The sequence below is a fragment of the Vombatus ursinus genome, unplaced genomic scaffold (assembly GCF_900497805.2).
Source record: "Vombatus ursinus unplaced genomic scaffold, bare-nosed wombat genome assembly UNPS02004704.1, whole genome shotgun sequence".
Lineage (NCBI taxonomy): Eukaryota > Metazoa > Chordata > Mammalia > Diprotodontia > Vombatidae > Vombatus > Vombatus ursinus.
In genome coordinates this window covers 837,746-909,834 of record NW_020944482.1, presented here as the reverse complement: position 1 = coordinate 909,834, position 72,089 = coordinate 837,746, and the positions used below count along the sequence as shown (strand labels likewise).

The window sequence follows — 72,089 nt, the reverse complement described above, 5'->3', positions numbered from 1 at the left end:
GTCTCATTTGGCTCAGTCCAAGATCTTAGAGAGGCCAAGTAATTCCTTTGCATGTTCAGTGACTTGAGGGAATGGTCCTGGTTTAGGAGATCCTCATCTGCCCCAGTACTGTGTCTGTTCTCCCTCCTGTTTCTAGTCCACAGGACTCTGAGATATGTGGTCCTTGTACTCCTTTTATTAATTCCTACACCTTCTTATCCTGAGGAACTGGAGTGAGAGAGATTGGATGAATGGTGCTACCAGTGAGAAAAAATAGTAATGGCAGAAGGAGGGCCAGGTCATGATACCCAAAGGGAAGAGAAATAAAGTATTTGTACCAAGCTAATAAAGATAGGGGAAAATTTTTTTTTAAATTAAAAGATGGGATGAGAGGAGGGAGAGATTTCTTTTTCATTTTCAATTTATTTTTTAAAAATATATTTTAATATATTTTGTTTTTATACCACCTAAATTTCTTCCTATATCTCTCCCCCTCAGACCTCCAGAGTGTCACCCCCTATAATACAATAATATTTTTTCCAAGAAAAAAAGTGGTAGAAGAGAAAAAACAATCAGTGAAACCAATAAATACATTGGAAAAAAATCTGAAAATACATGCAATGTTCTGTACCTATAAACTTCCCATCTTCTCATTTTCATTTTCAACCACACTGTGGTACATAAATGCAAAGGAATATTACTGTGCCATAAGAAATGATAAATAAAATAAATCTAGAAAGGCATGGGAAGACATATGGACTGACACTGAGTGAAGTAAGCACAACAAAGAAAAATATATGACTACTACAATAATATAAATAAGACCAAAAGTACACCAAAACTGAGTGTTGTGTAATACAATGACCCAATTTGACCCTAGAGAAGAACTAAGAAAATTCTGAGGTGAAGTAGAATGTATGTGGAACATTGTATCTGTGAAACTTTGTTGATGCATTTGGTTTTGCTCAACAGTTTTTTTTCCTTTTTGTAAAAAGTCTTTGTTACAAAGGCAAGGGAGGGGGAAGGGGATGTATTCAGAAATGAAAGTGGTATAAAGACAAAATAATTTAAAAATTCTTAAAAGACTAAATTAGCAAATATCAATAAAATCAACTTATTGTACTGCAATATATCTACGAAGGAATGAAAACTATTTGAACAACTTGAGTCTTTCAAAAAGATTAGAACACTAAGAGAGAATGGACAATAAACAAATCTATGATAGACGGGACAGACAGATTTTTTATTCCATCTTGGGTTTAGCTGTCTATTTATGAAGTTGTCTATTTGTGGGAAACGTTTTCCCTTGGAAATTCCGAGTCAAAACATGTCTGTCCTAGGCGAATGTCCACATTATCCAGCTTAGTCTGTTTACACTGGGATGGACCTTTCCATCTTGCTTCTGGGACAGATTAACAGAAGTATTTCTCCAAGATCTCCTAGAAGATCCATTTCAGTCATGCAATATCATTTGTGGACATTTCAATCCTAATAAATATTTATGAAGTGCCTACATGTGGTAGGCCCTGTTTGAAGTGCTGGAGATACTGTAAATTTAAAGAATGACAGTTGCTGCCCTCAATGAGTTTACAATCTAAAGAGGGAAACAACACAAAAGGAGGCAGGAAAGCTGGAGTTGGGGTAATGGAACAGAATACTAGACATACCTGGCACGAGGGCATCTTTTTCTATTGAGATGAAACCAGGTAGAGCAGTAAATATAAACTGGAGTGATCTGAAAGTCCAGTTTCAGCCCTCTGTAAAGTAAGACATTGGGAGGAGTTTGGTACTCTACTCTCCAGCCCTCCAAACAGAGAGACAGGAGGCTGAGGGAGGTGGAGTCAATCAAGGTTTGAATTAGCAGCTATTGGTGAGCTTATCTTGGGAGGAACATCCTGTTCCATGGTTTGAAACAAAGGAGGGCAGCAGATGAAAAGTGGTTACATTACATTCCCAAAGTAATGCTGTTCAAATGCTATTCAGTATAATTCAGTAATGCCTTAAAAACTTAATTACATTGCCTTTCTATTGATCAGCTCATGTGTTGAAGGTCAGTACAAACCCTATAGAGTTAACCTTATAAACATCAGGTGTATAGGAAAAATATCAAACCAGGGTACCTACAACTCATCTGAAAGTTTTGAATTTCAATATTCACATACCATGTTCTTACTTAAATCCAGTCCACTTGCAAGTCATGACATTACCTTCTAGATGTCCTGGTCCTCTTCAAGAATGAAGGACAAACAACAATCAACAATCTGTGAGTATTAGTAGCTGACCCACTGGGGATCCAACTGGTCAGTTCCAGCTGGGCAATGCAGCTTCATCCTTCCTTCCTTCCTTTCTTCCTTTCTTCTTTCCTTCCTTCCTTCCTTCATTCTTTCTTTCCCTCCCTGCCTCCCTCTTTCCTCCCCTCCCTCCTCTCCCTCTATCCACATAGAGAATCATACCCTTACCTGTGGGTGCTCTGCCCAAAGGAATATAAATTCTGATCACTGAAAACAGGCAAGATATCTTGGGGTTTACAGAGTATATTTCTTTTTTTAAGGATCATGCCTTAAATCCAGATCACTCTGGCTCTCATTGATTGACCAACAATATGTCCTAGCCCAAGCCTCATGTGGTCATTGTTTGGGCTCTGATGGTTCAGAATGAGTGTAAATAGGTACAGGGAAGAATCATCTGGAAAGAATTTGTGGACTCAAGCAGTCTTCCAGTCACGTGACAAAAAGTTTATTATAATGCTAATAAAGCAGGCAGAGCTCCCTAGGAAACTTGCAACTTAATGGGGGGCATGCTAAAGCTTATATAGAAAAAGTACAGTGAGTGGTGTGCCAAGTATGCTAATTAGGTGGTGAATATACAGTTTCTATACCTTGGGCACAGGCATCATTCACTATTGGCATGGCCTGACCTGGGGCCGGGGGTAGGGGGAAGAGTCTTCTAAGGGGTGTGGTTTTGTTCTGTTATGTTTGTAACAAGACAACCTCTGGAGTTGAAGTCTATATATAGCTTGACCTCTGGATTGTATACAGTGACTGTGGGAATCAGTATGTGATATTTCTGCTGATAAAAGATAGTCCTGTTCATACAAGGGAAAATCAGCTTGTTACTGTAACAGGGAGATATAGTTTACCTCACTGGGGCCCACTCATGAGTTATTGCCAGAGACAGGGTCTTTGGGTGGGGGAGAGACATGATCCTAGGGTTGGGGACCAAGTACAAGCACCCCTTCAATAACATTGCCTTCCTGATGTCATGGTCCTTTTTGAAAATGAAGGACAAACAATGCCATGTTCTTTCCACCTTGCTCAAGCATTGTAGATAGTTTGGACAATTGTTCTCTGTAAATTAGAATAAGAGTTTCTGGCCAGTGAGTCTGTCTCTTGATATTATGAAAGAGAAAGAGAGACAGAGACAGAGACAGAGAGAGAACACATGCTCAAACAGGAAAAACATAAGTTTATTTAAAACTGCCAAAGCAGTTCTCCACCTAAAATACTCAGTCTAATTTGAGAATCTATATACAATTACTAAAACATAATCAAAGCCTGTATATTTAGGTATTTATATGGATAAGCATCTGTGGGTATTAAAATGAAACTGAAGGAGGTTCAGAACTTTGCTTTATCTTTTTCAATCTTGTTCTCTGTTATTTACAGAACCACACATAAAATTATCTTAGGGTGAATACCTTCATTTGACTTTTTGTTATTGTTTCCAATGGCTCAATATCAGAGATTTTAAGGCTACTAATATAATTACAGCTATCATGAGTCCTTTAAGCATATTTTTTTTATACATTGATAACTATTTGGAAGCCAACCACCTATACTCTTGCTCTCAAGTGGAAATAGTCTAATCTTCTTGCCTTTATACAAAGCAAAGTTTAAAGAATTAGAGCTGTTGTATCTTTATCATTTCCCCACTTTGAAAATATATTTTATCCTCATATCATGGGAACCATAATCATAGTTATTTAGGAAGAAAGAATATGAGACTTTAAGGACATAATCGTATATATGAATATATACCAGTGATCAAGGAAATTGTAAATCTAAGAACCAATTTGTCCTAGTTGCTTAGGCTACAAAGTTGAGACAAATGGCCACAAATTAACAACAGTAGAAATAAAAGCAATAGGGTCCTTTACACTTGCATCCAGTATAGTAGGCTTAGTGATACAAGGCGATTGTAACATTAAGATTATAACACATTTGCAGTTTTCCTGTTATGGTCAGAGAAATCTGCTATAAAAAGAGGGACATGGTTGTACAAAAACTCCCTCATCTCTATTTGACTTCAGGTAAAAGTAATAAATTCCTTTTGGAACAGCCAATTATACAACAGAATTTTACATTAGTCTAAGGGTGTCCTAGCCAGGCTCATGATCTCCCAGGTGAAAAACTCTCCTGTTCAGAAAGAGAATAGCACAATGGGGAAACTGAACTAAGAGGATCCCGCCATTACCTTCACGAGGCCATCTGAGAGAATTAAAACAACCAATGGCAGGGGAATTGAGTGAACTACACTGACTTGTGTGTGACTTAATTGTGACTTAATTCTATCTTGTGACTTAATTTTGAATCTAGTTCAATTCCCTTTCTATTCAGTTATGGGTCTAGTTCAATTTCTATCTTGTCAGAAAACTTTATTTAGTTGTGGGAATTGTGAGAAAACTTTATTGAATTGTTTGAACCTAGCCCTGTGTGGCTGGGAAGCTAGACTGCCTCTACCTGCTACTTAGAGACCCTTAATTAAGGACCTATGTTATGCTAACCAGAAACCCAGTTATATCTGAAGATTGATATAGGGAGTTTTCTTACAATTATACATCCCAAGTAACCCTTAGGTCTTATCTGAAGACTAGCACCTGTACTGGTCAATCACTTATTGTTTCCATTTTCCTTTGATTGAATATAGTGACTTGGAGGAAGTGGGACTCCTCTTTTTCTGATTTCAAGGAATTATACCTCTTTGATTTTTTCTTTTACCCACTCATTCTTTAGGATTAGATTATTTAATTTCTAATTAATTTTAAATCTACCTTTCCATGGCCCTTTACTGAATGTAATTTTTATTGCATTATGATCTGAAAAGGATTCATTTAATCAACTATTAATTTCTGAATTTTATTGTGAAGCTTTTATGCCCTAATACATGATTAATTTTTGTGTAGGTGCTATGGACTGCTGAAAAAAAAAAAAAGAATATTCCTTTCTATTCCCATTCAACTTTTTCCCGAGGTCTCCCATATCTAACTTTTCTAAAATTCTATTCATGTCTTTAACTTCTTTCCTTATTTTGTGGTTAGATTTATCTAGTTCTGAGAGGGAAAAGCTGAGCTCCCCCACTAGTATAGTTTCACTGCCTATTTCCTCCTGTAACTCTTTAACTTCTTTAAAAATTTGGGTGCTATACCATTTGATGCATATACATTTAGTACTGATAGTACTTATTGTCTATAGTACCTATAAACAAGATACAGTTTCCTTCCTTAACTCTTTTCATTAGGTCTATTTTTGCTTTTACTTTGCCTGAGATCATGATAGTTATACCTGCTTTTTTTTTTTTCTTCACTTTGGCTGAAGCATAATAGATTTTGCTCCAGTCCCTTACCTTTACTGTGTGTGCATCTCTGCTTCAAATGTGTTTCTTGTAAACAACATATTGTAGGATTCTAGTTTTTAATCCACTCTGCTCTCTGTTTCTGTTTTATGGGTGAGTTCATCCCATTCACACTCACAGTTATGATTACTAACTGTGTATTTTCCTCCATCCTGTTTTTCCCATTTATCTTTCCCTCTCTCTCCTTTCACTGTGTCCACCATATCCTCCAATATGCCCTTCCTTCTATCAGATAGATTTCTATACCCAATTGAGTGTGTATGTTATTCCCTTTTTGAGCTAATTCCTATAACAGTAAGATTCAAATGATGCCTATTCACCCCCATCTTTCCCTCTACTGCAGTAGGTCTTTCATGACTCTTTTTGTGAGATAATTTACCCTATTCTATTTCTCCCTTTCTTCTCTCAGTGAAAGACTCTTTTTCACCCCTTAATTTTTTATATCATCTCATTAAAATCAACTTATACTCACACCCTCTATGTATACTCCTTCTAATTGTCCTAATAGTGATAAAGTTCTTAAGAGTTACAAACATCATCTTTCCATGTAGGAATTTAAACTGTTTAACCTTATTGCATCCCTTATGTTTTCTCTTTCCTGTTTACCTTTTTATGCTTCTCTTGGGTCTTGTATTTGAAAATCAAAATTTCTGTTCAGCTATGGTCTTTTCATCAGAAATGTTTGAAAGTCCTCTATTTCATTGAAAATCCCCTTTTTTCCCCTTAAGGATTATGCTCAGTTTCACTGGTAGGTGATTCTTGGTTGTAATCCTAGCTCCTTTGCCTTTAGGTATATCATATTCCAAGTCCTCTGCTCCTTTAATGTGGAAGCCACTTACTTTTCTGTGATCCTGACTGTGGCTCCACAGTATTTGAATTGTTTCTTTCTGACTGCTTGAAATGTTTTCTCTTTGACCTGGGAGTTATGGAATTTGGTTACAATATTCCTTGGGGTTTTCATTTTGGGATCTCTTTCAGGAAGTCATTTGTGGATCCTTTCAAATACTATTTCACCCTCTGATTCTAGGATATCAGGGCAGTTTTCCTTAATAATTTCCTGAAATATGATTTTTTTTGTTCCTGGTTTATGCAATGGGCATACATTGCTTAATAAATCAATATGCTCAGAATTTCAAACCTTTGTTTCCTTAGTCATTTCACCTTTTGCCCACCACACATCTTCTCAACCTTCCCAATTATCTACATTTACCTGTAGCATTTTTAGATGATATTCCCTTTTAATAGCTCTTGGCATTTTCCCTTGAATGGTAGACAACTTCAAACAGTTTAATAATTCGAAACCATTATACCTGGATTCAAACTCAGAGCAAATTAAATTATAATCTCAAGATGTTCCATCTCACATAGCAAATTTCACTGCTTACAGCTTGAGAGCAGGGTACAATTATTTCTCAAGTTAACAGCAAGATCAGTGAGTTCATAAAAAACAATTAGTAAAGACCTTCATCCTTAGCACTAATCTGTAATCATATAATTCATCATGTAAATCATTTTTATACCATACAAACTTTTAAGCCTTCCATGAGTGTGTTAGGGGCAGGAGATTTTGGTTCCTCTGAAAACGAAATTTAAGTCTTAAATTATCTCTAGATTCTAGGTATAATTTACAAGACTCATTTAAATACTCCTTCTTGTAGCTTCTTTCCTATAGTTGATAAGGGTTTATGATCTTATTAGAATACAAAAATTTAGAGAATCTGGCAAGGAAAGTCTCACAAAGCTTTTCAATGGCAATGAAACATTCCTGGTTTGTCTTTTTTGTTTGTTTGTTTTGGTTTTTTGGTGAGGCATTCAGGGTTAAGTGACTTGCCCAGAGTCACTAAGTAAGTGTCAAGTGTCTGAGTCGGATTTGAATTCAGATCCTCCTGACTCCAAGGGTAGAGCTCTATCCACTGCACCACCAAGCTGTGCCCACAATGAAACTTTCCAAGGTATTAAGGTGACACATCAGAGTATACCCATTTTAAATCCTAAGGCAGTTTTTAATCAGAAGGCCTCAAGTTATAAAATCATAGCATTCAGATTAAAAAGAAGAGCTAACCCAAAGATATATTTGTAAATGTATCATATTCTAGGTATCATCTCACAAGTCAATAGCCCTTCTATATCAAAATTTCACGATGAAAGAAACACAAACACAATACTAACATAAATTGTCATGAATCATGGATTTGAAACATGGAACAAAACACCACTCAAATGACATTAATTCGGTTGAATGAATCTCCATTCATCTACTAATTTGGGGGATTCTATACTAGTTACATTCAGAGACTAGTAGGGGAAGGGAAAGGAAGGGAATAAGCATATATATAGCCCCTACCATGTGCCAGATACTGTGCAAAGTGCTTTTATTTTTTTTTAAAATTAGTATTTCATTTGATCCTCATGACAACCCTGCAAGGTAAGAGCTACTATTTTCCTCATCTTAGAATTGAGAAAACTAAGGCAAACAGTTTGCCTGTATAGAGTTTTTGCCCTTGTGGTTATAAAGGTAATGCCAGCAGTTATCATTTAGAGCACAGATCAGTCATGCTCTGAATATTAATTTATCTGTGTGATTTTAAATATTGCTACATGATTCCAGCTACTTTTTGCCATCTAAAAGAATATCAAAATCGTGAAGCCAACCTTAGAAATCACAAGAAATCTCAAAACTAACTTTAACTTCCAAAGGAAGAGACAAGCATTTCCCCAAGAGGAGTTTACAATTTAATAGACATTTTTCTTTTCTCCTCTTCAAACTGCAAAGTTATTTTTTCCTTTGCTTTTAGAATTATTAGAGACAAAATTTTTAGATTGGTTTCATTTCAATTTAGGACTGAGCATTCTCTAGTTGGTGAAGTCAACTTCTTCCCTTACAGTAATTTTCACTCTCCGTGGAAGGGAGAAAGTAAGAAATGTCTGAGTGCTTATTTCTAAGCAAATTCTACAGTCTTTACTTTTAACACTCTGAAGGACTTGTAACAACCCCCTCCGCCCCCCACACCAAAGCTACTGTAATTTCAACACATATAAAACATTCAAATCACACTCCCACCACAATGTGGAAATGATAAGGTCTAGAGGTTTAGGGGTGCTGGGACCTCAAGATCCTGACACACGAATCCTGCCCAAAAGAATTCGATCCAAGCCTTCTTTCAGCCAAAGATAAGGTTTATTAAAGATCTGCCATATTAGCAAGACTCTTAAGGAATCTGAGTATCTGTGAAGTATTGGCTGGATTGTAAAAATCTGAGCAGTGGTTAGATTATAAGAATCAGAGCATCTTAATGGAGATGAGATGGACCTTACATACTGAAAGACTGTGGGAGGGATGTAGGAGTGGCCAAGTAATTTGCTGGGACAGTGAGGTAATAGAACGCCAGGAACCTGAACCACATGGCCAAGGGAGAATGGAGCCTAGCCAGGATTCAGGGTGGGAAGTGGCCTCAGGCCATAAGGAGGTAAAACAATGGAGGGCTAGGCTAGAATAAGGGTAACCAAATGGGAGATTGAGCATAGCTACAATGAAAGGCCAGTTGATGGGATTATAGCCTCAGGCAAATCCCAACCCCATCAGAAATACTATTAAACAGATTAATTATACTTCAATCTAATTAGTTTTCCATATTGCCAATTATCATATTTTGCCATAAATTTGTACAAGTGAGGAAAATGTTTTTCCCCTCTTATCTGTCTTTCTTCGTTCCAAACTTGGTCACAATTAGTACTACAAAAATGAGACTACATCTTTTGAAAGTTTTGAAACTTTAGCAGAAAAGTTTTCTAGATTAAGGGTAACAGAATTGGGAGATTGGGTGTAGCCACAATGAAAGGCCAGTTGATGGGATTATAGCCTCCAGCAAATGCCAGAGATTTGGCAATGTGGGAAAGTGCAGGGTTTTTCCTTCCTGAGGTCCAGATCCAAACCCCATCAAAGCCACAGGAAAAAAGTCATCTCAATTTAGCAAGACAGAATACAATGCTAACAGCATATACTCAGTGATGGGATTGGAATCTGGGTCCCAAAAAGGAAAAACCCTGGACTTTCCCACATGGCCAAATCTCTGGTGTTCCCCCTGAGGCTATAATGCCTTCAACTGGCCTTTCACTGTAGCCACACCCAATCTCCCCTCCATTGTCTTACCTCCCTATGGCCCTGGCCATTTCCCACCCTTAATCCTAGCTAGGCTCCATTCTCCCTTGGCCAAGAGGTCCAGGTCCCAGGAGTTCTGTTCACCCCAGCTTACTAACCACTCCCATACAGATCTCCTTAGGCCCTTCCTCCCATCACCCCAAACTACTTGGCCACTCCTAGATCCCTCCCACAGTCTTTCTGTACATAAGGTCCATCTTGTCTCCATTAAGATGCTCTGATTCTTAGAATCTAGCCAATAGCCCATAGATGCTCAGATTCCTTAAGAGTCTATCTAATATGGCGAATCTTCAATAAACCTTGTTTTTGGCTGCAAGAAGGCTTGGGTGGAATTCTTTCGGGCAGGACCCAGGTGTCATGATTTTGGGATTCCAGGACCCCTAACCTGTAGATCGCATCACTCTACATAGAACATAAATAAAACACTCCTCACTCTTAAGCTACCAATACCCTTTTATTTATTTTCTCAAAGACACCAATGCTATTGCCTAGAATGGGAAACTTCCATAAACCCTTATAAATAGATTAATTTTTCAGGATTGACACTCATCATTTAGCCAGTGCCAATTAAGATTTTCATTAGAATAGGGTTAGTTAGCATTTTGGAGATAGACTTTAAGGCAATATTTCCAGCTGAGAGTAAAGAAACTCAGAATTTGGTTTTCTTTGTTAACTACCCATAAATCAGTAATTTGGTACCTCTATCCTCAGAGGTCACCCTTCAGAGAGATCTTCTTGTTTGTTTTTTCTTCTCGAGTGGAAGATGCTATCCTTATGTTCTTCCTTGTGTCTCAGAACCAGGTAACATACAATTCTAAGTTAAGAATGAGAGAGAAAACAATAGACAGAACTTTTGCTTATTAACCTGTGGAATACCAGGTAGCAGGGCACAAGACTTGGATTTGACTTATCCAAAATGGCCACTTAAAAACAAAGGAGGCCCTCCTGTTGGATCACTAAGTCTTTGAGCTTTCTACTTCCTATTCAATGCAGGTGCCCACCTCAAATAATTCCAGTTCTGGGCAACAGTTTATATCTTAAGAGATTTTCAAGCACAAGGGATCCGTAGAAAGGAAATAGGAGGCAGAAAGGAAATATATATTCACAAGTAGAGACACTATTTTTGGCAATAAAATTTTGACAACAGGGTCACCATATAACAAATATACCAAAGGTCCTAGGCTTTCCGCAGGCTGGATCAAGACCCAGTGATTGTCTTAAATATAGTCTAATTTCTAATAAGTATCTCTAAGCAGGTCTTAGTCCCACTAGGCTGATGTGGGTAAGAAATCTTACCCTAGTGATCTTAGAGTTCAAGAGTCTCCCCTATCAAACTCAGGAATTATAGTCACCCACTACTTACACTTAAATGGTTTAGGGATTTCTAAGCCCAGAAATCTTAAGATCTTCCAGGATAGAAATTCCTCCCACCAGTAAGCTAAGAGGCAGGGTTAGAAGATAAAATTAAACTTTTCCATTGGTAGATGGGCAGTTACAAGTTGGCTAGCAACTCCACAGAACAAAGGGAGACACACACCTTCAGAAAGTTTTAAGCAGTCTTAGGGCTGGCAGCAAAAGAAGCCTATCAGATGAGGCTGCTCAGTCACTTTCCTTTTTTGAAAGAGTAATAGAGATAGGATGTCAGGTGATCTGGGGTAGGGAGAAGAATGTGTTAACTTTGAGACAATCTTGTGGGCACCCAAGATCTGGTCAGGGTGGTTCCCTATAGTTAATCTCATCAGACTATTTTGGTGGTATGAGAGGTCTTAGAATGTCTAGGTGGGATCTAAGGTCTAACAGAGTAGAAGCCTACTTTTGAGATGGAATCAGACTAAGAGTCTACATTTATTGACACAACCCCTCAGCCTACATTTCTTTGACCTCTAAGACTGCTATTTCTGGGGAGATGTTTTCCCCAAACACACAACACACACATTTTGTCCATTTCCTCCACAATGAGTAGTTTCATTCTGGAGAAGCCTGACCTCTAATGAGTGGGGTTCCTTTTCTCAGACTTTGGTTCTTTATACCTTGATCCTTAAAGTTTAGGTTTTGATTCATATATGGTCTCCTCAAAAGGGATTACAGAAAGTTACCCAATGTACAATATGTATTGAGAGTAGGTTTTAGCGTTTCAGTAAGACAGTAAGAATAAGTTGGTCAATTTAGTATAACTGATGATGATGAGAATAAATTCTATTACTTTAGTAAGATAGTTTCTCAACTTAGCATTACTGATTCCATTTTGTTTTAAATTCCATTTTGTGATTAAGCCACCTTCAGTAAGTGGTTTTCACCAATAAGATAAGCATCTGTATGGTGTGATATGTTTGTATAACATGTGTGTATTCTTTAAAAAAAAACATAAATATATGTAGAGCCTACAATAAAACAGATCATTGATAAGAAAATATCATAAACAACTTCATCAGTAATTTTGCAGTAAACCACCAATCAAAAGATGTGATGAACAACTTTAATAAAAATATCACACCCCTTACCCCTCCCCACCCCCTAATGCCTATCATCAGCCTGTTGCTAAAGTGAGATTAAGGCTGACTGCTGCACCCAAGATCTAGGACTCTCTCTCTTGAATTAATTGAATTACCTTGTTCCCAATGAGAAAGCTCTTTCACTCTGTATTGTCTGATACATATTCTCCTATGTACACTTTCTCTGATTTCTGTTTTGCTATTGATGAGGATGGGATCTAGACCCCAAAAAGGAAAAACCTTGGACTTTCACACATGGCCAAATCTCTGGTGTTGGATTGAGGCTATAATCCCATCAACGGGCTTTTTGTTACTGCCTACACCCAACCTCCCAATTCTCTGTTACCCTTAACCTAGCCTAACCCTCCATTTTCTTACCTCCTTATGGCCCAAGGCCACTTCCCACCCGGAATCCTATCTAGGCTCCATTCTCCCTTGGCCCAGGTCTCTGGAGTTCTATTACCTCATAGACGACTTGGCCACTCCTAGGTCCCTTAACATCCAATCTTGTCTCCATTAAGATGCTCAGATTCTTAAAATCTAGCCAATAGCTCACTAACATTCAGCCTCCTTAAGAGGCTGCCCTATATGATGGATGTTCTAATAAACTTTGTCTTTGGCTGAAAGAAGACTTGGGTCGAATTCTTTCAGGCAGGACCCATGTGTTGTGATTTTGGGGTCTCAGCACCCCTAAACCCCTAAACCTCAACATTTTGGTTGCCCATATGGGGAAACTGCCTAACTCCAAGTTCTTCTCCAGCCAAGACTGGAAGATATGTAAGCCCTCCCCCCAACTTTCTTGCTCTGCAGTTGGGGTCGCTCTCCAAGCACCAAGACTTGGAGGTGCTTTTCAGGCAGACAGTTAATAAGGCTGTCTCACACTCAGCCTGACAGTCTCAGGCTCTCGGTCCACTGGGTCGGTTCGAGGCCATGGACCTGGGTACACCTTCTGCAGCATAGAGGACAAGGATGGACTCCTTATCTGGAAGTGTATGCACAATTCTGTCAATTCTCTTGGCGCTAGGGAATTGGGGGAAACTGTAGTTGCTTTTTGGTTCCCTAAGGCTTACTTACTTTCTTCCCTCTCCACCTCTGAATCTTCCTTCTTGGAGGTTACAGGGAAGTTAGAACAGCTAAAAATACACTGGCAGATTCTGGAGGTTTTGTGATTGATCACTAAGGAGTTTTGAAATTCCTCCTTACAACCTTGGTCACTCTTTTCTCCCACTCCCTTCCCTTGAGTCAAGACGGTATCTGTCAACCTCTCTCACAGGAGAAGAGAGTTTTACCCCTTACCCCTCACCTTTGATTTTTACCCTCCCCTACCTGGGAAAGGAAGGAGGTGGGAGGGGCAGCAGCTACAATATGGGCCCCCAGGGCAATGGCCTTGGGCCCTAGGGCAACCTTTGCCTGGAAGCGTCACCAGGTCCAGCACATCTTGCTCAAGGTAATGAAACTACCCTCCGAACTTGGGTAAACATGCTCTTTTAAATTTGTAGTTTTAACTGTTAATGATGAGATGTTGATTCTCTGTGTAAAGTAATTTGGAAATGCATTTAACAAAACTGACAATACAGAATGAAGGAAATCTGTTGGGAGCAAGGTAATGCAGTTCAACCAAGACAGTCCTAGATCTCACCCAAGGGAAGCTTCCCCAAAGTCTCTTCTATAGCAAGTGGGAGATAGTGATATTATGGAGACTGCCCACTCCTTTCATGTCAGCTACTTCCCAATCTTTTCCTTCAGCAGCCTGAAGTGGGGTTGGCATCATGCATCTTCACTCTTGGAGCTGAAAGCCAGAAATGCCCGAAGTGACTGCAGAACCCAAAGGCCAAAGAGACTCAAAGAGAACTGAACAGTTTTCTCTCCTGTTATTGCCAGCTCTGCCTTGTCCCTTACACAGGCACAAGACATTGATTTCCACCAGTAAGGACAGAGTCCCATACCAATGAGCCTTGGGCCTGGCATTATATTAGTTCATTGGTCAAGACTTAGAAATGAGTTTTTGACTCCTTGTGGGATAGCTTTCATAATTAGCTCACAAAGAAACCATATCAATGGCCCTTAGATGAAGTAAGTCTTGAGGACAGCTCCCCTACCTTTTTAAGGGAAAAACAAGTTTAACCTACATGACAAAAAGCTTACTATACTCTTTGGAGACAAGGTTTTGAAGTTCTTCTAGAGGACTTTTACCACTTATTTAGCCTCAGTGTAGTTATTAGTTGCCCTTAGGGATAGAGAAGCATGGCACTGGAGGAGGAAAAGAAAAGCAAAAAATAGAAAGCTTAAAAAAAAAGAAAACAGGCACTATGCCCCTTAGCAGAGTGACAGAATATAGAGAACAAGGACCAGAAATCCCAGGCTTTGCAACCCTCGTCAGAAGGACTGAGTACTAGATCTTAATGATCTCATCCATTTGGTGGGTAATGTCAAATTTTCAGACCACAGTTAATCTCCTGATATAAAGTAGTGATGAGTAGGAGAAGCACAAGGAACATCAGGACTACAGTGTACATTAGTGATGCTTCTGGCTCAGTTAACAATTCTCATCACAGGATGTGAGGGACTCATTTCATATGTTGTTCATCCTTCCTACTAGGAGAGGACAAATGACATCATGAGGGTAATGTCTTTACTTGCACTAAATTGGATTTAAGTGACACAACTGTACAAAGTCAAAGCTTCACTCTCTTCTCCAGAGTCATCAAAGTCCAGTGGCAAGACAGAAGTCAAGATGACTGATTATGGCCTGGGATGCAATAGGTGAACTTGACCTTTCTAAATTAAGGTCTTTCCTGGATCTCAGTTTGTCTGAGGCAATACCTATTCAATGACTAAGGGCTAGGTAAGAATGGAGACCAAAGGTGGTCTAATTTGCCATCACAAAAATATCAGTCTGGCCAGACCAGAAAATAATTGCCATAGTACAGCTAAGACATGTAACCTGCCAGGGTTAATACTGAAATTCACTTTATATTATCTCAACTCAGTGTTCACTGATCCACCAACCAGGACTTGCCACTCCCTTTGGAGGGAGTGGTAGGAATATCAAATATTTGCCCCTTTAAGAGACCTCTAATGAGGGATTCCCACCCTGCTTCAGTAGGGATGGATAAAAAGTTTTACCTCCCTCAGGTTAAGGAGAAAATATAGCAGGCAGCCAGAAAGAAACAATTCAAGTATTGTGGAAACACAATCAGGATAACACAAGATTTAGCAGCTTCTACCTTAAGGGTCTGGAGGGCATAGATTATGATATTCTGAAGGGCAAAGGAGATAGGACTACAACCAAGAATCACCTACCCAGCAAAACAGTATAATCTGTCAGGGTAAAAATGGTCATTCAATGAAATAGAGAACTTTCAAGCATTCCTGAAGAAAAGACCTGAACTGAATATAAAATTTGACTTTCAAATACAAGACTCAAGTGAAACATGGAAGAGGTAAACAGGAAAGAGAAATCATAAGAGACTTATTAAGGTTGAACTGTTTACATTCCTGCAGGGAAAGATAATATGTGTAACTCATGAGTCCTTTGTCAGTATTAGGGTAGTGGGAGGGAAAAAAATATATGTATGTATAGATAGATAGCTAGATAGAGGGCACAGGGTGAGTTGAAGATGAAGGGGTGATATCTGGAGAATAAAATTAAGGGGTGAGAAAGGATTATACTGGGAGAAAGAGAAAAGGAGAGGTAGAGTGGGGTAAATTATCTCACATGAAACAGACAAGAAAAGGCTTTTACAATGGAGGGGAAATGGGGGAAGGTGAGAGGGAATGAGTGAATCTTATTCTCATCGGATTTGGCTTAAGGAGAAAATAACATACACAATCAATTGGGTATGGAAATCTATCTTACCCTACAAGGAAATAGGGGGGGAAGGGGACAAGAGAGCAGGGGGTTGATAGAGGGGAGGGCAGATTGGGGGAGGGGATAATCAAAAGCAAACACTTCTGAGGAGGGACAGGGTCAAAAGAAAGAATAGAATAAATGGGGGGTAGGATAGGATGAAGGGAAATATACTTAGTTTTTCACAACATGACTACAATGGAAGTGTTTGGCATGACTACACATCTATAACCTGTATCAAGATGCTTGCCTTTTCAATGAGGGTGGGTGGGGAGGGAGAAAGGGAGAAAATTTGTAACCCAAAGTTTTAGAAACACATGTTAAAAATAAAAAAAATAAAATAAAAAGTTTTACCTCCTCCTGTCCCTTGGTCCTTTAAGCTCTTTCTAAGGAGTTGTCCATGGACTTCTAGGTACTATACCAGCAATGATATGAAGGAACCTTATCAGTTCAAGGTTACAGTAATCAAAGGCTATGATGGGCCTATCTGCACTGTTGTCCATGCCAGTGGTCACTCTCCTGGAGCCCACATCACTGTCACTATATTAACTGTTGCCACTGTACTCTACCACTGCTTATTGCAACTACCTCTTATGCCACCGGCTGCCCTTGGGGCCCATACAGTGGTATGCTATGTATGTACCCTCTGCTGCTGCTGGGGTCTGAACATGGCAGAGGAAATTACCATTGCCCTCTTATATTGTGGATAAAATACTGACTCACTGACCCACCATTGCCTTGTTGCAATAGCACTGTTGGCAGCTGCCATCTCGTCCCACTGAGCCACAATGCACACCTCAGTTTCTTATCATACCTCTGCATGTTTGCACTTTAACATTAACACCTTATGCCATCACTTCTGCTCCTCCCTTCTGCCTTAGGAAGGAAAGCTGAGCTTCAGTCCCATGGCTCTCCAAGGTTCAAGTAGATGAGCATTGGGCAAAGGATACTGCAACTGACCAGAAATGCTCAGAAACAAGTAAATCCTTATTACTGAAATTGCAGGGTTGAGACAGGGAGAGAGAGAGACCCAAGGCTAGAATTTAAACTTCTCTCCCCAAAGAATTGGTTTGACAGAGAGGATTGCACACAGATGTGTTAACAGTTTAGAACAGTTTGTAACTTGCATGGAGCCAGAAGTAAGATTTTCTTTTTAATCTTCAAAAAAAAAAAAAAAGAAGAAGAAGAAGATACACTATTTTTACCTCCTGAAACTATTTCACATTCTGATTATTAGCAAGATGTTGCATAGTTAGGAAAAATAGTTTCTTAGGCTTAAAATAACATTTTGGGTTTCTAAGGCAATCTGCTGGTTCCAAAATCAGCTCGATAACAATTAGCACTTTTTATATCTTTATCAGGTGCAAATAAATATATAAGTACTATACATGTAAAAGAAAGACACCTTTTAACATTTCTTTTAAACTGTTTTTTATTTTATTTATTTTTTTGGCTAGGCAACCGGTTAAGTGACTTGCCCAGGGTCACACAGCTAGTAAGTGTTATGTATCTGAGGCCAAATTTGAACTCAGGTCCTCCTGAATCCAGGGCCAGTGCTCTATCTACTGTGCCACCTAGCTGCCCCTAAAGTATTTTTTAACAGCAGAAAATTCTGCTCTCTGTCACAGTGAAGGCTTCAAGTCTCTGGTGGGAAATCATAGAAGACATAATTTCCATATGATTTTCAAATTTTGCTGTTCTTTTTGTGTCAGCTTTGCTTATACTTCTATTCTTCGGTGGGAAAGGATCATCTAGCCATTTTTAGGGTAGAGATCCTATCTTATAGCTTGTTTTTTGCTCATTCATCACCAACCCCAAGGCCTCCACCTAGCACACTGACTTGCATATAGCAGGTCTTGAATAAATATCTATCCCTAGTCCTATCATTCAACCAAAACTGTTTACTAAAAAGTTACCAATGATCTCTTAATTACCAAACTTAATGTGTTATTCCAACTTACACCAATCTCTGGCCTTAGAGGCAGCTAGGAAGCACAGTGGATCTGGAGTCAGGAAGACCTGAGTTCAAATCCTGCTTCAGACATTTACTAGCTATGTGACACTGGGTGAGTCTCTTTCTCTCAGCCTCAGTTTCTTTAACTGTAAAATGGGGATAATGGTAGCACCTACCTCACAGGGATGTTGTGAACCCACTTGATTAACTTTTTTTCATCATTACATCAAAGTCAATTTATACCCACCCCTTTTATGTATACCCCTTTAACATGGTGTAATAACAATATAGTTCTCAAGAGTTACAAGTGTCATCTTTCCTTGTAGGGATGTAAACAGTTTGCCCTTATTAATAACACGTTGCTTCTTTCTGTTCCGTTTACCTTTTTATGTCTCTCTTGAGTCTTGTATTTGAAGATCAAATTTTCTGTTTAGCTCTGGTCTTTTTATCAGGAAGGTATGGAAGTCCCCTATTTTGTTGAATATCCATCTCCTCCCCTGAAAGATCATGCTTATTTTCGCTGGGTGATTCTATCAAATTTTTAACCATGTGAGAGTTGAGTGAAAGGTGGACACAGTGAAAGATGGATGAGCAGCCCTGAAAGGGCCCAGCAAATCCTCACACCAGACAGATGCTTTGTTAAGATCTGAAGAGAGAGTGAAGAGGTAGGGGACTATAGAGGTGGAATTTCACATACACTGTCAGACTATTGATGTGTTTGCTGAACTATTTTTACCTATTACTTTTTTCTTTTTTGTTATAGGGGATGGCTATTGGGGTGAGGAAGAAATTATTTAGAAATTAAGGCAATATAAAAACAAAAGATATTAATTTAAACTTTTTTTAAAACAGAACTTTTGGAGAGGTGGGTGAAGTGGATGTGGGAGAGTGAGGGAGAAGATAAGATAACAGGGGTAGGGTAAAAAGAGACTGAGAAAGAAAATAGTGAATAAAGATAAAATGGAGGGAAATTCACAGATAGTCATCATAACTTTGAATGTGAATGGGATGTTTATAGCAGCCCTCTTTGTGGTGGCAAAAAACTGGAAATTGCAAGGATCCCCATCAATTGGGAAATGGCTGAACAAATTGTGGTTTATGGTTGTGATGGAATACTACTGTGCTATAAGAAATGATGATCTTAGAAAGGCACGAAAAGACTTGCACAAAATGATGGAAGAGCAAAGTGAGCAGAACCAAGAGAACATTGTATACAGTAACAGAAGTATTGTTTTAAGAATGACTTTGAAATTAAAAATAAAGGACATAAAGAAAGACACTATATGCATTCAGAGAAAGAAGTGATAAATAGAAGTATGTATTGAATAATTTTACTTATGTATACTTATGTGTATCTAATGGTAGTCATTTTGGGGGTGGCAGGAAGAAAAAAAAGGAAAAAAGAAATTTACATGTGAGAAATATAATGAAAATGTTTGTTTCCATAAAACTGAATCAACCACTAAAAAAGTAACTAAGTAAAATGGGATATTGCTGATCTTGTTTTGCAGTTAGAAGTCAGTAAGTAGGACACTTAAGCTTTGTTTAAGTGGGCATGCTTAATAGGCTCATGAATATTAACTTCTCTATCTTCTGGTGGGGCTAAGACACCATTTTTTGAACATGCGATGTATGTAGAAGGAAGGAGGACATGTCAAGGAGTAATGTGTAATAGGTGTGCCCAAAAGTACTGGAGTACTCAGCCACTGAGGAAACAGAGGAGGGACTTTGTGGCTGGAATTAGAAATAAATAGTGAACTATTGCTTTGGTGGGTGAGCCTATTCAATAGGACACCAGTTTTTGCAACTGTGTAATAAATGGGGCTTTTAACTTCATCCCTCCTGAGTCTGAATGAGGAATTTCTCACACATTTATAACTGTTGTATATTTGGAAGGAATACCAAGTTCTACATGGTAGATTTGCAGTTTCATGTGAGATCATGTTTTTATTGTACTGTGTTATGGAAATGCTTGTTTTGTTCTGTGAATTGAAAATTATATATATATATATATATATATATATTTAATTTATTTTGAATTATCAACAGTCACTTAAATAAGCTTTTGAGTTTTAAATTTTTCTCCCCTTCCCTTTCCACCTCCCTCCCCAAGATGGCAAACAATCTGATATAGGCTATAAATATATATTCCTATTAAACATATTTTCACATTAGTGAAGTTGTAGGTAAGAATTAGAATCAATAGGAGGAACCACCAGAAAGAGGAAGCAAAGCACAACAGCAGGAAAAAAAAACAGCAAATAGTATGCTTTGATCTGCATTTCATAGAAATTCCATAGAAAGAAAGAACTCCATAGTTCTTTCTTTGGATTTAGATAGCATTTTCAATCATGAGGCCTTTGGAGATGTCTTAGATCCTTGTACCGCTGAGAAGGGTTAAGGCTATCAATATTAGTCATCGCACAACCAGGCTGTTACTGTGTACAATGTTCTCCTGGTTCTGCTCACTTCACTCAGCATCAGACCACACAAGTCTTTCCAGGTTTTTCTGAAGTCAGCCTGCTCATCATTTCTTATAGCACAATAATATTCCATTACATTCATATACCACAACTTGTTCAGCCATTCCCCAATTGATGGGTATCCTCTCAATTTCTAATTCTTTGTCATCACAAAAAGAGCTGCTATAAATATTTTTGTACGTGTGGGTCCTTTTCCCATTTTTATGATCTCTTTGGGATACAGCGCTAGAAGTGCTATTGCTGGGTGAAAGGGTATGCACATTTTTATAGCCCTTTTGGCAGAGTTCCAAATTGCTCTCCAAAATGGTTGGATCATTTCACAACTCCACCAACAATGTATTAGTGTTCCAATTTTCCCACATCTTCTCCAACATTTATCATTTTCCTGTTTTGTCATATTGGTCAATCTGATAGGTGTGATGTGGTACCTCAGAGTTGTTTTGATTTGCATTTCTCTAATCAATATGGATTTAGAGCATTTTTTCATATGATTATAGATAGCTTTAATTTCTTCATCTGAGAACTGCCTGTTCATATCCTTTGACCATTTATCAATTGAGGAATGACTTGTATTCTTATAAATTTGACTTAATTCTCTATATATTTTAGAAATGAGGCCCTTATCAGAGACTGGTTGTAAAAATTCTTTCCCAATTTTCTACCTTCCTTCTAATCTTGGTTACATTGGCTTTGTTTGTACAAAAACCTTTCAATTTAATGTAATCAAAGTTATCTATTTTGCATTTCATGATGTTCTCTACCTCCTGTTTGGTCATGAATTCTTCTGTTCTCCATAAATCTGATAGGTAAACTATTCCTTGCTCTCCCAGTTTGCTTACAGTATCAGCCTTTATATCTAAATCATAAACCCATTTTGACTTTATTTTGGTGTATGGTGAGAGATTTTGATCTATGCCTAGTTTCTGCCATACTCTTATCCAGTTTTCCCAGTAGTTTTTTTCAGAGTGGCTTCTTATCCCAGAATCCACTGGGATAAGCCACTGGGGTCTTTGGGTTTATCACATAATAGATTACTATAGTCATTGACTACTGTGTCTTGCATACTGAGGCAAAGAAGAAACAAAGCTATCACTCTTTTAAGATGATAAGATGATATACTTAGAGAATCCTAGAGAATCAAGTAAAAAACTACTTGAAATAATAAACAACTTTAGCAAAGTTGCAGGCTATAAAATAAATCCACATAAATTATCGGGATTTCTATATATACTACCAACAAAGCCCAACAGCAAGAGATAGAAAGAGAAATTCCATTTAAAGTTACTGTAGACATTATAAAATATTTAGGAGTTTACCTCCCGAAACAAACCCAGGAACTATATGCACAATTACAAAATACTTTTCACACAAATAAGGTCAGATCTAAATAGTTGGGAAAATATCAGTTGCTCATGGGTAGGCCGAGCTAATATAATAAAAATGACAATTCTACCTAAGCTAATTTATTTATTCAGTGTCATACCAATCAAACTACCAAAAAATTATTTTACAGAGTTAGAAAAAATAATAACAAGATTCATTTGGAATAACAAAAGGTCCAGAATATCAAGGGCACTAATGAAAAGAAATGCAGGGGAAGGTGGCCTAGACATTCCAGATCTTAAATAGTATTATAAAGCAGCAATCATCAAAATTGCTTGGTACTGGCTAAGAAATAGAGTAGTGAATCAATGGAATAGAATATATATTTTTTAAAAGGCATAAAATGCCTATTCAATTGTATTGAATGAATGCATAAATTTCCCTGCAGAAAGTGAGTAGGAAGCAGCTTTTGGATTAGTTAGCTTCACTGGATTATCTTTATTCAGTAATGGTAGGAGTCCCCCGGAAGCGAAGCTGCCCAGGCTTTGACCCTTCCATTCCAGCAAGTGCTACTGTGCCCCGCCCCGCCCCGCCCCACCCCGCCCCGCCTCCCCACTTGGCCAGTCTTTTCCTGAGCCTGCGCGCTCCGCCCCTACCCCTCCCTTCCAAAGTTGCTCTAGTTCAAAGGAGAGAAAGATGGAGGCGCTGCTGAAGCGCGAGCTGCCCAGCTCCACAGTCAAAGCCACGGGCCACTCGGCGGGCGGGTGCATTAGCAAGGGCCAGAGTTACGACACCGACATTGGCCGGGTATTTGTGAAAGTGAACCACAAGCCAGAGGTCAGAAGGCGATTCTCTTCTGCCACCTTTCTTTTATTCCTTAGGGCAGGGAGTCCGCGGTGAGTGGGCGGTGCTGGGCTCGAGGCAGCAGGCCGGGCCGGGGCTGGCAGTGCGGGCTTTCTGGCCGACCGGGGTCAGCTCCCTACGTGTCACCCGGCTCCTCCCCCGAGGCGGCCGGTGGCGCGCTCCATCCGAGCTCCCAGGAGGCCTCGGCGGCCCCTGGGACCCCTTCTCGGGCCCTGCCTGCAAGTAAACGATGGCCTCTTCGGGGTCCGGAGAGAGACCTCTGCCTGGGCTGAGGGACTTAAGGCTCAGCCCTGGGCTCTTTTTATTGCCCCTTTGGTTTTTGGCCCTACCCTTTTTGTGTGCCTCCTCCCCCAATGCAGTGTAGAGAATTTAACCAGTGATTCTTTCGTTGCATAATTGAGAAGGGGAAATCTTGTAAACAAAACCCTATTCCTTCCCAAGAACAATCTAAATGCAGTTTTGTGGGGCAATCTGTGATCTAGTAAGGGAAGAGAAAGGGACAGGGGAAGATGGGACATTTGAACTACTTTATGTTCTTTAATGTGTATTTTTGAAATACTTCCCAGTACTGTGTTCCAAAGATATGTTTTGGGACATTGTGGGAGAATGCACATTAACAGGACAGGCCATGACAAAGAGTTGCCAACGTTTTATTTATACATGTACATATATACACACATTCACATACAAACCTATACATATACACACATACACATACGTGTGTGTGCGCCTGTGCTGGAGGTTTAGATAAATAACTTGAAATAGTTTTCTTTGCACATTGTTGCAGCAGAAGCTGACGAGGCAGCTAAGTGGTGTGGTGATAGAGGTTGGGCGTGGAGTTAGAAAGCTATGAGTTAAAATTTGACTTCAGACACTTAATAGCCGAACAAGTTACTTCACTTCTGTTTGCCTCAGTTTGCTTAACTTTAAAAGGGGAATTATAACAGCACCTATCTTGCAGGGTTGTTGTGAGCAACAAATGAGATCCCATGTAAATGCTTAATCCTTTCTCCCCCCACTTCCTTGATGATGAGAAATTGGCACATAGTAAACACTATATAAATGTTAGGTTCTCTAATGATAAATAATAGTAACAATTATTATTATTATACCATTTTTGTAATATCAGGAATTCTGTAAACCCTTAATTTGCTTTATAGTACTTCATCTCCTTTAGGATTTAATTCCTGGCCTTAACTTGGATAGTGAAGGATATAGGGCATTTTCCATGGTTAGTGTCAGGGTTGTTTTACCAAACTTTTTGAGTCATTTCTTTTTATTTGCAGGAACCAAGGACAAACAAGTATTCTCAGCTTGTTTTGCAAATTATGCTACCATTGTATTACTTTTCACTGTAGGCTTTGCATCTTCACTGCAACACATGCAACTTGTTAGGGATTTCTTTTGTGATGTTTTTGCCGTGGAGAGCAGAGCTTTCTGCTTTTACAAATATGCATTTTATAAAATATAAAATAAGATACCACACTTGAAAACTGCCTATTTTGCCTACCTCTGTTCTTAAATAAGACAAAAGCTTCTCGGATTGAGTTTCACAGATTGTACTTAAATGCTTAAAAATATTGTAGTAAATATCTTATATTTTCATAAGTAGTATATCTTATGGGACATGTGCAGAGAATCTAGAAGAACTCAGCTGTTAGAATTTCTACCCTTTAGGAAAAATTTCAGTCATTTTTTATCTTATAATTTTTATAAGTTGACCAGAAGGCACATGGATGGACCAGATAACTTAAGAAGGTATCATCTAGTCAAAACATAGCTATGAGTCAGTGACTCCTTGAGCCATAAATTCTTGTTGGCATGGTATGGTTGTTTCTTTGATCCATTCATTCCTCAGAACACATCTTTGCAAAGTCTGATCTTATAAAATGCTTACTGACCTATCACTCTGAAATATTAGTGAGTATATCCTTTCTCCAAGTATAGTTGTTGAGACAGGTGAAACTATTGCCTTTTTTTTTTTAAACTATATGTGATATTGGCATCATTTAAGAATCCTTATTCTATAAATTTGATTTAGATTTACTGTGTTGCACTATTGTACCAGATGTTTTTCCATGATTGTTTTAAGGGTTTTTCTTTTTCTCTTATATTGTCTTTATTCCAGGTTGATTCTAATTACTTTTTATTTTCACCTTTTTTCAAGTCCTTTTGTGTGGGACCCTTACTAGCAATGTTTCTGTATTACTGATAACATTTTAGAATTGAACCTATTAGCGATGCCTTATGAACACCTCTGCTCCTGCTGTTTCTTATTTTTTTCTCTTCTTTATTAACATGTTCATTTTCTTCCTTTCCATTTTTATTTTGAAGTGTAAGTTCATTTTTTTAATCCTTTGATAGATATTTCCAAACTTACCATAATGTGCATAAATAATAAATATTTGTTAGATGTCAGACAAGTCAGACACTTGTGCTAAGCCTTGGAGATACAAATGTAAAAGAGAAATAGTCTCTCTTTTTAAGAAGCTTACATTTTGATAAGGGAGATAATACAGGTAGAGAGCATGGCCAGGAAAGGGAGTTTTGATCTGGAAAGTAACAATGCTGGTGAATAGCACAATAAATAAGTAGTTCATTGGTATATCCTTTATATAAGCTATGGTGGTATTTATAGGATTAAAGCTCTCTGAGTGAGAGATAGAAGGCTGATGGAGGTAGAAGAAAGTATAAGTGCAAAAGCAGGCTGGAAAATGACAGGTTTGAAGTTGAGGATGCCTGGTGCTAGAGAGGACAGAGCTAGATGGCTTAGATCATATACTGGTTTTCTTGGAGTACACAACATGAAATGGATAAATACATTGGCTGTAGGCCAGATAAGAGGGGACTTTTGGTCATGTTGGTAGTAGTATTCTTTACTCAGGGCAAACTTAAAATAACTCTTAAACTACAACTTACTTGGTTACTTCTCTACCTCAAACTTGGGCAGAGATGAAAATGGGTTCTTTTTCCACTAATTATTCTTATGTATTCTCTGCAGATACTTAAAAGAGTCAAATTTTGACAAGAAAATTTTTTTCTGTTTTTTTCTGCTTTCAAAATTATATTGGGGAAAAGCAGAGGTTCAAAGAAAGAATAGACATTAAACATGGATGTTACTAGGCAGATTGTGGGAGAGGAGGAGCTGCTCAATTCTTGCTTTGCTTCTGCTTGTAAAAAATTAATTTGACAGCACAGCATAGTAGGCAGAGAACTGGCCTCAAAGCTGTCTTTATCTTTGTGTCATTTGCATATTTGATAAGCACACTATATACACTTTAATTCAGGTCATTGATACAAATAGCATAACAGGAATCACAGAACTTGGTTGGGGGGGGGTGTCCTTTCAGACTTATATTGACCTTTACATTGAGTCAAGCCGTTCAAATAGTTCCACTTAATTATATTAGCCTACCCATATCTCTTTAAGAAAAACTAAATTAAATGTTTTGCTTGGTAAGCAATGTCTACTTCAATCCCCATCATCTACTATTCTTTTCAAAAAAGAAAAGTATTTGACTGCCATGGTGTATTCTTAAGGAAGTCATGCTTGCTCATTGAGACTATAGCTTCTTTTTCTGTATATGGAATAGAAGGCAGGCTCACTGGCTTACTTGATTCTTGCCCTTCTCCAGTACTATAGCATCTCTTCCATTCTCAGTTTTTCAAAGGAAGCAGGCATAGTACAATGGAAAGAAGGATGAAGGTTGATATATAGCCATGCTTAGTACATGTGTGACATAGAGCAAGTCGTTTAACCTCCCTGGAGCCCAGTTTACTTATTAATGTGTGGGTTAGAGTAGAGGACCTCTGAAGTACTTTTCAGTTCTAGACCTATGGTCCTATAAACTATAGCTAAGCAATCACACATGCTAATTCTTTCAATACCATGGGACATAGTTTATCTGATTCTGGGAACTTGGAACTCATCAAAAGCAATTAGGTTTTCTCTTACAATCTCCCTACCTATTTTGGGTTCCATTTGCTTAAAAGCTATTTGTGTTCTATTGAGGCAGCTAGGTAGCACAGTGGATAGAGAACTAGGCCTGGAGTCAGTAAGACCTGATCTGTGTGATCCTGGGCAAACTTGCTTCAGCTTCTCCAACTATAAAATGGGCACAATAATAGCACCTATTTCTCAGGGTTGTTGTGAGGATCAAAAGACATAATATTTGTAAAGTGTCTGGCACGTAGTAGGCACTATATAAGTGTTAGCTTTATTTTGTTATAATTATCATTACTTATAGTAGTGATATGTCCTTCAAGTCTAAAGATAATCCTTTTTGGCAAAGAAAGCAGAAAGAGACATTGGAAAAGAAAACGTATCAGAGCTGTTAGACTGAGAAAGAAAGGTAAAAATATAAAGAATCCACCAGTGCCCTCCTCAGTCAGTCACTAAATATTTATTGAGCTCTTAACTATGTGCCAGGCACTGTGGTAAATGCTGGGGATAGAAGGAAAAGCACAAGACAGCTCCTTACCCTCAAGAATTTAAAAATCAGGGGAGATAAGATGTAAATAACAATGTACAATTGTACAAGGATAAATTAAAAATAATCAACAGAAAGAAGGCACTAGAATTGGGAAGGGGATTGAGAAAGGCTTCCTATAGAAGATAGGATTTTACCTGAGACTTTTGATAATTTATATTTATTTGATCCTGAAGCTAATAGGGAGCCATTGGCCAGATCTGTGCTTTAGGAAAACCACTTTGGCAACTGAGTGGAGAATGGTCTGGAGTGGGGAAAGAGTTGTGGCAGGGAGACCAACCATGGAGCAATATGGACCTGCACTAGGATAGTAGCAGTGTTAGAGGAGAGAAGGGGGCAATATAATAGATAATGTAAAGGTTAAATTGACAGACTTTAAAATAGATTGGATATAGGGAGTGAGAGTATGGTGGTACCCTTGAGTAACAGGTAAGTTAGGAAGTGACAAAGGAGTAGGGGAGAGATCATGAGCTCAGTTTTGGACATTTTGAATTTAAGATGTCCATAGGATATCCATTTTGAGATATCCAGTAGGCAGTTGGAGATGAGAGCCTGGAGGTCAGGGCTAGATAAGTAGATTTGTGAATAACCCCAAGGATGATAATTGAATCCACCATGATGAAATCACTAAATAAAATAGTATAGAGGGAGAAGAGAAGAGGGCCCAGAACAAAGCCCTGTAGGACCTGTGTGATTGGTGAGCATGGGTGAAGATCTAGCAAAGGAGACTGGGGAGCTTTGTTCAGCAGCATGTCTGTAGGAGCAGTGCTGAGGCTTGGCAGGGCACAATCAGTGATATGATAAGGGGGCAAAGGACTCAAGAGAAAAGGACAGTGTAGAGTTCAACTGGTTCACCAAGGGGTCAAAAAAGGGAAAGGAGAGTGTGGCTATTACTGGGTGATTGTCTGGGAGAGAATTGAAGGATTGAGGATTGGAGGTCATGGAATAGATGAAGAACAGGGTTTGGGGGCACAAGGAGGAGGGAGAGGCAGAATGACAATAGATTGTGTTTAGATAAGGGAGTTTCAGAGTTCATGAATATGAAGTGGCACATTTGTGGGTGATGGTGATGACCATCTTTGTGGTTGAGATGGGATGGACCTACTGGTCATGGAAAATGAATACATTGAGGAATCTGAGTTTAGGGTGTTTGAGTATCACTATGGATGCTGAAGCCCCCCTAATATGAGAGCAGGAATTGGGGAGGAAAGAAAGATTGTGAGCCAGGTACTGAACTCATTCAGGAAGGGGAATGTACTGGAGATGGGTAGACAAAAGTTAACAGAATTTTGATTGGGTTGTAGATATGGATTGAGTTAATGTCAAAGGGGAGGAGAGGTTGCTGAGTGATAGTAATAGGGGTGGAACCTGAAATCATCAATGGAGAGCAAGGAATATTACAATTCTACTGGACCAGTGAGCTGATAGGAATGGGTGACAATGCAGACAATGCTGGAAAAGGAAGCCAGGGAAGCTCCTTCATCATCAGGAAAGAGCCAGATCTCAGTGAGAGCCAGAAGATGGAAGGAGTGGGAAAGGAAAAGATTTCAACTGAAAACAAATTTGTTCCTTGTGGAGTAGGCATTCCAGAGAGCACAGTGGAAAGGGTATTGGATAGTATTGGGGTAAGGTGTTGTGAGAGAGAACTGAGGTAGGAATAGGAATAAGGTTTTGGGCAGTGGAGGATGAGAAATAAGGTTTAAATAATGACAGCCAAGGGTTCAGCATAACTTGGTTAGGGAGGATATTACTAAGAAGTAGATTGTTAATAATTGAAAAATTTAGATAGATTTACAGTGTCCATAGAGTTTTGATCTGGGAATGGAGTCCTTTCAGAGCCTTGGGCAGTTCAGGTGAGGGATCAAGTATGTGGAGCAAAAAGAATGGTGTTACTGTGCTTCAGACTGGAAACTTAATGGAATGGTGCCCTCTCCTCTCACCGCAGTGGCAGGAGACTCTTCCTCTTCCTACAAGACAGACACAAGAGCAGTGGGTTGGCATGGCCTGAATGGCTCTTTCCTTCTGGGGTGCACAGCAGCCTTCACATCTAGAAGTGATGACAAGTAGATGAGGACATGTAGCTGCAATAACTCCTTGAGAGCAAGAAATAGTAAAATAAAATCAAAAGATTAAAAAAAGAAGAAATGTAATACAGCTAGGTCACAGTTAATATGTTTGAATAATATGAAATTTGTTTTGATGTGAATTACAAAATGATACCAAATCACATGTAATATAAGCCAGAAGTGTGAGCTAATTGAGGGTTTTAATTTGTTCCACATGTCCTAATTGGCCTGTCGTCACTTCTAGATATGAAGTGCTGCTGTGCAAAACATGTTGCCAACAATTATGTTAAATATTTTAAGAAAGAGAGCTTAGTAAAGTGGACAAAATAGATGGAAACATTGCCAAAAACAAAAAAGAGGAGGCCTGTTACTGTATTACAATAAAAAATCAATGGCATTGAATGGCATGAATGTGCCTATAGTACTCTAAAATAGAATAAAATGTTAGAGTGCCTGACTCTATATCATAAAATGCAAGATAAAATAAAAAGGCAAAGTTGCATCAGCTTTGTGTGTCTGGTAAACAACTACAAAGAATAAAAGTGTTATAATGATAGAAATGGAATGTCATTTAGTTGTATGGATTGAATACTGCAACCAATATTCCTCTTGGCAGAACAGCCATTTTTATACAGAAGCTTCAAGTTTATTGAAGGCAGTAAGAGAAAATATAAATAAAATGGATAATGAAGAAACTTTTAGTGCAAGTGCTAATTGATTCAATTGCTTTAAAAATTGAGTTCACTTGCCCAGTGTTAAAATTACTAAGGAGACAGCCAGTATAGATGAGCTTTATGTCCTATTTATGTCCTAATGTTTGAAGAAAATAATTTTTTAAAAAGGTTAAAACACTGATGAACAAATTTTTAATGTGGATTAAACAGGCTTATTCTTGGAAAGAATGCCTTCCACAACTTACATTTCTTTTTTGGGGGGAGGGGGGGCACAAGGCAGCCCAGGTTAAGTGACTTACCCAGGGTCACACAGCTATAGAATTTACATTTCTAAGAAAGAAAGAATGCAGCCTGAATTTAAAGTATCCAGGATACACCAGTATAGAAAAGAAGAATTAGGGAATGAAACCTGTCTTAAACGAAGTGCATGAGAAGAAGAGTATCTGGGAAAAGAGTACATGGAAAAAGAGTAAATGGACAGAGGAGAATTGAACATATATATAGATTTTGGTGTAGAAATACACAAAATTCACAGCAGGAAAATATGTGGGATTAGAGAAGAGGGGCTGAGCGAGGATAATATAGGGAGGGAATAGTAACAAGCAAAACAAACTTCATGATCCTGAGAGTAGGAGGGAGGGAAAGGCAGAGGAGGGAAGGGAAAAGAAAGAACTGGCTACTTGAAGGGGTGCCTATCACCTGGGGAATGGTTAGATAAATTGTGGTATATGAATGGATATTGTATCTTAAATGACAAAAGAGGTGATTTCAGAGAATCCTAGGAAGCAAGAACTGATGCAATATGAAGTGTGCAGAATCAGGAGAATAATTATACAACAAAAACATTGTAAAAAAAAACAACATTGGAAAACTTAAAAAACTCTGATCAAAGCAATAACTAACCACATTTCCAGGGGATCTATGAGGAAGTGTGTTACTAATGGAGAGTTGATGAACTCAAGAAAGTGTGGGAGGAGACTGTCTGGACACAGCACTATGTGGATTCATTTTTTTTAACTGTTTATTTGTTGCAGGTTTTTTTCCATTTTCTTTTGGGGAAGTGGGTTTTAGGAATGGGAGTGCCACAATGCCAATATCAATTTATAAAGGAGGAAAAAGACCAAGAAACATTTTTTAAAATGCACAGAGAACAGAAAGTAGTTCCAAAGAGAGCATAGACAAGCAAGATAATTTTGAAAATAATGAGTAAAATTTAGCATATATTAAAAAGAAAACAAACAGAAGTAGAGATTCACTGTTTCTTATGAAATCCTCTTTTTTATGTTCTACTTTGTTTTTAAGTTAACAATATGAAACATTTTTTAAAGAAAAGAAAAGTACTGCAAACAGCCAGAAAGAATGAGTTCTAGTACCAAGGGACCTGTCAGGATCGATCTTAAGACTATGCTTCAAAGTTTGAAGAAGAGTATTTTGGAGTATTTATCCTTCAAAACAGTGCATAATTCTAAAGGGGGAAGGGATCTTTAAAAGAATAGAGGGCTTTCAAGCATTCTTGCTCTCCATCACTTTTTTTGTTGTTGTTGTTAGGCAGTCAGGGTTAAATGACCTGCCCAGGGTCACACAGCTAGTGAGTATCATGTGTCTGAGGCCAGGTTTGAATTCAGGTCCTTCTGACTCCAGGGCCAGTGCTCTATCCACTGCACCATCTAGCTGCCCCTGCAGGCATTCCTGATCAAACTTTTCTATAGGGTAGAAACTCTGAAATTAAAACACAGGAGACACATAAACCTTGAAAACACATTTCAACATTTGGGAGAGGCTCTTGATAATCAAGAGTTTATATTAATAAAAATTCCCACTGTCTCTGAGAGTCACAAAGGCAAATGTAGTATCTAGGGGAGTTTTTGTAAAATTTCTTTGGTTTTAGGAAAAGAAAGGGAAAATAGAATAGGGAAGAAATGAATTAGAAGGGAAAGGGACTTACTGCTTTCCATGATAGTAATAGGCCAGAAGAAGAGAATACCAACCTGGAGATAGGGTGGACCTCACCCTTCTGATCTGGGTAAAGGAGAGTTGAACACACTGAGATACACACATCTTGGTATAGAAATAAATTGAACAGGAAAATAGGAAGTCTCTGGGAGAAGGAAGTTTAAGAGAGAAGGCCAGGTTGGAAAGGGATTAGTCACAGGCAAAATAAATTTCAACTAAAGAGAGAAGATTAATGCAAGAGAAATAAAGTATAAGAAAAAGTGATCAGAGGAAGATGTCATTGTGCTAGGATTTAGGGGAGCCCGAATTCTCCTCAACCACCCTAATAAATCTTAAAATGCCCCATTAACTGGCAAAATAAGGAGAAATCACCCCCCTTAATTTCACACGGCCCAGGAGTGAATGGACGAACCACTGGAATTCTATAGGAACTTTGAAACAAGGCAAACTGGTTGAAAACAGTTTCAGGGCACCAGGAGAGGTCAGACGTAGGGCTGGAGGGATGGTGGTTTTAATGGAAGCAGATGAGAGAATAGATCTAAGCCCAGTGGCAGGCTGTATGTAAAGACCATAAACCTGAGGCTAGAGCCCAGCATGAGAGTGGTTGCCGTAGAGTTGTATCCCATCAAGATCAGGGAAGGGGCCCTGGCAAAACCTAGTACAGGGGACACAACAGGAGCCCTATGTTAAGAGGGAAGATTGAGGCAGAGCCTAGTAACTGAACACCTAAGGAATCCCTTGAAGGAAGGGCTTTCTTAGTCTTAGCCACCACATTACCTGTCTAGTCTACTCTGTTTAGAAGTACGGGAATATAGTCTGACCTAGGCACAGGCCACCCAACATAGACACTGAGGCTGTTGAAAAGAACAAACCAAAGGAAAAACAGAGAAACATGAAGAAATAGCTTGAACTGAAAGACACCCCGGCAGTAAACACCATGATAAAAAGGAAGCTCAAAAATAGTCCAGTTTCCAGGAGGAAAAAAATCTATCCAGGCCACAAGGACTACAAGAGTACCTGGACGAAAGGAAACCAGAAATATAAAATGGAATAGCTGGGGAGGAAAGAATGGCAGGGAAAATTGATACTTTAAAACAGACAGTAGAAAAGCTCATCCAAGAACTGAATATTCTAAAAATTAGAATAAGCTAAAAAGAAGATAAGAACTATACCTCAAAGATAATTGTGGTAAACTTTGTTTTAGGCCCTCCAGCTTTGTTGGACCTTCTAGCCTGGTTATTTCAGCTTCCTCCAAGTTCTAAAAGGGAATTTATTCAGAGCTCAGTTTACCTTCAAAGTAACCTGAAGGGGCTGATTTTGGGGGCTTGGAGAAAGATTTTCACCTTATTAGAAAAAAGTAGATTCAGAAAAACTAGTGTTCAGTCCTTGCTGGGCCTGGATGCTTTGATATTGTTGGTGGTCATCATCACCCAGTTGCTTCGGGGAGGCCTTCTGAAAGGTCTTAAAAGCTTCAAGGAAGTCATTTGTGTAAACTGTTTGGTTTTGAATGGCTGTTTTGGAAATGACAGTGCAATCTGAACCAGCATAACCCAATCCTATGCTATACGGACATAGCCAAGCCATTGAAGGGTGATATGAAGGACCCTAATAATGAAATAATGCAAACTAAGGCAGATCCATGGAATTTTAGAATTGTGCTGAAGAAACTATTTGAATTTTTATTTTGTTAATTTGGAATTTGAGAGATCACCCTCAATTTTGCCTTGAGAATTTTGTTTTGATCCTTTGATGCAAGGCAGTTAGGGGAGGCATTTGAAAGGACAGTGATAAATTCCAGGATCTCAGAGACATTTCAGGAATTAGGGATATAGATAAATGTGCCGATTGCCCTTCATTTAATTACCCAAGAACATAGGTGCTGCATCAGTTTTAAAAGTTCACACTCTTTCCCCTGAACTTTGAATTCTTTCCCAAGAGCTTCATTGAGAACCCCCTGAATAGCTAGAACTCAAGGCCCAGGAAAATTTCCACAACCCAGAAATGATATTGCTTGCACATGGGAAATAAAGGACATGTACTAGCTGAGGTGAGTCTCTTGCTGCTTTGTTTTTTGTGTTGTTTTGCATCTCTCCTCCAGCAGTAGCAGCACCTACAGAGTTCCTGGTGTGGACTGGGTGGGCAGTGACAGTGTAGACCCTCAGCAACCTTCTCCATACAAGAGCACAGTCAGGCCTGCCATATTGGACTGGAGTCAGGCCCCAGCAATGGTAGTACAATAGTGCTCAGAACTACAGCAATACTGTTCAACATGGGGCAGAATAGCTTAGGCCCTAGTAGTTGTAGTTGTCCTGCTCTAGCACAGGAGGTAAAGTAGTTCATCCTGGCAGAATAAATAGCAGCCATGCTGGCCAGTGGACCCCGAGGGCAGACAGCAGTGGAAAGAGACTCAGGTTCTAGTAGTAGCAGACCTCATTGCATTGGCTCCCAGCATAAGTAGCTATCCAAAGGGAAAAGAGTGGGCACTGGCATCTGCAGTGACAAAAGGCAGGTCTGCCGTAGCTCATTGCGTACTATAATGTGAAGCTGATTAGACTCTGTGTTGGCAATATAACACACTCAGTGATCGTTGTACAACCTCTCCCCGTGGAGCTGTTGGAGGACCATAGGGTAGCATTGTTGGCTCTCATTAGGCAAAAAATGTATATTCTACTCCCTGCCCTAATGGGGCTCTTAGGGAGGAGAAGGTCCTTGCTGGTTTTCCAGTAAATGCTAAGCAAGTGATAGTACAAGGCAATTCTCTCTGACATGTGATGAGGATTAGTGAATATGCTGGAAGTGTCATTATTTTTGCTGGTGTTTCTAATTTTTTACATTATGAACTACAAAGATTTGGCATCACCTACCACAAAGACCCGATTGTTTAGATTGGGAACTCAGTACTCCCTGATTCAGCTGCTTTCAGGGAACTTAACATTGTTTTGTTTTTGTTAGATTTCTGTTTTAGTTTTTCCTCTTCCTCCTTCAGTACATAAATAGCATTGTTATAATAAAAAGAGTTTAGACTATGCTACATAATCACATGAGCACCTTGAAATTGTAAATGGCAATTCTATCTGGCTTACTTTTCTGATGTGGACTTAGAACATCTAGAGATTTTTTTCTTTTCTTTTTTTTTGGGGGCAATTGGGGTTAAGTGACTTGCCCAGGGTCACACAGCTAGTACGTGTCAAGTGTTTGGTCTGAGGCCGAATTTGAACTCTGGGCTTCCGGACTTCAGGGCCAGTGCTCTATCCACTGCGCCACCTAGCTGCTCCATTAGAGAATTTTTAAAGTGTTATTAGCCTCTTTGGATGTAACTATGCCATAAAAATAGCCTATTTTGTTTAAATTGTTTGACATTTGGATCCCATACACAAGCGTAATTCTTAATTCTACTGTATTTGAAGGTTTATTTGGGGACAAGTTGTTTTTATCAGTTCAATTTTGATCAAGAAATTTTTGGTTTGAAATGTTCTTTTCCTAGAAATTGTCTCATATATCAGAGTTCATTAGTTTTTGGTTTTTTTTTCTCCCAGTATTGACCTTTCTTATTTCTTCTCCTCATTACTTTCCTGACAGGCCAAAAAAATGTTTGAAGGTGAAATGGCAAGTTTATTTGCTATCCTGCAAACAAACACAGTGAAAGTACCCAAACCTATGAAAGTGATAGATGTGCCAGGGGGTGGGAATCTACTAGTGATGGAGCATTTGGACATGAGATATTTAAACAGGTAAGTCTTGGACAAATTTTCTCCTAAAGTTTGCATAATTCTTCCTTGTAGTGGCTTGTTTATTCCTCAATCTTTTTGTACTCTGAGGAGATGGTTTTGATGAATACTATATTAAAAAGACATGGCACCACAGCACAGTGTGCTTTCCTACAGAATGTATAGTAGTACCTTTAGTACTTTACCATCATATTCTGTGGAATACTTACTAAAAGGTAAACAGAAAGGAATATTTCAAGGTAAATTTGTTGGGTTTTTTTTTGGGCAAGGCAATTGGGGTTAAGTGACCTTCCAGGATCACACAGCTAGTTAAGTGTCAAGTATCTGAGGCAGGATTGGAACTCAGATCCTCCTGACTCTAGAGGTGGTATTCTATCCATTGTGCCACCTAGCTGCCCCCTCAGGGTAAAATTTTTGAGGATGATCAGGGCTTAGAACCTCAGAAGGGGAATAGAAATATCAAAAAATTATGGTCTTTCACTAAATTGGTTTTAAAATTCTGTGTTAGCCTCATACTTAATTATGCCATGTTTATGTATTGTGCCTTAAGATTTTAAGGGCAGATTTTTTTTTTGGTAACTTTGGTATTATCTCTTTCATCTTTTATTGGTAGAAAAATTGATTTCTTTTGATTTTGTAGTCATGCTGCAAAGCTTGGATCGCAGTTAGCCAATCTGCACCTTCATAACAAGAAGCTTGGTGAGACTCTCAGGAAGGAAGAAACAACTGTTGGTATGGTACAATGGTTTAAATATGTATATACACACATATATACACATACATATATACTGTAAGAATAACTCAAGCAGTAGAACCATTTAGCAAAAGTTGGGATTTATACTGAATTTTGAAAAGCAGCCAGTTTGGACAAAGTGAGGTCGTAAGAGCCAAAGAATGCCAAATAGAGCTGGTATGTAGATTGCTTTTAGGAATGAGTTGTATAAACTTATTTGCCACAAACATGTGCGCATTTAATAAATGTTTGCTTAATGACTGAATTGAGGGAATGCCTAAGGCAGAGGTTCTAAACATTTTTTTGTATCATGGACCCATTTGGTAATCTGGTAAAACCTATGGATCTCTTCTTAGATTAATATTTGTTGCGTATGTTCATAATTGAAGGAAATCTAAATTTCAGTTAGAGGTTATTTTAAATTAAGATGTAATTTTTTCCTGTCCAAATTCACAGACTCACTGAAATTTATACAGGGACCTCTTGAAAGTCTGTGGACCCACAACTAACCTTAGTTAGTTCTAAGGTTATCTAAGATAATCTATAATTTCTAGAAGTGAGCATAATGCAAATTCATTTTGGTATTACATCAGTTGGGGAATCTCTATTAATTAGTACTTCTTCAATTCTAAAAAAGCTTTATAAGCCATAAAATAAAGCTTTATACATTCGTTATTATTACCATAATACAGTGGTGAATGAAGTTCATAATGGTGATCCTTTATGAAGCAAGATTCTGAAGTACGTTAATAATTTAGTTTTTTATTTCCATTGGTATAAATTTATGATGTATTTTCATATGATTCTATACTTTGAAATTTGAGATTGAATTGAGTAAACCATATAGTATAATTGTCTGTTAAGCAGAATATCTGATTAATCAAAATACTTCATTCCTTGACTGTGCATAATACTAAAGAGTATGTTCTAAAAGGCCAGACACAGATGTCATTAATCCTTATACCTTTTGCTCTGCCTGTACTGTATTTCTGTCCTTAAAGATTTGTTTAACTACAAGTTCTAAGGCACTTGAAGTTGTGATTGAAGTACATAATCTTGGCTCTCTCAGAAGTAAGTATCCTGAGTTGGTCATCAGCAAATGTATTTTTTTTTTTAATGTTGTTAGGAATTTTAGTTCCTTAAAGAATTGACTTCCTTTCTCTTTTTCCATCCTCCTGAACTTCCTCTTCTGCTATCATCAGCAAATGATACTTTGAGTTACTCCTTTTGGAACCAGGATTACTTTCCTGATGTTCTCTTGGTGAAATTCCCACTAATTGTTGGTGTTGGTTGAAACACCAATTATTTATCTGTAGATAAGAAAACAAGGTGAAGAAGAAGACATTCTAATCATTTCTGAAAGTGACTAAAGACTGGAAGCTGTTTATTCCCATGAGTGGGAGCCAGGGCCTCTCTGAGGAAAGTAACTGGTGGTTTTTGTTCTTTTGCTTGCAAAGGGAAAGGAGGAGGGCAGGCAGAACTTCAGTTTGTGGACCAATTTGGGTTTCATGTGGTGACCTGCTGTGGATACCTCCCTCAGGTAAGTGACATGGAAGGTTGTCTCAGTTTAATTGGTCACCTCTGGCTATTAGATTCGTATGGACAAAGCTACTTTTCTTGTAAACTTTTAAATGCAAAATTTATTATGTTATCTTTTATTTGTCAAGTGCTGAAAAAAAAATGACAGGTATATTTGCTTTACATTCAAGGACCTGATTAGTGTAAAAACTAATGTGTTATATAGTGATGCTTTACTTTAGAATGGCTAAGAATTAAACATTTTTTTAAAGATTAAAAAATTTAACCTGGATTTTTTTCTTTCTTTAAAAGTTTTTCTTATTCTGAACTCAAACACCAAAATTAATGTTTTCACATACGAAGTAAATAAAAAGAGGATTGTATGTGAAACTGTGAACCTCTGTTATGTACAACTTGCTTTTCCTTTTAAGTATATAATAAATTAAGCATTTAACTTTCATAACTGTTCTGCTGTTTTTCCCTCTGGCCTTCCTTTTGTTTTGCTTTTTGTTAACCCTCATACTAGCTTTCCTGTGGTGAGAGCAATATTCTCTCCTTCCCGCCATTCCCTCTCCCTGCAAATTAGACTAATTTTCTCTTAATAAATATTGAAATGATCTAGGAAACTTGAATGACTCAGGGGACTAAAAGCTCAGTCTATTGACATCACTTCCTTAGTACAAAACAGAAGCAACAAGGAGCTCCAGGATGCTTGGCTGATGGGCCATTATGGGCAACCCAGAGGTAGGGAAGCTTCACTCAGTTGGGTCAACTTACAATATCCTTGATAAATATTTTTGTTGAATAGCCTTCCCCTGCTAAGGCTTAGTAAATCTTCTTTTGTTAATGGTTAACTGTCCTCTGAGTTCTCATTTCACTCCAATATTGAACATAGACTATTAAGGGACTGTCTTTAGTCAGGCCAAGCCCAGAAGTCAGGCCTAGCCCAAAACGTACACTCCCCAATTGAATTAAAGCAAACAAACAAACAAAAATCTTTGTAATAATCTTTGTAATAATACTAATCTTTGTAATAAGGTTAGTTGCATAGTCAACAAATTCCCATATTTGAGAATGTATGTCTTATTGAGAACCTCATCTATCAGGTGCACTGTAATTGTGATTGGTCATTGCATTCATCAGAGTTCTTAAGTCTTTTGGAATTTTTTTTCTAATCAACAAATGATAAAAAGTGAGATCTTGATCTTGTATCCTCTGAAACTTTTTTAGTTATGTGACTATAAATATTGAATCTACTCTAGAAAATGTTTGTGAAGGCCTGTTGCTTTCACTTATTCTGCCTTCATCATTAATACCACATATATGTATATATATATGCACACACATATATATATAATTTTCATAAAGGATTTTTAGGGAAAGTAGTCATGAGTGGATAGGTAGTAACTGATATTTTCTCAGTTGCCTTTATAACTTCTACAAATTTTTCCGAGTGTTTGGTATCCTCTCTTTTAGTTATTTTGAGATTGGATCTTTTAATAACTTAAAATTTTTGTTGCTTTTAGCATGGCACTCATTGTATACTTGGTCTTGTCTAGCTGCTCTTCTCATCTTTATTTTCTTTAGTGTCATTTCTATTTCTTCAAGTTGAAAAGAGCCAGGTAGAGTGGTTTCATTGTTATTGATGGAAAAAAAGGTGTGAATTTATCTTGACAGATATTTTCATGTTCATTGTCTTTATTGTTTCAACCTTAAATTTTCTTGGCATGATGTAATTTGAACAGCTTTCTTGCCAAGCTTTCTGTAAACTTATTTTTACCTCTATTGCTTTCCATTATTTTGTGGATAATACTTTCACCATCCTTATTCGCAAGGTTTTGCAAATGAGTTTTAACTTTAAACTGGCATAGCCCTTAGTTTCTATCTCTATGCAGTTGGCAAGGAATCAAGTACTGGCTGACTGAGGTGGTTTCTTTGCTCTTCCCCTTCCCTTGTTCTAGTGTTGATTTCCAGCAGTTAAGTAAGCTTCCTTAGGAAATGGTGATAATCTGTGTCTGTGTCTTTTTTAATCCATTTTCTATTTTGGCTTCAGATGTTTTAGTAGTATACTGTATTTCCTCATTTTATTCTTCTAATTTGGTATTCAATTTGATCTTTGCTCTAACAATCGTCAGCCATGTGACAGTATTTGGACAGTAATTTGGGAAATGACTCCCAAATTAGTAATCATTTGTCTGTTAGGATACCATTTCATTTTTTGTGATGCCTGGTATTTGACTAGCACTTTCTAACTTTGCTTGAAGGAAAAAAAATTATTTTTTAGCACTTGACATTTATTTAATTAATACATATCACAGTAGCACTGGAAAGTGGCTCTACTGGCTGGGGTACATTACTTAAATTTTTGCAAACAGGAATGTGTGAGGTAGAGACTCTCAATTAATACCGTCTCTCTTTCACTACTGTCCCATCAACTTGTAAGACCCTGCAAGCCAGATAAATCCTTTGATTTTGTTTTGTTGCTGAAGAGGAGGAGGTTTGAACCATTTAGACTCATAATTTAGGGCACAGGAAGCAAAACACAGGACTCAGTATAATCCACCTACAGGCTCAGTAAACTTCAGGAAAGGAAAGCCCCCAGCTTTGCCCTTACCTATAAGGAAGGCCTTGCTGAGCAGGGCCAGTTGATTGCTGAGATTTCTTGAAGAAAAATTAATCCTGTGCAATTGTAATTTTTCTGTGTGGATTGTAAACTATTGGCCTCTTTCTTTTCTATATTTTCAAGAGGTTTTTTTTTGGCCATGCTTCCCAATTTTTACCTGTGCATTAAAGTCATCAAAAGAAAAGTTGATTGAATTTGGAAGGTCTTAGCAAGTTCTTGATAGAATTTCTCTCTACCATTTCATATTCTCTACAGATGCTGAACTGCAGTTATGTCTGTAGATTAAAAGCTTTTGCCAAATCTAGTATTCATGATTTTCAAAAATACAAATAGGAATAGCTTCATTTTTAACATTATAAAAAGTATCTATCTACAACAGGAGCCACAGTTAAAAGCATTCCCACTAAAAACAGATGCAGTGATTAAATTAATGTATTAAAAATTAGTGTAATCCAGAGATTTACATAATGTTACTTGAAGAGGAGAACTGCGGGGGATGCGAGGGAGATGGCAGGGCAGGAAAAAAAAATTATGACTGTATCTGTTGTCAGTATAGTGAACTCTTTTTAGAATCTTTCTCCACTGCAAATTTGGAGAAATTAGATGGTTTTTCTTTTGTTTTTCTTTTTTTACTACGAAGTTAACAATCAACAAAGATATTTCAATATATAAAAAAAGATTGTGAATCAGTCTGTGAAACAACAATGTTTACAGTTCATTTTTTAAAATATGTGTTCAGTTTAATAATTTTATTCTGTTTAACAAGATTATCCTGTTTAAATTGCCCTGCCTGTTAGTAACAAAATAGCATCCCCTTCTAAGCCTTTGTTCTCTTCTGCATAAATTTTAAAATATTTCGTTGATGCTCTTTTCTTTGTTTTTTTTTTTTGCATCTCTTGATACCCACTGAATCACCTTCTCCCAAATAAAACCCTCCTCCATTGTAACAAATATGCAAACAAGCAAAACAAGTCAATGCATTGGCCATGTCTGAAAATCTATGTCTTATTCCTTGTCTTTAAGACTAATACCTAGGATATGCTTCATCATCAGCCTTCTAAAGTTGGTAATTGTATAAATCAGAGTTCTGATGTTTTTCAGAGTTGTTTTCTTTTGCATCATTGTGATCATTATGCAAATTATTCTCCTGGTTCTGTTCATTTCACTCTGTATCAGTTCATTCAAGTCTTCTCAGGTTTCTCTGAATCATTGATGTTGACCATTTCTTACACATCAATAATATTCTGTTAATTCACATATCACAATTTATGCTGCTATTCGCTTTATTTCCAGTTTTTTTCAGCAACAAAATTTATTACTACAAATAGTTTTGTACATTTGGGCATTAGGAAATTTTTTTTTCTATTGTAACACAGCCAGTTTCTGTCAGAGGCAGGACTAGAATCCAGGTTTTCCTGCCTCTATCCATGATGTCGTAATTGCCTCATTTATTATAATATTGATAAAAAATTCTAGCATATTGTATAGAAAACCAAATGGGCATGACCCAGCTTGGCCCTAAAGAAAAGATATGAAAATGTAACTCCCTCCCCTTTTTGTAGATGGGATACTATATACTGTATATACTGTTGAGCTTCATTGGTATGTTGATTAGTTTTACTGAATGGCTCTTTTCCCCCTACTTTTTTACCCTTTGTTATAATGAATGGCTCAATGGAAGAGGAATGAAGGAGATATACTAGGAAATAAAGTCATGTAACAACAAAAGACCAATAAACATTTTTTTAAACAACCGAAACATACAAATAAGCAAAAATATAAACTGTATGGTATTGGAAAAGAAATAGATAGTGCTTAAATTTAACAGAAACTACAAGTTTGGCAAGTGATCAGGAGAAAAACCTTCAAATACAAAGCAAAAGACATTTAAATAATGCAATTCTATTCCCAGTAAAAAACATATAGGGAATGGAATGATGTGTTCCAAAGAGCAATAGCACAGGATGATCTACTCTGCTGATCTGAGCTTAACCAAACAGGAGAAAAGATGAACGTTCAATAATGAAGAAGAGTTTGAAACATTCTGGAAGAAAACCAGAACATCCCAAGCAGCAGAAATACAGAAGGAATAAACAGATGCAGGAAGTAAGGAGAGCAGTAGTAATAGAGTAATGACAACAGCAGGACTGGTATGAGACTTGTTTTCTGAATATACACAAGGAGATAGGAGTAAAGTCAGAAATCTGGAAAAAGTATAAGAAGGTGATAAATGTATTATGGACAGAACCTGGTGACACTGGCTACAGGTGAATTAATGTTTTTTTTTGTGTGTGAGAGAGGGTACATGAAAGGGGGAGGAGAACAGGGGGATAGAAAGGAGTGTGTGATGTGCTGGGATCAAATCAAGGATTAGCAATGAGGGGAAGATGACCTCTGTGGTTTTAGAAAGAGAAGAGTAATGAATGAGGAGGAGGAGGGCGAAAGGATTGAAAATGGGGAGAAAGGAAGAATACCTCCCACTTTGGCACTGTTGAATGCTCCTATGGATGAAGAGAAGATTTCTGTGAAGGGAGATGGGGATCTTAAACTGGGTATACCTGCATGATTTGGTGTTTGGAAAGTCTACTTGTCCTACATGGAGAGGGAGACGTTGGAACTTGTACATGGGACAGTAGGAAAATATGGGCACAAGGAGATTTTGAGAAAAATGTGGAGGGAAAAAAAAAGGTAACCAGGGGAGGATATAGCTCAGAGGTGGAGCGCATAAATAAAGACTTGCGGGGAGAGGGCCCCTACCATTGGCAGTGTCCTCTGACACTTGTAAGAATTGGAATTGTTCTGGAAGTGAGGTGTAATGGGAAAGGAGAATCCATGGCACAAGTCCTACAAGGCAGTGGCAGAAAGCACCTAGAGAGGCGTGCATAGAAGGGATACCTTGGAAGCTTTAATTGCATGAGGAACACAGAGAAAAGAGACAACCCAGATCATTATAAGGATCATGAAACAGAGAATGGTGGAATTGATTAGGCAGAAGGAGAGGATGGATAATGAAGAGAATGAGAGGAATCCTTTTTGTAAAGGTACACAAAAAATGAAATTAAAAAAACAAACAGGAATAATTGAAGGAGAAAAGGAGGAATCTTCTTGACTGAGAGGAAGAAAGGACAGGGCTGGGATGGGGAATTATACATCTAGATAAAAGCAGAAGGAGAAAAAGGAACTAATAAAACTCCAAAGGAAATGGGTAACAAATGAGAAGAGAGGATCAGAGGTATTAGAAAAATCTGAAACAAAAATCTACTACAGAAGTGAGTGAAGAAAAGCCTTTATTATACTTCTTGCGAGAGAAGTAGGCACAACGCACTCTAATATGGCAGGTGCTTGCTGGGTTCAGTGGTAGAATCAACTTTTAAATGGTTAATAAGATCCATACTCCACCCACCAGGGCTAGGATTGGTCTCGTTCATCTGAGTTACACTCTTCCTGAACAGCCCATCCCATGTTCCTCCATGTTCTGTTAACTCCTCCTACTTCATGTGTCACATGTTCAAAATGGTGGCTATCTCAGCCCTCGGGGTGTGTCAGTTAATATTCAAAAGCTTATTAAGTGAAAAGCCTTTGTCCTGTCAAGGCCCATGTCCTTGACCCTGACAGGTTGCAACTGGTTTAGCCTCCAGGGCTCTTTCTTAAGGAACTAGTTGTTTGTGGAATGTTTGGCGCACTTTCTGTTGGTTGAGATCCACAAGATCTTGGAAGTCCTCAGCATCCCCTTGTTCTGCTGTGGAAGCCTAACTCCTAATCCTTTCTTACAGAGGTAAAGGGAAGAGAGCCAGAGGGAACAGGGACACCTGAAAAAAAGGTTAAAGTAAAGTAACTGAGGGAACATAATATTGTGTTTACAGCAGAAGAGGGAAAAATTAATAACTTGGGGGGGGACCCTCATTGTTAGAGATAGAAGAAAATATAAACCTAACTTTCATAATTTTAGGTGTGACCTAATTAAATAATACATTAAAAAACAAAAATAGTGACTTATTGGATAAGAAAATAAACCCCTACAATATGTTGCTTACAAGAAACACATTTAAAAAGCAAAGGTATAGGAAAAATAAGTAGTGGACAGTCCAGTTAAAGTAGAGGGATGTAATATGAGGTAATTTATTCACTAAATCTTAGCATGAAACACCCCTTAAAGTTTTAGGACAAATACTTTGGTTTAAAAAAACTACCTATGTAACTTATTACCAGAAGATTGATCACCGAGTGGTAAGCATGTTTTAGCCATAGCAGTTCACAAAGATTGTCTACTAAGGAATAAAGAGACCATAATCTACACTACTAGAAGGAGTACTCACATACGTTAAATTAAATTATATGTTCTGGAAATTTAGAACTTGTTTCTCCAGTATTCACTCATTTATTAAACATTAACTAGGTGCCAAGTATGCACTTCAGTAAGTGCTGGGGGGAGGTAAAAAGATTTAAATAAGACATCCTTTGCCCTGAAGAAGCTTATACCTAATAGATAAGATTATACAAACAGACATAATGCTAGGTAAAATATAAATATTTAAAAAGGGTACTACATACTATGAGGGAGTATACATTTGTATAGGTTAAAGGAGAGATTTGAGACACTTAAGTTTTATGTATGATACACTTAACTCAGCTTATTACAAAAAGCAGGGGATATGTGGGATAGTTCCCTAATTCTTTGAGGTTGATAAAGCTATTGCATCTTTATAAAAATGTGTCTCTCCATGTCAGAGACAGAATACTGGACTGTATATCACATGGGTTAGGCATAGTGTGATATTTAAAGATGTAGGCTGTCAGATAACATAGTTGTCATGCAAGAGCCAAAGTCTATCCAAGTCAGTCATTGCACAATGTGACTGTTACTGTATAATGTTCTCCTGGTTCTGCTCATTTCACTCAGTTCATATAAGTCTTCCCAGGTTTTTCTGAAGTCTGCCTACTCATCATTTCTTTTTTTTTTTTCAGCCAAAGACAAAGTTTATTAGCATATCCATCATGACAAATTCTTATTCATATGGCAAACTCTTAAGGAATCTGAACATTAGTGAACTATTGGCTAGATTATAAGAGTCTGAGCACCTTAAGGAGACAAGATGGACCTTATTTACAGAAGACCGTGGGAGGGAATGCCAGGGACCTGGACCAGGTGGCTAAAGGAGAATGGAGCCTAGCTAGGATTAAGGGGGGGAAGTGCCTAGGGGCCATAGGGAGATAAAACAATGGAGGGCTAGTCTAGGTTAAGGGTAATAAAGTATTGGGAGATTGGGTGTAGCCACAATGAAAAACTAGTTGATAATATTACAGCCTCAGGTGAATGCCAGATATTTGGCCATGTGATGAAGTCCAGGGTTTTTCCTTTCTGGGGTCCAGATCCCAACCCCATCATTCCCCCCTCAAACAAATGGGACCCAAATTCTTTTGGGGTAAGGGGCGAAGCTCCTACCTTCTGAAACTGCTTCCTGTAGATGAGTCACGTAGAGCTGTTCCTGCCTTGAGGGGGTCTTAAAGAGGAAGTTGACTGGAGCACGGGCTGCATCCAGGGAACAATGGAGGGACATTGGCTGGTACCCACTATTTGCTACCAACTGTAGGTGAATGGCCTGTAGTACAAGTTCAGAGGCCAGCTCCTTTACCTTGAGCAAGATGTGCCGAACCTGGGTGATACTTCCAGACAAAGGTTCCCTTCTGGGGCAGCTAGGTGGTGCAGTGGATAGAGCACTGGCCCTGAAGTCAGGAGGACCTGAGTTCAAATCTGGCCTCAGACCAAACACTTGACATGTACTAGTTGTGTGACCTTGGGCAAGTCACTTAACCCCAATTGCCTCACCAAAAAGAAAAAAAAAAGGTTCCGTTCTTTCAGCCAAAGACAAGGTCCACCATATTAGCCAGACTCTTAAGGAATCTGAGCATCTGTGAGCTATTGGCTAGATTGTAAGAATTTGTTGCTCATCATTTCTTATAGCATAATAGTATTCTATTACATTTGTATACCACAACTTGTTCAGCCATTCCCCAATTGATGGATATCCCCTCAATTTCTAATTTTTTGCCACCATTAAAAAGAGGTGCTATAAATATTTTTGTACATGTGGGTCTTTTTCTTTTTTTATGATCTCGTTGGGATACAGCGCTAGAAGTGTTATTGCTGGGTCAAAGGGTACACACAATTTTATAGCTCTTTGGGCATTGTTTCAAATTGTTCTCCAAAATGGTTGGATCAGTTCGCAACTCCACCAACTATGCATTAGTGTTCCAATTTTCCCACATCTTCTCCAACATTTATCATTTTCTATTTTTGTCATGTTAGCCAATCTAATAGGTGTGATGTGGTACCTAAGAATCGTTTTGATTTGCATTTCTCTAACCAGGAGTAAATCACTAATGTTCTAAATCAGAGCATTTTTTCATATGACTATAGATAGCTTTAGTTTTTTCCTCTGAAAACTACCTGTTCATATCCTTTGACCTTTTATCAATTGAGGAATGACTTGTAGTCTTATAAATTTGACTCAGTTCTCTATATATTTTAGAAATGAGGTCTTTATCAGAGATACTAGTTGTAAAAATTGTTTCTGAGCTTTCTTCTTCCCTTCTAATCTTGGTTGCATTGGCTTTGTCTGTGCAAAAGATTTTCAATTTAATGCAATCAAAGTCATCCATTTTGTATTTCATAAAGTTCTCTGTCTCTTGTTTGGCCATACATTTTTCCCTTCTCCATAGATTTGATAAGTAAACTATTCCTTGCTCTCCTAGTTTGCTTATGTATCAGTCTTTGTATCTAAATCATGTACCCATTTTGACTTTATCTTGGTATAGGGTGTAAGGTGTTGGTCTGTGCCCAGTTTCTGCCATACTATTCTCCAGTTTTCCAACTAGTTTTTGTTAAGTAGTGATTTCTTATCCCAGAAGCTGGAGTCTTTGGATTTATCAAATAGTGGATTACTATAGTCATTAACTGTTGTGTCTTGCATACCTAACCTATTCCACTGGTCCACCACTCTATTTCTTAGCCAGTACCAAGTAGTTTTGATGATTGCTACCTTGTAATACAATTTAAGATCTGGTACAGCTAGGCCACCTTCCCTTGCATTTCTTTTCATTAGTTCCCTTGATATTCTGGACCTTTTGTTCTCCCAGATGAATTTTGTTATTGTTTTTTCTAGCTCTATAAAATAATTTTTTGGTAGTTTGATTGGTATGGCACTGAATAGGTAAATTAATTTAGGTAGAATTGTCATTTTTATTGGATTAGTTTGGCTTGCCCATGAGCAACTGATAGAAATTATGTATTTTTAAAAAATTATTTTCATCAAAAACTGTTTTCAAGTGCTTTTGATATTGTAAAGGAGAATTTGTATTAGGAACCAAAAGATTGGTTCTCATCTTAGTGATATCATTTCCTAACTGCTTGACCTTGAGGAAATCACTTAAACTTTCAGAGATTCAAGTTTTGTCATCAATAAAATAATGATGATACACTGTCTGCTTTCAGAGTTGTGAAAATCAAGAATAAAAATAATTGGCATTTTTATAGTGTTTTAAAGTGTACAAAACTTTTATCCTTGCAAAATCCTTAGGAAGGAGTTAGTACAAATATCGTTTTCCCTAATTTCAGGTGACGATCTAAGACTTGAACAATTTATAGGATTTAGAGGTGAAAGCATCCTTAGAGATCATAGTCATTGTGTCGTAGGTTTTTAAATTAGAGCAGAGTTTCTTAAACTTTTTCCACTTGCGACCTCTTTTTGCCTGAGAAATTTTTACATGACCCCAGGTAATATATAAAAAGATATATTATATATAAGATGTAGAGCATCCTCAATGTTTTTCAGAGTTGATCAATATTTTGATTTTATAATCATCAATGCTGAGAATACCATTGAACATAAATACATAGTACAGAATGGCAGAGGTATGTTTAGGGCCATTTCAGAAATTGTTGGAAATTCTGTCCTAATCCCAAGCAAAAATTTATTTAACAGTTTTGTATGTACAGTAAAAACTCTGCAATTCATAGCATACGATAGCCTTGAATCTGAGCCAAGGTGTTTCTGGCAGCGTTCGTTGGCGTTGCATAGCGTGATGACGTGCACGGTGCAAAGTGAACATGTTTGTTCAGAACCAAGGCTGCAGTAAAGTTGTATGATGCAACACGGGAAAGTGCTTCCAGGAACACCTCAGATTCATTACATATTTGATTTTGAATTAATTTTTGGTCATTGCGTGTTCAGAAACCTTGTACTGTTGCCCCATTTTTCGTGATCCCCACGTTCAGTTACACAACCCTACATGGAGTCTCAACCCACAGTTTAAGAAGCACTGAACTAGAGGAAATCATAGAGATCATTTAGTCTGAACTACTCATTTTGCAGATGAAAAAGCTGAGACTCAGGAAAAATTACTCTTAGTTGATTTGCACAGGCTCATATAGATGCTCTGTGGCAGAGTGAAAATTAAATTCTAGGTCTCTGTGCTCAAGTCCAATTCCTTTTCTTAAAAAAATTGAACTATCTGGTAGTTTTAGTCCTATGCAGAAAGGGAATACTATGTAATAGTCAAAGGATGATTAGAATCGTTTGAGAGTTTAGCATGTAACTTTCCCTTTTTGGTACATAGCTATTTTACAATTCACATCCCCATGCAAAGTGAGCTATTTTCTTTATGGTATTGTTTGTTGTTCAGTCATTTTCAGTCCAACTTTTCATGAACCCATTTGGGGTTTTCTTGGCTAAGATACTGAAGTGTTTTGCCATTTCCTTCTCCTGCTCATTTTATAGATGAGGAAACTGAGGCAAACTGAGTGATTTGCCCAGGGTTACACAACTAGTAACTGTCTGAGGCCAGATTGAACTCAGGAAAATCAATATTCTAAACTCCAGGCCTGGTCTCTATCCACTGTGCCACCTAGCTGCTTAGCTGCTTTTTATGGTAATTTCTCTTTCTGTGAGTTGCTCTTTCCCTCTCAGCCAGTCTGTTTCTGAAACTGGACCAATTGCCAATATCCTGCTGCTTGGATTCTCAGAAAAGGGGAGGTAACCCTTTCTTAAGTACAGGCTTGCCTAGAAGACTGTGTTCGTAAGAGCAGCATAGTTTGAGGAAAGGTAGATACCCCCTGGTCCTCTGAAGCTCAGAGTCATCCTGCTCCAGTGGTCTTTCTTCTGTGTCTATTTATCCCTGAGTTGGGAAGAATATGTATTAAGGTTATTATGGTAACAAGAATGTACCTGTTAGAATTCTGATTTAAATTAATTTTGCTTTGTTTGACTTTATCATTAAATTTGAAGCAGAAAGTTCGGGCACTCATATTGTGGGCAATTACATTTACATTTTCACTGAAATGACAGTATTTAGCACTATCTCCAGCAGTATTTTACATAAGCAAAAATCAGAATGTGATATTTCTTCTTATTCTGATATCAGAATGAAATAACTCTGTGACACAAATGCTTGCACAGCTCTGGGTAATGATATAGAAGTTTTGGTCTTGAAGATACTTAGGCATAGAACTAGAACCTTATAGATAACTACTGAGCTGTGGCAATAACAATTGATCATAGAATCAGAGAAAGGAGTATTACCATTTTCTCTTCTTTTCTGTCAGGCTTCCATGGGGAGTCTAGAGATGGAGTTTATACTTCTGGCTATGCCACAAAAAAACTCTCTGACTTTAGGCAAGTTACTTTGTTCAATAACAATTTATTTAGTGTCTTTTATATGTAAACCACCATGTTAGGTGCTGGAGGAAGAAGAAAGATAACTACAACATGATCTTCCTATTCCACAGAATTTTAGAACTGGAAGGAACAACTATCTAGCCCAACACAAAAGGAATTTCCACTGTGACATATAACCTTCTATCAGAAGACCTCCAGCGAGGGTAAACTCACCACATCCCAAGGCAGCTCATTGCGCTTTGGAATAGCTGTAATCATTAGGAAGTTTTTCCCAATATGGCTAAATTTTCCTCTTGCAACTTTCATCCACTGCTTCTGATTCTGTCTGCCTGCTGGGAACAAACAGAAGAAATCCAATCCCTCTTTCATATGACAGTATTTCAAATACTTAAAAGCAGCTATCATTGGGCATTATATGCTCCAGGCTAAACATTTCTAGTTCCTTTAACCTGTATTTATATGAAATGAGCCCTTCACCGTCCTGATGGCTTTTCTTGATATTTTCCAGGTTATTAATGTCCTTTATAAACTAAGCCTCCCAGAGTCTAGATAGGGTTTGACAAGTGAAGAGTATAAAGAAACTGTTACTTCCTTTTTCCTGGAAGCTTTGCCTCAAATCACAGCGCTAACTGTTATTCAGTTTGCAATACATTAAAATCTTGATATTTTTAAATATGATATTTATTGAATTAATGAGTATCTAATTCCTTCTGTACTATATTTAAGGAGTTGATTTTTTGAACCCAAGTATAAAACTTATACCTATGTTATCCAGGATGGTAGCTCTCCTTCCCAACTTTGTGTCATCTGTAAATTTGATGAGCATGTCTGTGCCTTTATTCAAGTCATCGTTAAAAAGTGTTAGTCTCCATAATGAATCAAAGTATATGAATAAATTATTCTCATAAGAAAAAATTGAAATGCTATAGGAATGAGTTTCAAATCCCTAGTGAGAAAAATATAAACCACAAAAGTTCTTAAGGTTATTACCTTATAACCTAGGAAATTGGCAAAAGCTGGGAAGTCACTATTGGAAGGGTTGTGGAAAGACAGGCACACTCCATTTGGTGGAGCTATGAATTGGTCCCAGTATTATGGAAGATAATTTGGAACTTTACCAATAAAGTGACTAAAATGTCCATACCTCCTGCCCTAGAGATCCCACTACTGGACAGTACTGAAAGGAGGTCAGTAATAAGTACAGGTCTTTACAAATTGAATTTAACCATCAATTATTCCTTTAGTCACACAATGCAACCAGTTCTAAATCCATCTAATTATATCATTGTCCAGTCCATATCTTTCCAGCTTTTGCCATAAGAATAGGAACAATATAAGGTACTTTATCAAATGTTTTCTAAAATCTACATAAACTTTTCTAGCACAGCCTGTAGCATCAGTTTAGTAACTGTTAGAAAAAGATGATCTGTTGCCAATATCTTGCATGATATGTTTTTGATAAAGTCATACTGACTTCATTATCCCTCAAATGATGTATTCTAGAATTTTACCAAAAATCAGCTCAAGCTCACTTGCTTACTACATTAGTTTTTATACTTGTTTGTCTTCCCTTTTTTGAAATTGTCATAATTGTCCTCGAATCCTATACTTCCTGTCCTTGTTTCCAGGATCTTTCATACATCACCATCAGTGGCTTAGCAATCATATCTGCCAGTTCCTTCATTAACTGAGAATAAAGTTTTCTGGTGACTTAACTCTGTCAAGGCCAAATAGGTGCCCTATCACTATCTCCTTATTTTGACCATCAGCATCCTACTAGCTATTTTTATTCTGTCATTTCCAGCACAAAGTCATTCCTCTTAGCAGAGAAAACAGTCAAGTTGAGATTGACAGGCTCTGCCTTCTTTCTGTTGCTGTCATCATTCCATCCACTCTCAAATAGTTGCCTTATCCCTTCTTTGATTTTTCTCTTTACCTCAATATCACTTTAAAAAAATTAACCTTAGCATCCCTTGCACGTCTATGTGCATTCTTAGCTTTAGCAGTTCTACTTGACCCTACTTTTAAAGACCCGTGCACTCCTATATTCATTATGTTACTTGCCCTTGCTCCTATTTTCTGTACCTTTTTTTATTTTTAAAAAGCTTTTATTGATGTCTTTTTTTGACATCATTATAGTTTTCCCCAGATTCCTGCCTACCCCTGGGGGACTTCATATAACAAAACAGTATTTTTTAAAGACAAAGAAAAAGAAAAGGAAGCAATCAGCACATTGAAAAAAATCCAAGAACTTGTGCAATGCTGTGGATCTCCCACCTCCACAAAGTGGAGAGGGTTTAGCCATTCCCATATTGATGGGCATCTACTTTTCTAATTTTTTGCTATTTTTGTACCTCTCTTTTATTGATTAATGAGTTCTCTCTGAATCTACATTATTCTCTTTAGATAACTCCCATCTTTCCTCCTCCCTGGAATTATTTCCCTTTGTGTCCTCAGAATTTCATTCTTGGGAATTTCTTATTCCTCTTGGACTTATATCCATGAGGTGCTACCTATCCTTCCTCTGAACTCTTTAAAATCAGATTTTCCAAAATCCAAGGAACATATCAGATTATACCCATGCTTTATTCTCTTTTATGACAAACTCCCCTCAGGGAGTCTGCAGCTTAGGAGAGTAATATGATAAATACATAAATATGCAATATTATACAATGACTATTTGAGAATATAAGAGCATAAGAGAGAGAAAAAATACTATATAAAGTAAGAGAAAGGAAAGATCACTTAACTGGTAGTATTGGGAAGACTTCCTGGATTATATGCGTTCATCACTGGACCCCTAATAAAAAAAAATCTTTAAAAAATAAGCACATTAGAATAGATGAACTCTAAGGCTCTCTCACCTGTTATATTCTATGGCTCCGATATCTGCTGTAGAGAGTTGGAACTCCCCAGAGATAGTAGACTACACAATATATTGCATCTTTCAGTAGTGCCAAATTATATTTAATATTCTATGTTTTGGCTGTGCTAGTCACTATTAAAGCTAATTTTTGCTCATATGTTTTTCCTCCTTCTTGATTTTACTCCTATAGGTGAATGATTGGCAGAACGACTGGGTAACATTCTATGCTAGGCAGCGTATTCAACCCCAGATAGACTTGGTGGAGAAGGAGTCTGGGGATAGAGAAGCAAGAGAACTTTGGTCTCAGCTGCAGGTAAGAGTTATGTACAGATTCTTTAAGTGCTGCCATTTTAGACAAATGTGTTCTCTGACAGTACCTGAGTTGAGATAAGATCTCTTTTTAGTTGTCTCCTTAATATAGAGAAAAGGATAAATCAAGCCTGCCTTTTGTGTCTGTTTCTCCAGAGTAAATGATTAGTTAAATCTAGCCTGATAGTTTTTTGCTAGAATCCCAAGCAGAGTTTCATGTCTCCCCATCATTTGAGTGATGCATAATAATTTTGCTTGAATACTATAAATTGCTTTTTTGAATGCATTCAATTTGTAATCCACAACTCCTTTGGGAAAAATTCAGCTTAATATAAAGAAAACTTTCTTTATAATTAGAGCTGCTCAGAGTTCTCCATCTCTGGAAATGTTCAGAGATCTAGGTGACCTCCTTTTGGGTATATTGTAGAAAGAATTTATGCTTCAGACAAAGATTGGACTCTGAGATCCAACTCTGAGATTCTATAATTACTTGAATTGGTGAAACTGGAAAGATGGCAATCACCAACATCTTTTTTTCCCCTTTCTTTCTTCAGCTGAAGATACCTAGCATGTTCCAAGACCTGGAAATTGTACCTGCCTTACTCCATGGAGATCTTTGGGGAGGAAATGTTGCAGAGGATATGTCTGGGCCAATTATTTTTGATCCAGCTTCCTTTTATGGCCACTCAGAGTTTGAGCTTGCCATAGCTGGAATGTTTGGGGGCTTTGGCAGCTCTTTTTACTCAGCTTACCACAGCAAAATCCCTAAAGCCCCAGGGTTTGAGAGGCGACTTCAGCTTTATCAGCTTTTTCATTATTTGAATCATTGGAATCATTTTGGATCAGGATATAGAGGATCTTCCCTGAATGTAATGAGGAGCCTCATAAAATGAATGCTCTCTCTTTTAGTGTTCTGACCTCAGCCCATTTTGGTGATTCAGACGTAGTATTATTTCTCTAAGGAGGTATGTAACATTATAGTCAAACATCTAGAGTCTAGGATTTCTTTTGTTCTGTCTTCTCTTCCCTTGAGCATCACCATATCCCCAAAGGGACTGGGTTTTGTTTTTTGATTTTAACTTTTTCCTGTAATTAGAGTAGCTCAGTATTGAGCTTCTTAATCCAGAACCCACAAACACATACAGTAGCATATTTACAAGCCATGAAAAATACCTCACAGCTTAGAGAAAAATTTATTTTAAAGTTGAATATTTTGCTAGATGCTAGATTAAGCTATGCTACAGGATAAAGAAACTGTGAAGTAATAGATGGCAGCATTTAGCCATCATGTTACCAAGAGAGAAAAGGAAAAGATAGTAATCACGTTTATTTGAAGTATGAATAAGAAAGTTTGATAATAAATAGATGCCCTTATTTCTTTCTTGATTACTTAAACACATTCCTTTCAGCTTTTGTAGTTCTTAGATGAACGCTCCTTGTAGTTTGAAGTAGGTTTTACTAACCTTGGCTAGCTATCTTCCTATTACAGAACACAAGAAGTGGTTAGTTCCACTTTTTAATTGGTATGGCCTAAATCTAGAAATGAACATCTTTAATTAGAAGCTTCATAACATTCAGAATCACTGAATCTAATAAGAAGAGGTACAGCAGCCTCTTGTGTTTTCTAATAATAGTGTTCTGTTTTTTCCCCTGGAAAGATCTAGAATCTCTTTACTGATCCAAGAACTATTTTTCAAATATTAGAAATCAAGTGTTTCCATTTTGATGGCAGAAATGTAAATTCATGAACCAAGGAGCATAAAGGAGATGGAACTGTTTCTCAGGCTACTTACAGATCTGAAGTTATTTCAGAGTACTTTTGAAAGAATATGTTAATTTGTACTCTGTTGCCCTAAGATTTGCAGATCAGAAACGTTATCATAGTGGAATTACTGAGTTGGGTCTAGATTTTACCATGCAAAGGGGGTTTCCAGATTACCTAGACATGTTTCTTTTTTTCAGTTGCTTCCTTTGCTGTATCCTAAAATGAACTTTTAAATGCTTTAACATAGTCCTGGCTAAGTGAAGTAATTTATTTGCTTTTTTATTTGTTCCATCTTGTCCTCCCATTTTCCTAAGCCTGGTCAGTTATCTTATTTTCATAGAGTTTTGAAACAAATTTAAACTTCCTTCCTTTACTTAGTATTTCAGTGATGTGGTAAATTTAATGAATGGTGTTGATGCTTATCACCCTTTTGCCATGAGAATTTGAATGGTCTTTCAACTGTTTTCAGTGAGTGATATCTGACAATGTATTTACTTTTGCTATTTGTCTTATGATTTGGCTAAATAACAGCTGTAACGTTCTTGTACAACAATAAAATAGACAAAGGTTGTTTCTTAAAAGATCCATTTTGACCTTGTTGCTTTCTTGTTCAGATCATTTGTAATTGATTCTTTTCTTTTATTATCATTTTAATTTACATCTTTTGTTTTTACATCACTTTCATTTCCAAATATATCCCTTTCCCCCCTTCAAAATGGACCATCCCTTGTAACAAGGAGGGACAGAAAGTGTAAAAGTCAGTCAGAAAAGCCCCAAAAGTATTACAGACAGGTAAGAAATGAGAGTAGAGAAGAGGAATACAGATAAATAGTATAAAAGAATACAAATGAATAAAAGAAGTACTGTGTACTGTGAGGAAATGTACAAGCTAAAAACAGGTTCGGGAAGAGTTTAGGTAAATCTATTATTATATGCATAATGGATTGTAAAGGGACCCCACCCACTCACTTGCATCCACTCACACAACTTCATCTTTATTTTAGGTCCTTACTACCTTTTGCCTGTACTACTGCAATACCCTTCTAAATGATTTCCCTATCTCTAGCTTCTCTATTCTCCAATCCATTTTTTTGCATAGCTGCCAAATTGATATTCCTAAGATTCAAAACTAACCATGTCACCCCCTTGACAACTATGGGTAGGAGGTAAATTTTTAATCAAACAAAGGATAGAAGTAATTATAAAAGATAAAACAGACCATTTTGGGTACATGAAACTGATGAGCTTTCATATGAACAAAATTCATCCATCTATAAGAGAAGTTGACTGGGAGAAAGTTTTTGTATCAAATCCTTCTGATAAAGGTCTAATTTCTTAGCAATATTGACAACTAACAAATATATGACCAAAAGTCATTCCCTGATAGATGAGTGGTAAAAGAATGTGAACAAACAGCTCTCAAAAGAATTGCAAATTATTAGCAACCATGTGATAGTAGGGGCTAAATCATTAATAATAAATGAAATGTAAATTAAAGCAACTCTTAGGATTTACCTCTAACCCCACAAATTGGCAAATTCCCATGACAAAAATATGGGAATAGACAATGTTGGGGGAGGGTTTATAATAAGACAAACACATTAAAGCACTGTTGTTGGAATTATGAATTGATGCAACCATTCTGGAAAGCAATTTGGAGTTATGCAAACAAAATGATTATTATGTCCATACCTCTTTTTTTTTCTCCAAATGACTTGCACAGGGTCACACAGCTAGTAAGTGTCAAGTGTATAAGGCCACATTTTTAACTCAGGTCCTCCCGACTCTAGGGCTGGTACTCTATCCACTGTGCCACCTAGCTGCCCATGACCATACTGTTAGAAAAATCTGAAACAAAAATCTGCTACAGGATTGTGTGAAGGAAAGCTTTTATTACGCTTCTCGTGAGAAGTGGGCACACTGCACCTTAGCAGTACATGCGTGCTGGTACTGAAGTAGAGTCAACTTTTAAATGATGAGTAAAATATATATTCCTCCCATTTGAGCTGGGATTGGACCAGCTCATTTGGGTTACACTCTTCCTGAACTGCCCATCCCGTGTTCCTCCGTGTTCTGTTAATTCCTCCGACTTCATGCATCCCATGTTGAAAAACAGAGCCATCTCTACCCTCAGGGTGTGTCAGTTAACATTCAATAAGCTTTATTAAGCAGATGCAGTGGAGAAAAGCCTTTGCCTGGTCCTTGACCCCAACCTGTTGCAACCAGTTTAGCCTGCAGGACTCTGTCTTAAGGAACTAGGTGTTTTGTAAAATGTTTGGGGTACTTTCTGATTGGTTGAAGAACTATCTGCAAGATCTTGGAAGTCCTCCTCAGAATTCCTGTGTTCTGCTGTGGAAGCTTAACTTCTAAAACTCCCACAATACCTTTTGACTTAGAGATGCTGTTGCTAAGCATATCCCTCAAGAAAGTCAATGACAAAAAAGGCCCCTTATACACAAAAATATTTATAGCAGCACTTTTTATGGTATCAAAGAATGGGGGAGGAGGTTTTGGGGTAAATACCTATAGTTGAGAAATGAATAAACAAAATGTGATACATGAATGTAATAGAAAGTTACTATGCTATAAAAAACCACCATGATGAATACAGAAAAGCATGGAAAGACTTATATATGAAATGTGAAATAAACAGAACCAGGAAAAAATATACACAATGACTGCAACAATGTAAATGAAAAGAAAAATAATAAAATAATTGAAATGAAATATTTTGAAATTATAATGACCCAGCTCAGTTAACCACTATGAGGAAATACTTTTCTCCACTCCTTTGCAGAAAGTGAAGGTCTCCAGGGAAAAATGTGCATGATGTTGGACTTTTTAAATATGTTGCTTTAGTTTTGCTAAACTTGGTTTTTTCTTCCTCTTTTTATTCTTTATTATCAGAGATAGCTCTAGCCAGGGATAAGGGGAAGGATACTGGAGAAAATATAGGTGGCATAAAAATAAAAGGTCTCAATAAAAATATTTCAGAAAAAAAGTAGTTACATCTGATCCCAACAAGTATGGGGAAGGTCTCAGTCTTCAAAAGTTTTGTTTTTTTGTTGTTGGGTAATGGTGGTAAGGAGGTGGCTTTCCATCCAAAATAATTTAATCTCTCCTTGCTCCTTTGATGGACTTGGGTCAAGTCCTGAAAAAAACCAAACACATGAGTGAAGGAAAAGACGTCTTTGAGATAAAAAGTTTGCAAACTGGGGTCACCCACAAGTGCAGAGCACAATGGATTTCCCAACCAAGAGATTCACAAAAAGGTCCTTTGTACTTTTAGGAGAGGAAGGGGAGGAGGTAGCATGAGGTAGCAAGGCCTGGTCATGAGATGCCAGCTGCCCTCTGCAATCTGAGCAAGGAAAACCACTTCATTCTGGCTGTTGTGCCCTTCATGCCATGAATCCCAACAGAAGGGGTAAGGATGTGAGGAGCTACTTTTGGGGCATGTCTGGCTCAAGCTGGCTGGCTTGGTTTACAAGGAAGGATTCCCGGGCGGGGACTTAAGGTGTAGCTCAGCTCAACCTAATAGACATTATCTTAAGGGTAGAAATATAAGGACATTACTGGAACTCTTACATTTCTAGGATGATTGTGGCAGTCCATATTACATTTGGTATTAACAATTTTCTTGCATTTAGAAGAACTTGGAAGTTCCCAGTTTTTTCTAAAACTATCCCCTTTATCATTTCTGCCAAACTAATAGCTAGGTGATGCAGTGGATAGAGTGTCTGGCCTGGCATCAGATCACATACTGTCTCAGACACTTAATATCTGTGTGACCCTGGGCAAGTCACTTAACCCTTTTTGCCTCAGTTTCCTCATCTGTAAAATGAGCTGGAGAAGAAAATGGCAAACCGTTCCAGTATCTTTGCCAAGAAAAGGCCAAATGGGGTAATGAAGAGTTGGGCATGACTGAAACAACTGAACAACCACAATTACACAATAGTATTTTATCACATTCATATCCATCATTTGTCCAGCCAGTCCCTAGTTGATGGGCATCAGTGCTTTGCCACCTTAAAAAAAGAACAGCTATAAATATTTTTGTATGCATCACTTCTTTTCTATTTCTTTGATCTATCTAGGATTTAGGTGTAGTAGTGGTAGTACTATGTCAAAGGGCTGCAGTTTCAAATTGCTTTCTAGAATGACTGAACCAATTCATAGCTCTATCAGCAGTGCTGATAATGTTCTTGTTTTCCTGCAACCTCTCCAACATTTGTCATTTTCCTTTTCTGTTGACTTTGCTAATCTGAGGGCTGTCAGATAGAACATTAGAATTATTCTAATGTTAATTTCTCTAATTGTTAGTGGTTTGGAGCATTTTTTAATCTGGCCATTAATAGCTTGAATTTTTTCCTTTGAAAACTACCTGTTCACAACCTTGGCCATTTATATTTTGGGAAATGGCTCTTGTTCTTATAAAGTTGTATCAGTTCCTTATAGGTCTTGGAAAAAGACCTTTTATAAGAGAAACTTGCAAAGATTTTTTTCCCAGTTGCCTGTTTCCTTTTTAATCTTAGCTATATTCAACTTAGACCTCTTTTTAAAACTTAATTTTATTTTCTCAATTAATGAAAATTTTCTTTTCTACCTCTTCTCTCCCTCCTACCCCTTTCCTATTGAAGAAGAAAGAAAATAAAAATATTTTGTAACAAATATCCATAGTTAAATAAAGTGAATTCTGGCACTGGACATGTAAAAAATATCTCAGCATTCACCCTGAGTGCATCACCTTTCTATTAGGAGGTAGATCCCATGTTTCATTGAGTCCTTGGGAATCATGGTAGGTCATTGCATTGATCAGAGTTTTCCACTCCTACTTTATAAAGTCAAAGAGAATGATAAGAGAGGAATATACTCAGCTCCAGTGTTGTAGATTCTGTTCTCCTAACCCCCCTCCCCCTTTCTTTATTGCAAAAGTTCTCTTTGGATTTGTTGACTGTTCAGAGACAGGAACACTGAAGTTTTTATTTGTTCAGCGTGAGATACATGACACACTCCACCAAACTACTGATGTAGCTATGTCTCCTACAATTTGACTAGTACTGTCTATCCAATTTGTTATATTAAGTAAAGAAAAAAAATAGCTATTTATTATAGAGCAGCTGCTTAAACAAAGAGAAAAAAGTGCTTGTTAAAGAGTCTAAGTATCATTAGTTAATGGAGAGAGAGAAGGAATGTGTCCATGTTAGCATAGCTATTCATTCTAGACATATCACTTGTGAGATAAGATAAAGAAGTAAAAGTCCTTGGGCTGTTAAAGCCCTTTGCACCAATTAGATCTTTTGTACTAATTAAGGGGGGAGGAAGAGAAAAGACAGTGACATAAGGTCTTACTACAGTTCGTGCTAGGGGTCATACAGAGCAAAATGGTGAATACAAAACAACATTAAATTAGTTATGTTAACTGTTAACTCTTAAAAATCCACTTTCAACAATTCCCCTTTCCTCTAGATAAACTTTTATCTTGGACTATCTAGTTTAAAATCTAAGATTCACCATACAGCAAATCAATTGTTTTGTATAGCAAAAAGGCAGCTTAGTTCAAAGAGGATTATAATGGTTTATGAAACAAATATGTAGCTAAAAAATCCAGAACATTCTTTTAAAAACTAAGTAGTAAACATCAATCAATCAAATCAGTTAATTATACTCCAACAAATTTGAAAAGAAATTAAAAAAAAAACAAAAAACAGTTTGAACAAAACCTCTTACCAGTATTGGAAAGTCATTCAAAATCCAGTCTTTCCCAACACAACTTAGGGATTTGTCATTTTGAATAATAGTAACTATTTAGCATAATTATTCACACTTAGAGTTGATAACTTGAATTTCAAGAGTAGGGTCTTTGTGGGGCCTAAGGTGCTTCTAGTCATAGACATTGTCTCAACATTATTAACATTAATTTTGCAAGGAATTGGAACAAGAAGAACCTGGATTTAAATTTCTAGTTTTTGTCCTAAATGAAACACTTAGGTCTTTACCTTCTTAAAGGGTTAGGACATCTTAAGAGACAATGTACAATAAACATAAACTTTATAATTAGGAGGTTAAAAAGGAATAGGAATGGTACCTTAATATCCATTGATGGCAGGTTGTTTTATTCTGTTAACTTTGGTTTAGCTGTCTACGTCATAAAGTCATCTGCTTCTGGGAAATATTTTCCTTTGGAGATTCTGTACCAAAGGGATCTGTCATTGATCATTATCTACAAATTGTCCAGCTTGGTCTGCTTATACTGAAATGAGCCTTTTCACTTTGTGCCTTGGCTGAATTTGCAGAGATATTTCTTCTAATAGATCCACTTTCCAGGTTCCAAGTCATGTTATTCAAACCTGCTAGTGATAAGATTTATTATAACTTGGTAGGGATTGACAAAACCTAATCACATTGGCCTTCCTGTAATTAGTTCATATGGTAAAAGCTAGCACAAATCTTACCGGGTTAACTTGAAGCTATAGGAATAATTTCATATTAGTCCACTCATCTGAAAGTTTAAGGAATTTTTAATATTCACATACTGTTTATTCTTTCTACTTCTCATGAGTCCTGTATGTGATATGTATGGATAATACTGTCTATAGACTGGAGAAAGAATCTTAAAAAGGATCCTTGAGTATCTGACTTGAAAAATGGGTTCTTCTGTCTCTTGATGTTATATAGAGGAAGAGAGAGAATGCTTAAATGTGAGAAAAAATGATTATAAAATTTCTTTATAATTATTAAAGGGGAGCAAATAAGCATCTATATAGTACCCACTATGTGCCTGACTGGCACTGTGCTCAATCTGACTTGAGAATTTATAGACTAGAAAATATTCAAAGCCTGTGTATTCAGGTTTTTGTATGAAATTAGTCTGTGGATATTCAAATGACCCTGAGGGAGGTTCGGTAGTTTCCTATTACCTCCAGGATGAAATTTAAAATATATCATCTAGGATCATTACTTTTACTTAGCTTTTGTTATTGTTTTGAATGGCACAACAACAAAAGTTCTAAAGCTAGTGATACAATATCATAAGTTCTTTAAATGTTCTTACCCATTGGAAAACATTTGGAGGCCAACCATATATACCCTAGTCTCCAAATAGAAATAAGCTAAATTTGTTGTTTTTCTTAGTGTTTACTATTCAACTAAAAATGAATGTTTTTAACATTTTATCACTGCCTTCCTTTGAGAAGATATTTTATTCTTATATCAATCAGAAAGAATGTGATACTTTCTGAACATTATCTTCTACATGAATATAAGTTATTAAACCAATGAATGAGAGGAGAAGTTTAAGAACTGATTTGTCCTTGTTTCCTATGTTAGGAATTTGAAACAAGTAATGGCTACAAATTCAGAACAGTCAAAATGAAAGCAGTAGGGTTCTCTATCCACAGCTCATTATGGGGCCTAGTAATGCCAAGTGATGTAACAGTAAGATTCATTGTAAAACATTTGTAATTCTACCATGACCAGAGAAATTTGCTATGAAAGAAAGAGATATGACTGTACTAATATCAAGACTATTCCCTCAGGGCTAATAAGCCTAACATCATTGAGTAATCTATCATAGACATAAAAGGGTCAAAGCTCTTTCAGCTCTGTTTGATTTCAGGAAAAAGTAAAAATTACCTTTTGGAATAGCTAATTGTGTAACAGAGATCTACGTTATTCATAGGGTCTCATGGCCAAGCTCAGGGTATATCCGTGGGAAGTATTTATGTTCAGAAAGGAAATAGCTCAGTGGGAAAACTGAACCAAGAATATCCTGCCATTACCTTCATAAGGCCATCTTTCAACCTTCCCAGTAATATATATCCATCGATACTATTTTCAGATGGCATTCCCATTGAGCAGCTCGTGGCATTTTCCCATATTATCTCATTTGATCTTCACAATGACCTTGGAAGGTAGGTGCTATTATTATCTCCATTTTGCAGCTGAGAAAATTGAGGCAGACAGCAGTTAAATGACTTACCTAGGTATGAATGGGTTTACAAGTGTCACAGAGGATGTCTAAACCCTCTGTAGAGAGGGTCAAATTTGGTGAGAAGCCAAGATGACAGGGTAGAGAGAGCATTCCGGCCGAACCCTCCCAACATTTCCCTCGAAACAACTTTAAAATAATGCATCAAATCAAATTCTGGAGCAGCACAGCCAACAAAAGGTCAGGGACATTTTTCCAACCCAAGACAATTTAGGAGGTTAGAAGGAGAGGTCTGTGACACTGGGGTGGGGACTGGCCTGGAGCACACCCAGAAGCAACACCAGATGTGGGCCTTGGAGACTGCTGCTTATAGCAGCAAGAGCAGCAGCAGCAGCCACCCAAGCAGCAATTTTAGGAGCTTTTAGGCTGGAGATGGTAAGGGGTCAGAAAGAGGTTACAGGGTACCTCTGCTAGTACTGGGTACAGCATAGGCACTGTTTGGTAACTATTTCCCATTCCCAGCTCCAGGTCACAATTCCAGGGTAGAGAAAAGCACTTGCAGTTGAAAGGGAGCAGTTCTTCCTGTATAAGGACTAGAGCTCAGACCAGAAATGTAGTGACTATACCTTTCCCAGGTCACACCACCTTTTTTTTTAAAATTAATTTATTTTGATTTATCAACAGTCACTTTCATATGCTTTTGAGTTTAAAATTTTCCCCACCATCTTCCCTACCTCCCTCCCCAATATGGCACGCGATCTAATATAGGCAATACATTGTCAACCTGAAAGTTGGTTAAAGAGACAACAAGCTAGGTGATAAGTAAATTCATATTGTTTTATTCCCTTAAGTTAGCAGCATGTAACATGTTACATGGAGCCAGAGGTTTAACTGTGACTGAATCAAGCAATTTTTGGAGGACATTTAAACCCTGACTCAGAATGTCTGTGTTATTCAGTGTCTCCATATGTTTAACCAGAGCATGAGAAAGGAAATTTAAATAAGATAGGCAAATGTCAGATCTAGGATATTTGTGTTTCCTTTACCACCATCAAGGTAGTATCCGGGTTAAAGGCGCCTCAGTGGTCATAAACATAAGAATGCTCTTGGTCAGCTTCAGCTGTTGACACAGGAAGGGGCATTCTCAGTTCACTCAGAAAGAAAAGATTAACTCAGGTTTTTGGCACTTATTGGGGCTCAATTGATCTTAAATGATTATGATTCCCTCCTTTTGGTCAAAGGTAAGCCAAAGGCTTCACCTGTACACCAAAGAAAGGTGTGGGAAAAACCTTCTTCCTCAGGGGGTGGGAGGAGTCTTCAGATGATCCTGGAGTCCACATCCAGAAGTTGGCAGCTACGAGAGTAGTCGCATAGACCTGATAAGGACTCTTAGAAGATGTATGAGTTGATAATTGAGAGAAAACAGCATAAGTCAGTTAAAGGCACATAAAGATGGTTCAGTTTTCTAGTCATGCAGGGGTAGGTTCAAACAATACAACAAAGTTTTTCTCATAATTCACAAAACTGCATAATTACATCAAGTCAGGTACAGATTAAACTGCTTAGAGGGCTCACAATAGACTAGTTTTGAGGAGATTTACATGTCACCAAGATAACCAAGAAAACCTTAAACATGAACCATATAAATCAATACAATCATTATTACCAATGTTAACTAACATTAAGTTCCTTGCTTATGTACAATAGGTTTGATTCTTAGGCAGTTCAAAAAGAGAGTTCTGCTTCTCTGATTTAGATCTAGAAGTTCCTAGATAATTCTGACTTAGTATAAATTAGTACAATCACTTAAATTTGGTTTGCCATTTTTGAAACTACAGTTTATGTGTCATCTGCTGCTTCTGTTCTTACCTAAATCCTGTACCTGGTGTAAGAATCTTTTAAAATGTGAAGGTCCAACCATAAAATGAGCTCTCCTGCTTTTTAGAAGTATCAGACAGATACTTTAGTAAAGGAGAAATAAGTTCACTTACTTTTACCACTATCCTATACAATTTTTGTATAAAATCTAAATTTGAGATCTTATTACCAAAACATGCTTAAAGCTTGGATTTCCATGATAGATACATTTTAGAAGTCAATCATATACATCTGTATATAATTCTTAGAGGAATCAGTCTAATCCTGTTGCTTTTCTCAAAATTTCCTATCCTATTTAGTTAGACATCTATCACATTACATCTTTGTCTTATTACTTTGTCTAATCATTTCTTCCTTAGGAGGATGTTATCCCTATATTATTATTATTTGACCATAAATATAAGTTAAAATTGTAAGCTATTCATACTTGCATCCTGTTAGAGTAACTCAGAGATGTTCCAGTATCCATCTATTATTTAATAAATTTAGTACTGAACTTATAGAACTTCTTGATTATAGAAATCTGCTATAGAAGAAAAAGAGGGACAATGTCATATATCATATCAGAAGGAAAGAACTTCCTTAGCTCTGTTTGATTCCAGGTATGAGTCGTATCTGATAGCCAATCACGTAGTCACTTGATGTTAAAAGCAGGACTCAGGATTAATCAGGTGGGGAATTCTTCTTTTCAGAAAGGAAATAGCACAAGTGGAAAATAGAGTCAGGAAGATCCTAGCTAGGCTGTGTCCAAGGTCATCCTCAAAACCCTTCCCATGCACAGACATCCACCTTTGTCAGTTCTCAGCTTGCAGCACATGCCATTCTATTACTGGCTTCATGACAACTCAGACAATTATCCTGGTAGTCAAAGTTCAAAACAATAGTAAGTTGCTGTCCCATAAAATCACATATCCTAGATAATGAGAATTCAATCTCACATTGGTAACAGTAAGAGACTGATCACAGAAAAATACAACTGCTCTCATAATTCCTTTAAACAGTGGGAACATCTCAAGCTGAGTCTTCAGAAGTTTGTATAAATTTCTGCATGTTTCTAATTCTGGATTAAAAACAATATTAAATTTCCCATTAAGTTAACACAAAAGAGCTCATAAATTACTACTCTTCACTAACATGACTATCTGTACTGGAATCCCATTCCTTAAATAAAACAAAGAGGTTCCTAACTTTAACCTCAGAAAGTTGATGGATTTATGTCCTTGTTCACAAACTTATTTATTCTCTAATTATACTCACTCTGGGAGAATGAGATACTTCAGGGTTTGAATCTTATACATATAAGTTCAAACACTAATTTAACTATTGCTTAGGCCATGGAATGACTACATATTCAGATCAAAACAGCAAGATCTCTTAGGTTTTATAGCTCATTACAATAATTTAGCAGTAAATCATCTTGCAAATGAAAATTTAGTAAGCCTTCAAAAAAAATTAAATTAGACATTTCTTCTAAAAGTAAAAATAGTTTAAAATTTATCCTGATGGTAATAAGAATTATCACTAAACTTTTATGAGGAACATTAGTTGGAAACCTTTAAAATGATAGATATCTCTCTTTTCTACCTTAAAGTAAAAATAAATCTTTACAATTGGAATTCATTAAAACTAAGTTGGTATAAAATATCCTTAAGTAACATAAATAAATTCCCAAAGTATTATAACAAACTAAATTGCTAGTTATTACAGAATTCCTAGATATCACAAAATTCCTTAGTCAAAAAAGTGCTTGTAATGGAGAAGAAATTCAGTTTTTATAAGCCATGAAGAACATACCTAATTAAATTAGCCTTACCACAATAACAAATATTATCAAGCCTTTAAAAATTTACTCAGTATCTTTTTCTTTCCTTTGTCTTTAAATATATCCCTAGAAATTAGGAAAAACTATTACATTTTTGAATCTCACATAGATAGTGAATGTGATAGTCCATAAATCTCTAAATTAACATATCTCAAGGATTCTCATTTACTCAGGAATTCCACAACACAGGAAACTTTTGCACAGACTTGAAAAGAATTTTAGGTGAAATTTCCTCTTAAAGGTAAATAAAATTTGGAAGTTTATTCTAACCCATTCATTCTCCCCTATTTTTTTGGGGAGGTGTACAATTCTTGATCTGACATCTCTAGATCATAAGAGAAATTGGTTTTTCAACAGCATAGCTGATACAATTTGTTTACCAGATTACACCACATAAAAAAATTCTGAAATATAACCATACCATAAGCAATTATCAGGTATTTAAAACTTGAAACAGAACCAATTAATTACCTGCTTATAACCAAAAATACCTCATCAAATATTAACAGTTTTCAAATTCTCATTTTTATCACATTCTTTTAAAAGACCAATCCATATACACCATTTCGACCGCACAGTGGTTTCTCAAATTTTACAATCTAAGAGAGTTTTAGAAAAACAATACAATTTAGAAGCATAGTAATAGCATAAACAATAAACTTTAGATGACATTAGTTGCATTTCCAGATTATCACATATAGAAATTATTGATCTTATTACTCTTGGTATTTAAAAACCACTTCAAAGTTATCAGACATGGAACAATTACATTGAATTACAGAGATAATAATAATGTTGTCTAACATATACCATTGTGTCAAGCACTTTACAATCATTATTTCATCTTGATCCCATAACAACAACCATTATTATTTTTCACTTTACAAATTGGGAAATAGGGCAGACAGAGATAAAATAACTTGCCATACATTACAAAGTTAACACATTACTGCAACTGAAACAGAGAAGTATGGGGCTTACCAAGAGCAGAAGTTGGCTTCTCACTTCATAATGCTATTGCCAGGCCCTCCAGGGGTTTGGGTGGGTGATACCAAGGCCTTCCCAGTGGTAATAGCTGCCCGTCCCCTCTTTTTGCCAGATGGAGAAGGCTGATTTAGCCCTAGAAGTGCTATTGCTGGGTCAAAGCGTATGCACAATTTCATAGTCCATGGAGCATAGTTTCCAAATTGCTCTCCAGAATGGTTGGATCATTTCACAACTCCACCAACAATGTATTAGCATTCCAATTTTCCCACATCTTCTCCAACATTTATCATATTCTTGTTTTGTCATCTTGGCTAATCTGATAGGTATGATGTGGTACCTCAGAGTTGTTTTGATTTTCATTTCTATAATCAATAGTGTTTTAGAGCACTTTTTCATATGACTATAGATGACTTTAATTTCTTCATCTGCAAACTGCCTGTTCATATCCTTTGGCCATTTATCAAGTGGGGAATGAGTTGTATTCTTATAAATTTGATTTAATTCTCTATATATTTTAAAATGGGGGCCTTGTCAGAGAGACTGGTTGTAAAAATTCTTTCCCAATTTTCTACCTTCCTTCTAATTTTAATTGCATTGGCTTTGTGCAAAAACTTTTCAATTTAATGTAATCAAAGTTATCTATTTTGCATTTCATAATGTTGTCTGTCTCCTGTTTGGTCATGAATTCTTCTGTTCTCCATAAATCTGATAGGTAAACTATTCCTTGCTCTCCCAGTTTGCTTACAGTATCAGCCTTTATATCTAAATCATAAACCCATTTTGACTTTATTTTGGTATATGGTGTGAGATTTTGATCTATGCCTACTTTCTGCCATACTCTTTTCCAGTTTTCCCAGCAGTTTTTTTCAAAGAGTGGCTTCTTATCTCAGAAGCTGGGGTCTTTGGGTTTATCAAATAATAGATTACTATAGTCATTGACTACTGTGTCTTGCATACTTAACCTATTCCACTGATCCATCACTGTATTTCTTAGCCAGTACCAAGCAATTTTGATGATTGCTGCTTTATAATACTATTTAAGATCTGGAATGGCTAGGCCACCTTCCCCTGCATTTCTTTTCATTAGTTCCCTTGATATTCTGGACCTTTTGTTCTTCCAAATGAATCTTGTTATCACTTTTTCTAACTCTATAATTTTTTGGTAGTTTGATTGGAATGGCAATGAATAAGTAAATTAGCTTAGGTAGAATTGTCATTTTTATTATATTAGCTCAGCCTACCCATGAGCAACTGATGTTTTTTCAATTATTTAGATCTGACTTTGTGTGAAAAGTGTTTTGTAATTGTGTTCATATAGTTCCTGGGTTTGTTTCGGGAGGTAAGACTCCTAAATATTTTATAATGTCTATAGTAAGTTTAAATGGAATTTCTCTTCCTATCTCTTGCTATTGGGCTTTGTTGGTAATATATAAAATTGCTGATGATTTATGTGGGTTTATTTGATAGCCTGAAACTTTGCTAAAGTTGTTTATTATTTCAAGTAGTTTTTTTTTGTTTGTTTGTTTTTTGCTTTTTGCTAGGCAATGGGCTTAAGTGCTTGCCCAGGGTCACACAGCTAGTAAGTGTTATGTGTCTGAGTCTGGATTTGAACTCAGGTCCTCTTGACTTCAGGGCTGGTGCTCTATCCACTGCGCCACTTAGCTGCCCCTGTACCCAAATTCTTAAAGGAAAAGTTAAATGAGTTACAGGAGGAAATAGGCAGTAAAACAAAATCTGCCCAGTCTTTTGTCAGGCCTCATCCTTCCTGACCTTTTTGCTACACTGATCCCTTTGATCACATACTTTCTCTTTCAGGATACTCTCTCCTCTCTGGGTTTTCATGGCACCACTGGCCAAATGTAACTTTCGAATTTTTCATTGTAAGTTAGTAGTTAGGAGGGAGAAGTAGTAAGTATTTCTCCCAGTGCATCCCTCTTTCTCACCCCTTAATTTTTACTTTTTTGGATATAATTTTTTTGTGTGTGTGATAAGTACTGAATGTGCTGCAAACATAGTTTTATTCTCCTAATAAAGATGAATATTCTGTTCACCAAAAAAAATGTTAAAATTGTTTTTACATGCAATTAGAAAAAATAAAATAGAAGAAAATTTTAAAAAAGAAAAAAACTACCTATTCTCTGTGATTTATGTTTGTTCCCTGGTACCTTTTTTCTCTCTCCCTTCATTTTTCCCCTTGCTAAGGAAAACTCTTAGGCCAGAGACAAAAATAGAATTGTCCCTAGAGTAGCCAGGAGGTAGTATCTGTGAGAATAGGGTTTAGGGGAGTGTCTACATTCTTGACTGAAATGTCAAGCTCCCTGAACTGAACTTCAGCAAACTTTGAATGAAAGTAAAAGACAAGGATGAGCACAAGTCACCAGTCCTATGGCCTCAGCTGGGCAGTGCCTGGCTATTCACTGTGCTAGATTTGTATTCTAGGTTTGTGCCCCCAGTTAGGTAAAATCTGAGAACTTTAATATTTAGCACTCCTTTAAGGTTAACCTCCCAATTATCTCAATGTTATGCATCTATTCTCCAGCCTTTACCTCAAACCTGTACTTCAGTTCCTTCCTCTATTCTTACCTATGATTTTATATTTTGATCAATGAGAATTCACTTTAATTTGTCTAGTCTCAGGCCCATCATAGTGTGAGAAAGGATTGGGAGTTAGGCTTCCACAACAGAACAAGGGGATTCTGAGGACTTCCAAGATCTTGTGGATAGACCCTCAACCAATCAGAAAGTGCCCCAAACATTCCGCAAGCAACTAGTTCCTTAAGAAAGAGCCCTGGAGGCTAAACCAGTTGCAACCCATGGGGTCAAGAACAGGGCCTTGACAGGGCAAAGGCTTTTCTCCACTGTACTTGCTTATTAAGCTTATTAAATATTAACTGACACACCCTGAGGGTGGAGATAGCCGCCATTTTTTAACATGGGATGCATGAAGTGGGAGGAGTTAACAGAACACAGAGGAACATGAGATGGGCAGTTCAGGAAGAGTGTAACTCAGATGGACTAGACCAATGCTAGCCCTGGTGGGTGGAGTATGAATCTTACTGATTATTTAAAAGTTGATTCTACCACTGAAGCAGTGCCCACGTGCTACTAGAGTTTGATGTGCCCACTTCTCTCAAAAGAAGTGTAATAAAGGCTTTCCTTCACTCACTGCTGTAGTAGATTTTTGCTTCAGATTTTTCTAACAATAACATTTTCTGGGCATTTCAATGCCATGATGTCCCTCCTTCCAATTCTAGATCTGAGAAGAGTACTCAGATGAACATTTCTGTTCCTGAAAAGGACATGATTAATCAATTGCTCAGAGACTACAATACATCTTTCCCTCTCACTTTGATGGGCAAAACTGGCCACCACTTTCCTATATGTGTTATCTTCCTATATTAGGATGTAAATTCCTTGAGGGCAGACACCATCAAGCTCATTGACATTTGTATTCCCAATTTTAAAGTAATATCTGACACATGGTAAATGCTTAATAAATGCTTTTTTCATTTATTCACTCATTCACAAATACTCAGGCTTACTGTTCATATTGGGACAAAGCCCTAAAATACAGTAATAATTGAAAAGCCATAAAATCTTGAACTCTGTAAAAGGTGGAAGCCTGAACATGGTGACTTGTTTAAATTATATTTTAGACACTGAGTCAAAACTTAAGATACTATGAATATGAAAGTCATAATAAGAATATTGTGACCCATATGTGACCGGTACATGATCTATATACAAACTTATGTTTGGGCCTAATATTGGCTTAACTCCGAAGCTCATTGCTAAGCAGAAAACCAAAAATATTCACTAATCAGTAGTGATGCATTCTCTAGTTCCTCCTGCCTTTGTCTGTTTTCTATAATGATCACAGGAATTTTGGGGTTTTTCAGTGGGGATCCACAAAACTGTCTGACTGCTGCCTGAGACCAAAGATTGCCCCTATTTGTAAGTATTCAGAAGGATTGATTAAACTACTACCAACAATCAATCTAAAACTCCATGACCTCTTCCTTTGGTATTGTCAACCTCCACAGAGTTTGTTCTAAGAAAAGACAATTAGGTTGGGTCCCCATTTTTGATTTTTCTCAAGCTGGCAGTTTGCATACATGCGGAGCTACAAGCAAAGGCTGAACTCCCCTAAGGGAGCCAGTCTAGGACTGAGCTCAATTTGGTGGTTGGGGTGCCCAGTTTATATACCTTTTCAACAGAGGCTGATATCATCTCCTTATCATTTTACTTTCGGACAGAGGAAATACCTCTTCTATCAGACCACCCCCAACCATACCAGACCACTCCCAGCCTTGGGCTATCTAGACAGATTGATCTGTCTCC

At 37.3% G+C, this 72,089-nt stretch overlaps 1 protein-coding gene across 1 annotated transcript; it reads left to right on the top strand.

Moving 5' to 3' along the window:
- The first annotated feature begins 22,547 nt into the window (after window positions 1-22,547).
- On the top strand, window positions 22,548-55,715 carry LOC114026736 (ketosamine-3-kinase-like). The gene is made up of 6 exons (XM_027840453.1): window positions 22,548-22,708; window positions 35,498-35,649; window positions 36,287-36,378; window positions 37,837-37,919; window positions 53,251-53,373; window positions 53,924-55,715. Exons 1-6 carry the CDS (start codon window positions 22,568-22,570, stop codon window positions 54,260-54,262), a joined length of 930 nt encoding a protein of 309 aa, XP_027696254.1. The 5' UTR covers window positions 22,548-22,567; the 3' UTR covers window positions 54,263-55,715.
- Window positions 55,716-72,089: the final 16,374 nt, after the last annotated feature.

Coding starts and splice junctions, on each gene's coding strand:
- LOC114026736 (XM_027840453.1), top strand. CDS start 22,568: ATGGAGGCGCTGCTGAAGCGCGAGCTGCCCAGCTCCACAGTCAAAGCC. Junction 35,650..36,286: donor GACATGAGATATTTAAACAG/GTAAGTCTTGGA, acceptor TTGATTTTGTAG/TCATGCTGCAAAGCTTGGAT. Junction 37,920..53,250: donor GCTGTGGATACCTCCCTCAG/GTAAGTGACATG, acceptor TTACTCCTATAG/GTGAATGATTGGCAGAACGA.